Source organism: Notolepis coatsorum, assembly GCF_963971535.1.
Source record: "Notolepis coatsorum genome assembly, chromosome: 17".
Classification (NCBI taxonomy): Eukaryota; Metazoa; Chordata; class Actinopteri; order Aulopiformes; family Paralepididae; genus Notolepis; species Notolepis coatsorum.
The window spans coordinates 85,684,162-85,756,250 of record NC_140181.1 but is presented as its reverse complement, the minus strand read 5'-3'; the positions used below and the strand labels follow the sequence as shown (position 1 = coordinate 85,756,250).

Genomic DNA, 72,089 nt, shown 5'->3' with positions numbered 1-72,089 from the left:
ATATATATATATATATATATATATATTAGTGTACAGTAATATATATATGAATGTACAGTAATATATATGTACACATACAACACACACTGTACTCACATGTAGAAGTTGTTACTGCAGTGTTATTAGTTATTATCAATTCCATAAATGCTGCATAGAAAGTAATATATTATATTTTAATGTAATGACAGATCTTAAACTCCTCTAGTTAAAGGGTTGGGATGGGGGGGGGGTTCAGTGGTAATAAATTAAGAGAGGAGAGAAGGTACAGATGTGGTTGAAAAGGGAGACACAGGGCACGCACGCACGCAAACACACACACACACACACACACACACACACACCTCATCTGGCCAGTGGGCTGAGCAGGGTTCAGGTGTGGATTCTGTCCCGCAGGGTTCCATTAAAATGATGCCCCTCTCAATGCCGGCTCCATGTGCTCTTTAGGTCTAACAGAGGCCATATGTCTAGCAGGAGGCAAACAGCTGATGGGGTTTAATTGACAGAAATCAACATATTTGGCAGTGTGTGAGTGTGTGTGTGTTTGGGCATCAGGGAATCCCTTCGAGGGGTCAATTACATATCAGAAAAAAGCTTTAGAAGAGAGAGGCAGACAGAAAGAAAGAGAGGCAACAGAGAGAGAGAGAGAGAGAGAGAGAGAGAGAGAGAGAGAGAGAGAGAGAGAGAGAGAGATGTAGATTCTTAGTTGGAGTTGAACCACAGACCATGGCTTGGCGTTGCATAATGGAATCCATCGCATCATCAGCGTGTGCATATGAATACTTCACCTTGGGGTTCCAAAGACGCCGCTGTGTTCAGAGTGTAAAACTCTCATCTCTTTTCACAGAGAAGTAGAGACGCCGTCACGACACTGACTGCAGTCAAATCACACAAATCAGTTCCGTCAGGGGGCTGGTTTAGGCGCAGGAGGGAACCTCAAACAGCTGACAGTATATGAGGCTCTTAACTCAGTCAATCAGCCACCAGATTGGCACCAATTGGCACCAGTTGTTGTTTTTTGGGGGAGGGGGCATTGTAATATTCTGATAGAGCCAAACCAAAATAAAGTGTTGTGCTTGTATGCAGAACGTCCCTTGTGTTATGTTTTCCTAAATACATTTCCCGTTTTCAATCTTACCAACTAGGATAATGTTTAAAATGAGATGTGAATCACAAGGGACAGCCAACAGGCTAACAGGCGCAACGCAATTAGCACATAAAGACCGTCAATGAGTCCTCAATACAAGGGCTCTCGAAGGAACATTATACTTATAAAGACTCCTGATCTATTACTACAAACGTGATTAATCCTCCCCACACAATGGCCAGTCTTAAACTGGGCCTTTATGTCATTAGTTAGCCCTATAAGGCGGTCCTTCCTTCATCCAATGTTCTACTAATTAGCATTCGGATCAGGGAGCAGGGATGGGGAGACGGCCCCTGCACCACCGAGGAAGGACATGGGATGAGACGGCGACACAGTGAAATGTCATTAACTTGATGTTAATTACTAATTAATGGGGCTATTTCATTTACATGTATCTCTGGCTCTCTCTGATGGAGCCTGACTGGGTGACTCTCCTGGCCTGCGCCAGCCTACAAGATGGGGGAGGGTCATCCTCTCTCTCCACTACTCTCTCCCTGTAAAATGTTTTATCCCTGCTAATTAAATAGCGGCCACTCGTCATGATTGTTATCTCCCGAGTAGTCTACTTCTCACCACTGTTTGCTGTCGTGAATACTGTTAATAAGTGATCTCTTTTAACAGTATGACATGTTTTCATACCGCATCTCAAACACCCACTGCTCATTTCGATAGGATCCGTTAGTTTTAGCCACTTGTGTGACCCCTCCCTTTCTTCCCGTTGCCACGGCGGCAGTCACACAAGCCGCCCGTCTCCATGGCAACGTGAGCCGTCCCGTCCCACGAGAGGGACATTGGGTTGGGTTGACTGGCGTCTGGCCGTTTTGCACGTGGGCAGTGCCAGCTAGCCAACATGGCACACAGCTTCCTGCCATATGGTGCCACCACATACAGTACATCCTGCTGGTCTGGGCTAAGGATCTGGGCCTGAAGGGAGCCACTGGTGTGAACGGGACAGACCTGCATCAGAACCCATTCAACAGCTGATCCATACTCACACACACACACCCCGTCTGGCAGTGGAAGCAAATCATTCTCAGTCTCACGGTAGAAAAACCAAACTTTGCCTCTTCCTTGCCTGCACCTTTGTATAGTGATGATTTAGGATTGTAATAAAATCCTATCTCCACAGTATATACACGTACTTAAACTGAAATGCTACCAGGTTTTGGAGGTCAGGAAAGGTTGACATTACTGGAATACACATTCTATATCTAATATCACATTGTGTGTTGCTACAGTACTAGAGGTTTAAGGCTCAGCAGTTACTTGGTCCCTCCTTCATTATCTGCACTGTACTGCCTCTCTGTGGTCCTACAGAGAAAATACACTCACAGAGCCCAGTCTGTGGGTGACTTTGATCTTGAAAGAGATGAGGACAGGTGGCTGGGTGGCGTAGCGTAGATTGCGCTCATCACCAATGCAAGAGACTCCGGTCTCGACTCCCCGAGTCAGCATTGCCTGCGGCTTGGGCCAGTCGTCATACTAACACAATTGGCAGAGGTAGCGGGTGGAAAGTCGATGGGTGGGGATTGGACGTTGTGGACAGCGACTCCTACAGGTCGGTTGGGTGACGCCTGTACAGCAGAGACAGGAAGTATCGGGGGCAGCGTGAGCCTCCCACGCGTTACTCATCACCACTGAGAGTCAGCGCTGTCTGGTGAAAAGATGCGACAGGCTGCCTCCTCGTGTACCGGAGGGGACACGTGATACAAGGCTTCTATCCTCACTACAGCCGACCAGTGGGAGGCATAGTCTAGCAACGTTCAAGACAGGGGAGGGGAGAATTGAAGGGGAGAATTGGCGATATGAAATTGGGATGGGAGAAAAAATAGAAAATAAGGAGAAAAAGTGGATAAAAAAAAAGAAAGAGATAAGGACAGCTCAAGAGTTTTAGAAACTGTTAGGCGGCACCAGGGTTGGACTGGGACCAACAAAAATCGGCCCTGGCATTTTTGGCCCAGACCGGCCCACCACAATTGGTCGGACACCACCCACCAGTACACCATCCTTGCGGTCCCCTTAAATATGCGTACCTATGGCGTAGCGGAGATTGCGCTCGTCACCAATGCAAGAGGCTGCGGTCTCGACTCCCGGAGTCAGCATTGCTTGAGGCTTGGGCTGATCGCTATACTAAACCGTTTGGCTGGGTTAGGGGGAGGGCAAGTCATGGGTGGGAATCTGGCGTTTGCTCAGCGGAGGCAGGACTTGATGAAGGCAGCGTGACCTCCCACGCGTTACACTTCACCAATGAGAGTCCTCGCTGCCAGGTGAAAAAAGAGTCACTGGCTGTCGCTGCACGTGTCGGAAGAATCGTGCGGATGACTTCAGGGTTCCCTTGTACCGACCAGTAGGAGAACATGCGCACAACAACCAGGTAGGGGAGGGGGGAATTGGCACAACGACTAAATTGGGACGGGGAGAAAACAGAGAAAAATCGGAGAAAGAGAGGATTAAAAAAATAATAATAATAATATGTGTACCTACTGTACTATTCCCACAAACCACTACAAAGCTGGGTAGTAAGTGCCATGGACAAGTGTACCAGTGCAAGTGGACTCACTCGCTCTTGGCTGAATCTTGTTTTGGGTGGTGATGTAAAAACACCTGCATCATAGCAGGCTCAGGACGGGCAAAGTAGTCTACAGCCTGTTCCTCCCTGTCTCTCTCCTCCACAACCTGGCTTGACGTGATAAGGAAAGAGAGAGATGATTACAATTAACTGGTACATTCAGGTCCAGAATTGTTGGAATTCCCTGACAAAGATGTGCAAAAAGCTGTACAATTTAAACAATACCATACTGGTAATGAGCAAATAGTTGTTTATTCAATTAATGCATGGAGCTGTTCCATCTTATTTCATTTGATACTAACTACTCAGTTCATACAGATTTCAAGTATTCAAATATCAATGATGAATATTGCATAAGGTTTACACAGTTAATATATCACCTTTTTGTTTTATATTCATGTTCAGAGAGGAGTAATAGTTAGATCTTTGTATGTGATTAATATGGCAATTAAATCAATGGTGTGCTTGTTTGTTTGGAGAGTTTGACCTACAGTTAATGTGCCTACCACGTGAAGGTGCATGCTCAATGGACAGCACAAAAACAATTTGTGTAGGTGGAGACTAGAGCTACCACAGATAGTAATACATTATAACAGTAAGTAATCCACACCATATATATATCCTAATAGTTACCTTACCATACCATACTTAAATATAACACTTTTAAAACCCTTTGTTTATCTTTAGATCACACATTTAAAAATAACTAAATGATATAATCTTAGAAATTAAGTAAACACTGTAATCTGTGTTGCATGTACCTGACAAACTGAACTGTTTGTATTACAGTCATATTCCAACTTAACTGAATGCACATGTGTGTGGACTACTGTACTATTACAGGTATTGAAATAAACAATGCAACTTCCTTATACAAAAATTGTTTAATAAAAAAAAAAAAAAAAAAGTATGAATAATTAAATATCGATATTGCGGGAAATGAGTATTGAAACCGTTTTAAATATTCAGAATCGATATGTATCGAAAAATCGATATGTTTGACAACACTAGTCTGCCCACCGGGAAAATGCATGCCAGATTACCAGTCCAGCACTGGGCGCGTGAAGATTTTCCCTAAGCGGGTTGTACTTTCCGCATTCGGTTTGCGCAATCTAATTGGCCACTGACGTTTCTGGTCATGTGACATGTGCGCCAATCGTGTAACGCCTAGTTCTGCGCCTATTTCCGGCTCTAACAGCAGCAAACTACCTAACGCCTAGTTTATCACTGGTTAAGCTTAGGCGACTCTTTCGAAGTTGGTTAAGGTTAGAGTTTGGAATCAGGGCTGGTGTTCTATCGCCATGCTCTAAGACAAACTCTAACCTTAACCAACTTCGAAAGAGTGCCTAAGCTTAACCGGTGGCAGAACTAGGCGTCACACGATTGGCGCACATGTCACATGACCAGAAACGTCAGTGGCCAATCAGATCGCGCAAACCGAACGCGGAAGTACAACCCGCTTAGGGAAAATATTCACGCACCCTGCGTGGCACCACACAGCTTTCTGAAGTGGTCAATGGCAGGACTCAGGCGTGAAAGGCGTGGCCGGCAGCAGGTCAGCAGGGTGTTGGTGTCGCTTTCCTGTGGAAAATAACATTTGAGCCATATCACTCCTGTTTGTCTTGCTTTTGTTTCCATGGGGAAATTATATGAAGCATCGATACATTCACAGGGGCGGGACTTCCATAATAAGGGAATATGTCACCAAAGAGGCTGGATATAGGAAACATTTATAAATAAAAAGATCTAGTCAAACTCCATCTAATGAACATTCAACCACAAAGCTGTATGAGGGCTGTCAAAATTGCCCAAAGATTACATTTGAATATTCCTTCTAAAAAACACATAGGTTCGAACCATTCAAATATCTATTGTTGCACATTATGTCCACAAGAGGGCAAACGAATACAACGGGAGACATAACTAGTAGGCTATAGGTCTCTCGGAGCAAGATGAAATTAATGAAAGTTCAAAGTAAATAGAACGGACATTTATACACAGCAGCGAGCCTCCAAAAAAGGCTTGATAAACATCAAACAATATATTTTCCTTGACATGAAACATCCGTATGATGCTTCTGTCAATTAATTATTCAATATCTGTTCAGTAAGCCTACAGTATAGCCTATACTTGTTTCATGTTTTGTTTAAATTAAATTAAGGCACACAATTCCTAGAAATGTGACTAAACAAAGTAGTTTTGCCTTGAGGGATGATTTACAATAAAGTGCTATAAAAAACACAAAAGTTAGGGTGCTTAAATTCTTGACGGTATAACCCTCAAACAGCCCTATGAATCCATTCTTACCCTTCCTGTAGCCACTCACCATGGCTCAAACTCCACTGATTAGGCTATAATAATGTATTAAAAAATAAATAAATAAAAAGATCTAGTCAAACTCCATCTAATGAACATTCAACCACAAAGCTGTTCATTGAAACCCTCCCAGTCCCGATGTGCTCTTACACTCCATCAGGCGTGACTGGCATGAAGGATGCAGGATGTAGAGATATCAATAAACCAAACTCTGAGCATCATGGTCAACATTTTTGGTGCAATTCCTCTCCCATTACAGAAATTTGCCACAAAATGACTAAATACATAGATTCTACAGATCTCACATTGGTCTACATTGGTGACATCTTCTTGTACAATGAAGCTAAACGTCCTCATTCAAACTGAGTTAGCGAGGAGCTGGAAATTACAAATACATTACCATGACCCTCTCTATTCAGCCTATACCTAAAACTCTATTTTGTTAGATCCAGCACTGAATGTATCTTGCGATTATCAATTTGCGATGATGACAATAACTATTAGCCGTCAGCTATTTCCTGGTTGATTCCGGACATGATGTCACACGAATGCCAGGCTGCTCAGTTTCGTTTTAATTAGTGTGAATGTATACTTGTATCCAGTGCTTTTGTATATGCAAACTTCCTAAGAAAGGTGACCTGAAAAGCTGACAACTGGCAAGGCATAACACTTCTGTCCGTCCCTAGTAGTCTTTTGCAGAATCCTTCTTAAGAGATTTGATAGTGCCATAGATGTCAAGCTAACAGGCAGGATTTCGCAAAGGTCGAGGTTGTATCGATCAGATCTTTACCTTACGCAACATCATCGAACAGTGTATTGAGTGGAACGCCCCCTTGTATATTAACTTTATCGATTTTAAGAAGGCATTTGACAGTATTCATAGCGAGAGCCTATGGAAGATCCTAAGGGCATATGGAATACCTTCCAAAATGGTCAACATCATTGGAAAATTCTATGAACACTTTGAATGCAGTGTCATCCTTGATAACACCTTGACAGAGTCATTTCCCATTAAATCTGGAGTAAGACAAGGCTGCGTCCTCTCCCCTATTCTGTTTCCGATTACCATCGACTGGGTTATGCGTCAAACTACATCAGACCGTCCCCGTGGAATCCAATGGACCCTGTTCTCCTTTATGGAAGACCTTGATTTTGCAGACGATCTGGCAGTCATGTCATCCACTCGTAGCCACCTCCAGGAGAAGTCTGACCGGCTAAGCAATTATGCAAAGTGAACTGGTCTCTACATCAACCAGAAAAAGACCGAGGTGATGTGCATCAATGCCCCAACAGCACCTCCAATAACCATCAATGGAGGCGTTGGAATGTGTAGAAGACTTTACATACCTCGGAAGCCGCATAAGCAGTGAAAGTGGAACGCAAAAAGACATCAAGACGCGTCTCAACAAAGCAAGAGGTGCTTTCAGCCAATTTCGCAACATCTGGAAGTCTAAACAATATAGCCTTAAAACCAAACTCAGGTTCTACAACAGCAATGTTAAGTCTGTCCTGCTATATGGCTCTGAGTGCTGGAGAGTAACAAAACAGGATATGAGAAAGGTTGACGTCTTCCACAATAGCTGCTTACGTAGGATCTGCAACATCTTTTGGCCAAATAGAATCTCGAATGAGGAACTTTATAAGAAGACAGGCAGCTTGCATATGTCCCTTGAGATAAGGAGACGGAGGTTAAGATGGCTCTGCCATGTATTGAGGATGCCCAATGAAAGGTTACCCAAAGTTGCCTCGAGATGGACCCCAGTTGGGAAGAGAAAGAGGGGTAGACCAAAAAACACCTGGCGAAGGACAGTGATGATGGAGCTGAAGGAGATGGGTCTTTCCTGGGACGAAGCGCAGGCCAAAGCACGAGACAGAATTCAGTGGCAGTGTATGATTGCGGCCTTATGCCCCAACCGGGACGAAGAGGATAAGTAAGTAAGTAAGTGCTTTTGTAAGGTGCACGTAAAGGGCGCGGTGATATCCCATGAATATATATAGCTTTCACGTCTCTCCTGTCCGTCATGCAGCGCGTTCAGACACGCGCAAGAACTTAAGTCGAGGGGGAGACCGCCGGGACTTTACATTTTTTTTCTTCTTTAAATCACACAATTCGAATATCAATTTTTACAATCTATTTTTTTTACTTAAATTTGTATTAACATTTATAGACAAACAACACTTAGACAATACTTACAATGACATCAATTACATAATACATTAACATGGGCCCCTTGAATTCGGCTGCGTTCAGCCTCGCAGAGCCCCATGAGAGGGACCCCCCTGTAAGATCCTGATCAAACTGGCCAGTATCACGTCTTCATCTGTTTTGGCTCTCCATCCAATTCCTCTGCGTTGTGTCATTTTAATGGTCCTGACGTCTACGACACTGGCTGATAAGATCCTATCTCCCCCGTTAGTGCAATCCATAAACCATAATAATTCTCCACCTCCGTAAGAATCCGACACTTCGACAGCGTGAAATACCTTACACGGAAAAGCGTGGTTTTATTTGATAAACAGAAACCTCAGCTCAGATGTTAACAGATGTTATTGTCCTTGAAGAGTCTATTCTAATGATCTTTCGGTGTGTTCGTCTATCGTCCTTTTGTTATTCAGTCCAATAGTGATCAGGCCTGTTCGTTAGCCAAGACCATCCTCGTGGTAGCCGAAGCTAACGATGATGTGGCATCCTTCCTCCCCACCCCCCCCCCCTCTCAATGAGAGGAGAGAGTGTCTGTGTGATCTCAGTCCTACTCGCTCTTGGTCAGATTCGAGTCTGCCTTACACCCGGAAACACCGTTCGACTCATAGATCCTCGCCGTAGCAACGATAGCCCACCCCTTTCTGGTTGTCATGTGCCGCGTTGTCATGTGCCGCGTTGTCATGACAACTGCTAACCTTTCACACATTAAAATGCAGTTTCTACCGTTTCATTAAAATAAACCGCTCTCCCTCGCTCTGGGAGACACTTGCTCTTATCTCAGATGTTCTTACAAGGAATGTCAACAAACATTCTCTCGCTGGCAGCGTGGTGCTCTGCTAAGCCAAACACATTTCTGCCCTCTCTGACCTGGCACCGTTAGATGCTACCATCTTCCCCCAATCTATACATCACATACATTGAAAAAGCACCCCAAATCTCTCACCCCCCTCCCGCCATCCACCTCTAGAAACAGGGTTCCCCCACATCCCAGGTCCGTCCCACGCGGGGCCGAGCACTCAACGACACGGGTCCCTTGAATTTAATTGGGCCAGGCTCAGTAGAGGAGCGAGGGGTGGTACTCCCCCCCCCCCCCCCCCCACTGAGCCAAGCCTGCTACCTCCCATGTCACCAAGCACCCCATCCCACGCACGTCCCCACAACATACAAGACCCCACTCTCCCGGGCCAAACCGCGGAAAGGATGCCGCCCCCCCTGAGTTAAGCCCGCAGAACTCCCCCATATCCCAGGCCGTATTTTCTCGAAAATAGTGAGAGAGAAAATAAAGATATGATGTCAACGTATCTTTGCTTTCCAACTCTTCTCCTACCATCACATCACTTCAAGTGTGGGGATCTACCGAGGCACTTCCTTGTGGTGAAAGCGAGAAGGAGGCGAGTGGGTGGCCCCACCCCTGCTTATATGGGTAAGCTGATAGGGGTGTGGTCAGACAAATATTGGGATTAAAGGTACATTGTGGTCTTTATTCAGTGCGTGTGCACGTGTGCGAGGACAGTGCAGAGAGTGACGCCGAGCGAGAGCTATACGATACAGAACCCCTAACTGCTCCTGATCAGCAGGTTGGCACCTTGCATGGTTGCCTCCGCCGTCGGTGTGTGAATGTGTGAGTGAATGGGTGAATATGAGGAACAACATTTTTTAAAGCGCTTTGGATAAAAGCACTATATAAATGCACCATTTAACGTCTCACTCCATTCATTTAGTAGATTCCCAGGTCTGCTTATTTCCCGAGAGCTGGTGACAGAAGTAGCTAGTAGGGAGTTCCACGTCTCGTTCCTCCAAGTCTGATGTACCGGTAACTTCATTAACTTCCATTTTGTCACGTCTCAATAAGGAAGGTATACAGGGTGAACAGCTCTAGGCAATCACACAGAAGAAATGATGGAATAACTTGCCACAGTTGATAAAATATATTTTATTTAAATTTCAATAAAATATGCTTACAAATACAACATATATTTGAAGCAATACTGCATTTATGTGATCAGTTATAATTTTCTTTTATCATACATATCTTACATCTTTATCAAAAACATTTCAGAAAGCTTTCAGGAACCTACATAGTAATGCAGGTTGGTGAGCAGACATGATCACACATCATGTACAGGTTTTACATACTGTAGCACGGCAAATAGCAGGTGACAGGATGATGACAAGCAATAAAGGCATTTCCAAACAATGCACGGCTGCTAAGGCAGTTCAAACATGTGAGTAATGTGGGGTGCTTGGCTGAATAGGGTTGGGCATCGAGAACCGGTTCCAAAATTCTGATTCCAAAGGAATCATTGATTTTAATTTTCTATTAAACAAGTGTCACAGAAAAGTCACAGTTGTGAGTGGTGAAAACATTCTCAGACGTTGAAGCACCGACATTTAGATAGGCAAACATAAAATGGCAACCAATGTAAAAAAATAAAAATCAACCAACGAACAAGATTCCTGTACCGGATCTCCTCTCTGTTGAAGTCTCTAACAGGAGCACTCATTCAAGGGTACTACGACTATGCTTGCACCTCATGGTACCAAAGCACCTCAAAGGCCCTAAAAACAAGGCTACAAACATCACAAAACAAACTGGTCAGACTACTGCTTGGCCTTACTCCTAAAACCCACCTTACCCCTACCCATTTTGACAACCTAGGATGGCTTAGAGTAGACGACAGAGTACAGCAACATGCAATGGGCCTGGTCTACAAGATACACTACACCACTAAGATATACTTCCCAAAGGTCAGTGAGTTCCACGACCACAACACCAGAGGGAGTTCCACAAATCATGTTCAACCCAGATTCGGCTCAAACAAGGGACTAAACACGTTTCGCAATTATGCCACAATAATGTGGAACGCCCTACCCACAGCCGTAAAATAATGTGAATCCCTACCCTCCTTCAAAACTGCTCTCAAAGAGCACCTACGGGTGGCTGCAATTAGAAACTGGCTTTTAATAAGGTATGAGCAGGTTAAACACCTTTTTTTGTTGGTAAATCTATTCCATCATTTCCGACCTACAAACAACTCTTATATGTTGTGTAGACGTTCGTGTATGTTTTTTCTTTATGTTTATTTAGGATCCCCATTAGCTTTTGCACTAGGCAAAAGCTATTCTTCCTGGGGTCCGAAATAGATAGATAAATAGTGTAGATGTGGTGGCCGCTAACGTTACATTTGTTCCTAATGTGTGCTCAGTGATGATGACACGACACAAATAATTATTACTCGTGTGTCGTGTCGTCATCACATACTGAGCACACATTAGGAACAAATGAAACGTTAGCGGCCACCACATCTACACGAACGTCTACATAACATATAAGAGTTGTTTGTAGGTCGGAAATGATGGAATAGATTTACCAACAAAAAAAGGTGTTTAACCTGCTCATACCTTATTAAAAGCGTGGGGCAGGAGCAGCACGGATAACTTGGTTCTGTATCGTGCTTCCATTCAAACAGACGGCAACACACGTGAGTCGTGACGTCAAGTCTCGCTCGCGTGAGACTTCCTCTCTAGATACTCTTCAATACCTGGCCAGGGTACTCCTGGGTCCTAGTGCCCCCCCATGTTACACTATATGTCATGCACATGTATTTTATATGTTAATAAATTGCATTTATCTTTAGTCCTAATTCTGTCACTGTTTGATGTCACAAAGAAGGGTGTATCCGAAAGCTGCCTACAACATTTGTAACGTGATGAAAAAGTAAACAAATAATTAACTGTATTAGACACTTGTTAATGATGAATAGGCTTCACTTTAGATTGGCCCCCACGATAGCATCTGCAAATGATTTATAGATGTTTTATGAATGTCTTAACAAATCATTTGTTGAACATGAAAAATAAATGGAGATACAGTATAGTCGTTTTTTCATATCCATTTTTCAAAGCATCTACAAATGTGTTACTACACATTAAACAACATTATTTAATGATGAACAAATCAAGTACAAACAATGTTGATAAGGAGTTATAAATAATGTAGAACTAATCTGTAAATGTTATACAAATATAGTTATAAATGATTTAATAATAATTTATGAATGTATATAAATGGTTTGTTCATGATTAGTTCATTATCCACTAATGCGTTATAAATACTTTGTAAATGGTATACAAATAGTTATAAATGATTTAATAATCATTTATGAATGTATATAAATGGTTTGTTCATGATTAGTTCATTATCTACAAATACCTTATAAATGTATTATAAAAGGGCGTTATTATAAAGTGCTACCAAAAGATGTTTGTGCCGCATGCAGTGTTGCTCTAATTTTGTCTTGTGTTGTAAATGCAGCGCACCCTTCCTCCACAGTGGTGCACCCCCCCCCCCTCCCCCCAAGACCCAAGCGGGAGTTTCAGCTCGTGTTGAGAGGGAGGAGGAGGGAGCCATGCTGCGTTTCTCCAGCTATTCTGAAATGTCTTTGGTAACTTGTAGACAACGACAGAATGTTTTGTCGTCATCATAGATGTTCTCAAATCAATAAGTAATTGTGTTTTAATAATCGTGATTTCAATATCAATCAACAGCCCTATGAATCCATTCTTACGCTTCCTGTAGCCACTCACCATGGCTCAAACTCCACTGATTAGGCTATAATAATGTATAAAAAAAATAAAGATCTAGTCAAACTCCATGGAATGAACATTCAACCACAAAGCTGTTCATTGAAACGCTCCCAGTCCCGATGTGCTCTCACACTCCGTTAGGCCCGACTGGCATGAAGGATGCAGGATGTAGAGATATCAATCAACCAAACTCTGAGCATCATGGTCAACATTTTTGGTGCAATTCCTCTCCCATTACATGAATTAGCCACAAAATGAATAAATACATAGATTCTACAGATCTCACATTGGTCTTAGAAGGTCTACATTGGTGACATCTTCTTGTACAATGAAGCTAAACGTCCTCATTCAAACTGAGTTAGCGAGGAGCTGGAAATGACAAATACATTACACTCTCTATTCAGCCTACCTAAAACTCTAGTCAAGTGTAATAATAATAATAATAATACGATACATCTGAACATTCTCCAGTGCTTCATCTACATGAATATATTAACATACAGTACAGTATTTGCTGTAATATGAATCAGTGTGTGTATATGAAGTAAAGGGGTTCACTGTACTAAAAACATTGGTGTCACACAGCTGCGTTGCACATGTACTCCGTCGTAAACTAGTGACATCACATCCTGTCTAGACGCCCCTCAACTAGTGATGTCACCTCCTGTCTAGAAGCCTGTGAAGTAAGCGCGGATCGTCAGGGTGGATCTAAGACACAAATCGCGTATCTCTCTCCTCCTCTGCTTCCCTAGTTTTCACTGAAACGGATGAGAATGTAGGTCATGTCCACCGACGTCTGTTCCGATGAGGAATGGAGAGATGAAGAAACTTTAAGGAATTAGGATAGGTCCACAACCAGCTCTATTGGACTTTAACGTGATGCCTGACAAACTCAAAATGGACTTAGGCCTCTTTGTTTTCCATTTCCACAAACAGTCATATAGGCTACTATATCATTTCTCTACAAAACCTTTGGACTGGACAAAGCAAAAGTCATATAAATATAGAAGTAATAAAAAATAATTAAGTGAGGTATTTGTATATCATGCTATCATTTTAGAAAGAAAAAAAGAAAAACAATAGAATTAATAACCTTGGGTCTCGATTGTACACAAAGCAGATCCATTGAGACTGTATTCTACCCCCTACAAAAAATAAAAGTGTAACAATGAAAAGATGAGCTTGTGGTACAGGATATCAGAATGGGCGGTGGGTAATTAGCCCCTAGGTAATGAGCTGTCAATCAGACGGTTCTGTCGGTGATGGGGGACAGAGAGCTCACCTAATGTTACTAATAAAAGTCCTTTGGTGTGACAGTAACTCCACACCCCTCCCAAGCGTGAGAACATCTGGGTCTGTCACAGCTGTCAGAGATCTTGTCAAACTAAACATATCCGTCACTCTTGTCTCGTGGTTCCTTCACCAACCACACAGCTGTTAGAGGGGTTTGGACATATGGAATGGAAGGGAGAGAGAGAGAGCAAGCGAAAGAAAAGAGAGAAAGTGAAAGCGTGCACACACAGTTGCACACATAGATAAAGACAGACGTGCGCAACACACACAATTTGGGCTTTGTCTTAAAAGTGGGCTAACCATTTCCATGACTACACTAGTCCACCGCACCTGAGCACATTTAGTCTGACAGAAAATCCAAACAAATGAGAAACAGAAACAACTAGAAAGGTGCGCTCAATGGAGCACAAATCTCCACCAAGAGGCTACCTTCCATCCTAATAATACATATAGCCACAAGCGTCGATTCTGGGGTTCAAACCAACATGGATTGTTAAGATTTAAAAATTATTTCACACACATGGTTCAACAGTGTTATGAATCATATCCTGCGCGTTTTGTAATGATTGGACAACATTTCTTTGATTTATAGTTTTTTTTTTTTTTTTTTTAGCGCCCCCCCCCCCTAGTGGTACATTTGAATGAAACTTTCAGGGTATGTGTCAAGTACATATGGGGACATATCCTGCACGTTTTGTGATGATTGGGCTAATAATTGTTGACTTTTGGATGAATGTTTTTCATCACACTTCCAACACAAATACCAGACTTTATGAGTCTTTATGGCGTGGTAGGGGTTAGTACTTACTTACTTATAGCACCCTCATCAGGCCTATTGGGGTAATATTCCAGGAGTCACATTCCTGTTCTGCTGTTAGCCTATGTTGTAGATTTCATCCACCAGAACCTTTTAGTTGGCGAGCTATGCTGAGCATACACAAACACACAAACACACACACACACACACACACTGACCAGACCAATCTTGCACTGCCTGGCAGAGATAACAAACAATTCAACAAATTAACCCTTGCATTGAAGAACCATATAACTCAGTTTTGCACATGTTTGGACAGCATGTATTTTCAGTTGTAAAGTCAATCCACATCAATTTGTGTGAATGTGAAAGGAAAGTACTGGACCCTTAACCTCTTAACTTGCTCATGTCCATGCACACAAGTCACGGCACTTTGCGAGCGTCTAGCGGCTGCATTTTTCGACGAACATATAAATTACCGTTCGAAAGATATATTTGTTGCCGTTCGAACGCCACCTCACTCGACCAAATCCGTGCCTCGGTTCTCGAGTTACATGACGATATGTCACTGAGCGTCTTTTTACGCGCTGCGCGTCAGATGACCACCCCGGACACCAGACGCTCCAGAACTGGCAATCATCCGCTGAGGGCGAAAATTATTTCAAACAATACCCCACGGTGGTGCAAATACAGGAAGTAGGTGAAAGTTGACGAGCGAAAACGAGAAGTGAATCACACTTCAGAATAAACGGCCATGGATGAGGAAATGGATTTTGGAGAGTTTTTCTTTTTTTCAGCGGTTTTACTCGGACGTCTCTCAAAGACCCATTTCTGAACGGATTTGTATGACATTTGGACCTGTACTACATAAGACTTCAGGCTATGGAACCGTGGTGTTTTTTTTATATTGCAACCACTACAGAAAAATTTTCAACTCAAGTTCAGATCTCTGTTACTCCATTTCATTAGCACTAAAAGTGACTTTCCAGGGGCGGCCGGGTAGCGCAGCAGACTAAGCGACTGTCTACCACCACAGAGACAGTGTGATCGAATCCAACTGTGGTGCTTCCGGGTTGGCCGACCGTCCATACGAACACAATTGGCAGTGTTAGCGGGTGGGAAACCCGGCGAGGGTGGGTCCTGGTCATTGTAAACAGCGACGCCTACAGTTTGGTCGGGGCGCCTGCACAGCAAGGGAAGGATCTAAGAGAGGTAGTGTGACCTTCCACATGTTACACTCTCCCAGTGAGAGTCCGCGCTGCCAGGTGAGAAAAAGCGGTGGGCTGGGTACACATGTGTCGGAGGAAGCATGTGATAGTCTCCGCCCTCCCGGACCGACGGTAGGGGGTAGAGTGCGCAACGACCAGGAAGGGGATTGGGAATTGGCATAACGACTAACATTGGGATGGGAGAAAAACGGAAAAAGAAGGGTGGAAAAAGATAATAAAAAAAAATTAAAAATAAAGTGCCTTTCCTTTTTTGCATTAGTAACTTCAGAATGTTATCTTTCAAAAGAGACCAGGCTCATGCATGTGCTATAAGTATAAAGTATAAAGCTAAGCTTTGCAAAAAAAGTATGCAGTCCTCAAGATCAAGTAAAAAAATTGCCACTTTTCTGGGTGCCTGTTAAGAGGTTAACTGTCTTTCCGACTACTAGAGGACAGCAAGGGGCAAGTAAACACAATTCCGTTCTTCTCAAATTAAAGCCTCGTCACTATAAACATAAAACTGCTTTACTTTGCACAATCTTGTTGTAAAGAGATTTGCTGAAAAAAAGCAATTGTTTTGAAAAAGTGAAGAAAATACTGTTACCGGTAGTTAAAAAATGTATTGCAACTTTAACTATGAATGAAACAATTACCATTGCAACAATGTTCCTCTGAAAAAATAGAATGGAGTTACATGGTTCTTTGTCTGAGGTACTCAAATGTTAAACAAGCACCATGAATTGAGCAAGCGAAGTCATAGAGGTACATCGGCCCGCCTTCCAATGATCTCTACCAATAATATATTAAAGAACTCATTGACCAATTCACATCCTCTTTAGTATCATGGCATGTTCCTTCACACAGTGGCATTCTGCTCATAAATTCAAGGCTGGGGTTCCTTGGGTCAGTTCAGCAAACATTCCAGTTAAAATTGTGCCGGCTAGGATGTGTACTCTGGCAGCTATTGTAGTACCGCTACCCAATGCTCACGTTCCAGTTAAAATTGTGCAGGCTATGATGTGCACTGCTACCCGATGCAGAGGCAATCAAAATGCCCCTCAAGAGATTTTAAGTGTGCCAGTTCTCACCCCCATGGCTGGTGCCGTGTTGTGGCTGATGCTGGTTTCCCAGGACCCCATTACACCCCCACGACTGGTGCTGTATTGTGGGTGATGCTGGTTTCCCAGGACCCCCCCATCAGTCTCTCCCTCAGGCACATCCTGCTGGTCCCCTCCGAATGTTCCATGGATTACCTTGAGGATTTTTAGATGTGGATGTTGTGGTAGCGAGGCTTGGAGTCGATGTCGACCCTGCGGGCCTCTGCGAAGGCCAGGAAGGTGCAGAGACCCAGCAGGTTGACCACCGTGATGAGGGCAAACACAGACGCCCACGAGCCTGTGGTCTCGATCAGATATCCAGAGAAATATACCATTAGGACCCCTGCAGAAGAACACATGGACAGACTATTAGGCCCAGTCTGTAATTCTTTAAAAAAAAATAAAAAAAAAAATAAACAAGGGAAATCAATTAACCATATCTGTTGGTGGACAGGGCTGATAACGTGTCTGTTTGGTGGACAGGGATAATGATAATGATAATGTTCCAAACATGAGAGTTCACACACTAAACCTGTTCAGATGAGGACTGGACTATTATAGTCATAAAAAAGGAAGGTACTGGAGACACAGATCATCTTTAGACATTTTTTTAAAGGGGAACTATCTTACTATTTCTTTCACTATTTGGGCAATTTTACACAATTGCTGTGAGTCTATGGAACACATCTGTAATCCCCCCCCCCCCCCCCCCAAAACATTAATTGTTTTGTATTTCTAATCAAGTTCTGAAGAGCAGCACTTTCTACCCTTCAAGATTCCAAGCTGTTTTTGGCTGGGCTCCGCCCATACTCGCAATGCGCTGTATGACAGTCACCCACAGTCTACTCTGCACTGGCAGAGATAGAGAGATAGAGAGATAGAGAGGGAGACTAATTAATTTCGCCGCGGGGGGGGGGGGGGGCATAATCCCACGGGACAATGCATTGGTAACTTGTTTCAAATTACAATATATACCCCCGCGAATATTATTGCACGGATCGGAATACGCGCTGGAGTGTGCGCTATGATATTTTGCAACAGGTTGACGTGACGCGAGTGCTGATAGAGAGCAGAGAACGAGCGAGCGAGAGAGAGGGAGAGAGGGACAGATAGAGAGAGAGAGACGAGAGATGCTCCGAGAGCGCGTGTGTTTATCCCCACACACACTCACAGTCGGGAGTGTTTGTAAAATCCCCCGACGACTAGAGTTTTACCATATGAGAGCCTCTCCCTCCCTCCCTCTCTCTATCTCTCCCTCTCTCTCTCTCTCTCTCACTCGCTCGTTCTCTCTCGCTCTCTCTCTATCAGCACTTGCATCACGTCAACCTGTTTGAGGAAGTGTCAGTGACAGGGAAACCGCTTTCGCATTATTTCCACGCGCTCCGTTGTGGGGGCGGACGGTGGCTACAACCATGGCGCTGAGATATGCAGATCAGTGCCTAATTCACGTCAGCGAACCAGTGAAATCAGAATGGCTTGGTTCAGTGGGGGAGGACCTTGTTTCATCTGAATTGGAGGAATGCACCAAAAATTGTATTTGCAACATAGTGTTGATACAACCCCACATTGCTAGAAAACAATGCTAAACACTGGAAAAGGCAATTTATAAGATAGTTCCCCTTTAATAGGGTGCAAATAAATCACTAATGTTTCAACACAAACGTGTCTTCTTCAGAGTGATCACTGTCTGATCACCCTCTCTCTCAAGAAGACATGTTGTACATGACAGTAAAACCTTTCATATGTTTTAAGATAAGAGAAGATATTCCTTCTGGTTTGATCTCCGAGATAAAACATTGGGCTGATGTAGTCTCTCCTTTTGGTTCTGGTTAATAGCCTAGCTGCAGAGTAGCTAACATTGGACTGATGTGGTCTCTCCTCTTGGTTCTGGTTAATAGCCTAGCTGCAGAGTAGCGAACATTGGACTGATGTGGTCTCTCCTCTTGGTTCTGGTTTATAGCCTAGCTGCAGAGTAGCAAACATTGGACTGATGTGGTCTCTCCTCTTGGTTCTGGTTAATAGCCTAGCTGCAGAGTAGCTAACACTGGACTGATGTGGTCTCTCCTCTTGGTTCTAGCCTAGCTGCAGAGTAGCTAACACTGGACTGATGTGGTCTCTCCTCTTGGTTCTAGCCTAGCTGCAGAGTAGCTAACACTGGACTGATGTGGTCTCTCCTCTTGGTTCTAGCCTAGCTGCAGAGTAGCTAACACTGGACTGATGTGGTCTCTCCTCTCGGTTCTGGGAGACTAAGGCTCAGCTTCTTCCCCCAGGCCATCAGAACACTGAACACTGAACTCTCCACACACAAGTACACATGAGCACACACACAACACACATTCTGCATTCGCTCACACACAAACGGTCACTTTAAACACAATGGAAAGGACACTTTTAAAACACTTTAAAGGAACGAGGAAAATAAATGTCACTTTAAGGAAAGAACTGATGTGGTTCTTGTATAGTATAGTTTAGAAATAGCAAGTATAGCATAAGGATATAGAGTAAAAACGGTATATTGTATAGTAGTGTACATCGGACCCAGTGCCTTAATTCGTAGCTTACATTGTATTGCATTATCTCAGGACTTTAACATGTCTATTTTATCATGCCTATTTTATGTCTATTTTATTACCTGTTTATTATGTAGTATTATTGCACAATCAAAGCGGGCATGGCCACCCGCATTTCATTGTATGCCCTGGTATGTATGTGACAAATAAATCTCTTGAATCTTGGTTAATAGCCTAGCTGCAGAGTAGCTAACACTGGACTGAAGTGGTCTCTCCTCATGGTTCTAGTTAATAGCCTAGCTAGTTAGCTAGCCTCGTTTTTAATGACTTGGAGTCTTTCTGTGGGAGGCCAGTAAGGAGTGCATTACAGGAGTCAAAAGTGCAATAGGACACACCCTTGGAGATTAATATTCAGGTAAGATTCAACACTTTACTACAAAGCTTTATTGACAGCCATGAGCTTCACTCCCAAATAACCTCATGTTTGATCAGTCCAGGGTTCCCAGATGTACACCGCATGAATAACTACAGAGGAATGTCAAGAAGCCTGTACCAAGGCCCACACTGGACCCCTAACTGTCATCTCCTGGTCCCTCTATTATTCATCAGACACAAACTCTGACGATTGCAGGATTAAAATATGCATGAGCCTCACGCCCAAGTTTTACTTCAGACGAGCGGATTCATTATTTTGTTCATTAGATCATTAAAAGAAAAGGCCAACACACAAACAACACTTACCAGAGAAAGCACCACATGTATTCATAACGCCTGGAAAAAAGCAGATAACACGATTGATTTTCATACTTGATAAAGGATGCAAAATGTAACAGATAATTCAAAATAAATCATTTCTGGAGGGGAAATTGTCAGTAAAGCAGGTCAGAAAGAGTTCCATCTATAATATAATATATAATACAGTCTCTAGGTACGTTTCTATAAAAGCTGTAACATTTGGGAATATTTATTGTTTATTATTTTTTATAGACCTACCGAACAAAGCCCCTGCACAGGACGGAGCCAGATCCTGGACGTTCACAGAGACACCGCTGTAATAGAGAGGCACATCGCCGTTTAATCAGATACAGAGATCCTGTACGTTCACAGAGACACCGCTGTAATAGAGGCACATCGCCGTTTAATCAGATACAGAGATCCTGTACGTTCACAGAGACACCGCTGTAAGAGAGAGGCACATCGCCGTTTAATCAGATACAGAGATCCTGGACGTTCACAGAGACACCGCTGTAATAGAGAGGCACATCGCCGTTTAATCAGATACACCACTAAATACACCTCGTATCTTTATGCCTGCTGAATCGCCTCACAGTAAAAACAAACATCCCAACTGACAAAACTCCAACTCCTGCTACCATCGATAGCAGGACAAAATGGACAAATTGATCGCCCTCACTACTTTTCAGGACTCTATCGCAGAGTTGTTTAGACACACCTTCAGCCGTCACCCATCCTTTTAACTGTAAGTTGTCCGTTCTGCTTCATGTATTACATGCCTTGTAATTGTATTTGGTTGTTTGTTTGATGTGTGTTTATTATTATTTATTATTTCCCTTACCTCTATTGTCTGTCTTTTTATTTTTCGTTTCCCAGTTACCCTTCGAGAGGTCCTTTTGTCCTCTTGCGAAGACGTCATTATAAATAAAAAATAGTTTTTATGATTAAATAAAAGGTAAAAAGAATATGAAAAATAATCAATTGCATCTTTCTGACTCCTTGACGTATACTGTAAAAAGGCCCTAACAATACATTTTTTAACCTGGGACCCAAATGAGAAATGCTGTCTCTTGTTTTGAGGAAATGGGCTCATTAAAACATATTGCTATTCATGTTATGTAAGCTGAGAGGTAAGCTTGCAACCCATATGCTGACCCATAGTTTATGAAACAAGACTATAGGACACCAGAGGTTTCACTGGCTGGGCAATTTTGCTGCATAAGCACATCTAAGTATATTGTAGATGGGGATAATTCCCCATTGGCCATACTAGATCAAAAAGAAAATATATACAGTATATGAATGTTATTTTGCACTAGCTTGCAAGTAGTTCAACTAAATTAAAATGGGCACGATGCTTTTAGTAGTCAATAACTTTTTTGACGTTCTGAGGCACAGTTAACTACTGGAATTAAACATTTAACTGGAAGCTACTAGAAAAGAAAGGAATACAAATAATAATTATATATATAATATACAGTAGCCTATATACTTTACAGCTGTATTCCCTCTCTTGAGTGAAACCCCTTGAACCAACCCCACCTCCCCTCTCCAGTTAAAGATAAACCCATTTTAAATAATTAAGATTGTGCAAGACAGACATTACATGATGCTTTACATTCTTGCACAGTGATGATTATGGTTATTTGGTGTTGGTTCATATCTGACTGGCAGACAGCTGTGAGGAGTGTTTTGTTTTTATTGTCATGTCACCTAATTTTGTCTTACATGTTATAATTGTGTTTTACATTGAAGATTTTTTCTTTTCTATAAAGCAGTTATGTAATTTAGTTCATCAATAATATTTCTATAGTTCAGTAGTTCAACTTCTACCAGTGTGAAGTATTTTGCAAATCTATGCTTTCAGAGTAGCTTCCCCAACACCAATATATATATATATATATATATATATATTTTTTTTTATCATTCTTTCCAAAAGAAAAGAGGCCTAGAAGCATGGCTAACGCTAATGGCATGCATACCAGAGGCTAACTGCCTAAGAAAACAGGCACAGAAAGAGGATTTCACCCATCTAATGAACACACTAGACTAGACAAATATCAAGATGCATCCATCAGTGGACCAATTGCATGCTTTTTCAGAGGACAAGAAGCCTTCAGTCGACAAGAAGCCTTCAGTCCTTCAGACATTAAGCACCCCCACAGCCCAAATGTAATGATAAAAAAAATATATTATACTTTTTTTTATTTTATTTTTAGTCGACTAATAGTCGACTAACGGAGAATTTTGGCCAATCATAGTCGACTATCCAAATCCTTAGTCGGGGACAGCCCTAATATATACACAGTATATAACTCAACACATCACAAATCATGGATTACCAAGGATTTCACCTGTATTTACCCGCTACTACAACCCCAGACAACTACCACAGCATGCAGCCATCAAAACTAGTTAGTTAGGAGTCTGGTTAGTTAGGAGCAGGTAGGGACATGTAACTTTAGGCGTGTTCGAGATTGATTTCGGCTCGCCTCGAAAGTAGACGAGAGTAGACGAGTGCAGCCGGGGGAGGAGTCAGAACGTTGGACACTTCAGATTTGACGAGAGCCTCTCGCCTAGTCTCGCATGGCAGATATCGCGTTCACGTTCGCACATTATAATGCGATGGCCGTGTGCAAAATTTGATTAGATTCAAATGTACAGCACACCATATACTGCTATAGTGGAATATACCATTCATATACCATAATATATTGTATACCATCTTGTTGCGCGCTCCTGGCCACCACAGCGCGCACGCACACACAACACACACACACTGCTGAATAATTCTGTTTAGCATCAATATATATATATACTGTATATTGAGGCAAAACAGAGCATCGTTAATGAACTATAGATTTATATGGAATTCATTAATCTATCTAGCGATTGGGTTAACTGAGAGCCAGATTGCTTAGAGGAGTACTGTACATAGAGCGATAATGCTCAGATTGCTCATTGAGTCAGGACTATAAATGCAAAACGTAATTGTCATATTTATTATCATTATAATTATTTAATTCCGATGATAGAAACAGTCCGTCTGTAGAATCGACTTGAAGAAGCAATCACCATTTGTTATGGGGGGTTGATATATTGTTATTTTGATATAAACTCCATTGCAGAGATGGTTATTAAGACAGCATTCATTACTCTGATAAAAATAATTTGGTGTCTGACAGCTTGAAGTTTATCATGATGATATGATAACATTATTTGAGGAAGCTCTTGGTACCCAAACTCATGTATCCAATAATAATAATAAATATATCTGATAGACGGGATAGACGGGACCTGTACTGTATTGTACCCATTCTGCAATCGGTTAATAAAGTTTTCAATCAATCAATCAATCAAACGTCTCATAACTTCCTCTTGTGGGCGTGGCTGGTGGTGACAACTAGGGCTGACCTTCAAAGCTTTTTTTGGCAATCGAAGCTTCGGGGCCGAGCTTCGATTTTAATTCGAAGCTTCGATATAAAAAAAAAAAAAAAAATAAAAAAAAAAAAATATTTTTTTATCTTATGTTGTGGGACTTGTACAGCACTTGGTAAACGTTGTTGCTTTTAAATGTGCTCTATAAATAAAGTGGATTGGATTAATTAATTAAGTAGCCCCTTTCGTGACTGTGACGCAGCCAACAAGGTTTCACTCGGCTGTGTGATTTAATTCAAGGTGGATCACTGTTTAAGAATGTTTAAGATGAATGAAGTAAGATTTTGATTATTTGAAATATGGCCTGTGTAGACTAAACTATGCACAGAATTATGTCAGTCTACAAGGTCCGGATTCTACATGGTCCGGCAATGTAGACCTTGTAGACTCCACTAGAGACCAATTATCAGTGAATGTTCATGCATTTTTAAGAAGGGCTACTTCCACAAAAAAACAAAGAACTCACCAAAACATCTCAGTAGCACCTTATCTAAATGTTCTATTTCATATATGGAGATTCATATTTATTTATGTATTGCATGCATTTCTACATTTTATTTCCCATTTTGTTTATTCATCCCAGTATCTTTCTTTCTTATGTGTGGAATTCTACAAGGCATGTAGGTGTATATGTGTTTGAGGATGATATCCTTCAAACAGGCAATAGTGATGATATCATTTGGGCAGTGCTGAGCTGGGTTACTTTCCTCCAGTGTATTTGTCCCCCGGCCCCACCCAATGGCCCCATGCACACACACACACACACACACACACACACACACACAAATCGAAGTAAAAAATTAAAATAAAAAATGAAAAGCGAAAAGCGAGAGACTAAACCTGTTGTTGTTAGCTTATATGCTAACGTGAATGGGATCGACCATAGCATTGCGGCTAGGCTAGCTACCATAGCAGTACAGCAGCTAGTTGAATGGATAAACGTTATTTAACATTGCAGAATGGGTACAATACAATACGGCTCAATACAAACAGTTGTTAACACTTTGGTTGCCTTGGGTTAAATTCATGATATACCATAGGTTGCCGGCTCTATTTGTTTATGGAGAAGTACCCCTTCTTTGCATGGCTATAACTTTTTAAATTCTATTGCTACATTGCCATTATTAGGGCCCATTCAAAGTCCTATATGTATTGTTCATTGTGTAGCAACGTTAAACTTTTTCATTCACATATTCATAGTAAAGTATGGTCTAATGTATAAGTATGTTTTCATCTCTTTCTGCAGCTTTCTCCAGAACGTGATCTATAGCCCCAAATGCATTATATTGATGATGAAATACAGTTTGATGGCAATCGGGGCGATATAAAAAATTTCAATTGGACGTACTTCTAGAATGATCTACGTATGATCTGATGATGACCGGATGGGCGGGGGATCGTTTATAATTCCGTGGGCAGCGTTATATCATTCATCTAGTGTGGGTCATATGTTCATCATAACAGTTTATATGGAACACGTTCAAAAATAACGTTGAATCTTACCGGATCTTCCGCGCGCCGTTGGACGATCAGCATGGTGTAGACCGTTTTCGATTATGGGATGTTTATCCTGATGAACCATTTCCAGCTTGTATAATACTATATACGTCCAAATCATGTTGTTTATCGAGTTATTGGCAATGGATCGCTATATAATGTGACGAGCCAGAGTGCCGGCAGCCAAACCGAGTGCCCGGAAGTAATATGGCCGACCAGCACAACCTCCACAGCACTTCCTGTTTGGCGATTGCGCCGATCGGCCACCAGATGGCGCTCCTGAACCGCCAGAGAGCTCAGTGGGTCCTCCTGGTGGATCTCAGGCCAGCGGAGGGGAAATATGAATCCGATCACAGATTTTTGAAATATTGATATTAAAGACGCTGTACAGCATCCTTCGGCAACTTGAGCATGGCCGGGAATGACGCTGTAAAGCGTTTCCCGGCAGTTAATGTGTTAAGGGGGGGTGCAGAGTCATCAACACAATGTACCACCAAGAGCGGAGAGTTTATGTCTCTCAAAAAGCGAGAGACTAAACCTAAAGCTGAATGAATGAATGAATGAATGAATGAATGAATGAATGAATGAATGAATGAATGAATGAATGAATGAATGAATGCATGAATGAAAACTTTATTTAACAGATTGCAGAATGGGTACAATACAGTACGGCTCAATACACACAATTGTTAAGGGGATGCAGACCAGAGAAAGACGTTTGTCTTGTTTCCATCAGGGTCCCCCATTTTCAATTCATATAGACATTTATGACATACACAACATACATGACATTTATGGCATAGGGACATATAGGTATTTAGTACTGATACATTTGTGACAAACGGTATTCAAATATACAGTACTGTTAGATCCTGACAGAGTATATACATAATGATGGGGAGGGGACTGTACATTAGGAGGGGGTGGGTGGGTGGGAGAGAGATATACATACGGCGGGGAGGGAATATATACATGCGGTGGGGAGGAGACTGTCTATTTGGAGGTGGTGGTGGTTTTGGGCATTTACGGTGGCCAGTTTCGAATTGCAGCCTCCCGTAGGTGCTCTTTAAGAGCTGTTTTGAATGTGGGTAGGGATTCACATTCCTTTACAGCTTTGGGTAGGGCGTTCCACATTGATGTGGCATAATTGCGAAACGTATTTAGTCCCTTGTTTGAGCCGAATCTGGGTTTAACATGATTTGTTGAGCTTCCTCTGGTGTAGTGGTTGTGGTATTCACTGACCTTTGGGAAGTATTTTGACATGTACATGGGTACCTTAGTTGTGTAGTGTATCTTGTAGACCAGGCCCATTGCAAGTTGCTGTACTCTGTCGTCTACTCTAAGCCATCCTAGGTTGTCAAAGTGGGCAGGGGTGAGGTGGGTTCTGGGGGTAAGGTCAAGTAGTAGCTCTTGTTGTTAGCTTACATGCTAACGTGAATGGGATCGGCCATAGCATTGCGGCTAGGCTAGCTACCATAGCAGTACAGCAGCTAGTTGAATGGATACACGTTATTTCGATGGCACAAGCTTCGAACAAAAAATAATAATCAAAGTTAAAAAAATAATTTTTTTTTTTTTTTTTACTTTGATTTTTTTTTAAATGTTCGAAGCTTGTGCCATCGAACGAAGCTTCGAAGTATTTAAGACAGCCCTAGTGACAACCAGGTGACAACTTTTCTGAGCCAATAGGCGCTTTGCGCAACGATAGCAAGTCGTTTCCCATCATGGATTTGCGTGGAGCAGTCGGGTGAGAGGTACTGTGGCGCCTCGCTCTGAAGGCTGTGCGTGGCTCGCTCCCGTAAGATTTCCGCGCCTCGTCTCATCAGATTTCCAGAGCAAGTCGGACAACATTCTAACCACCATGCAGCGCTTGGCAAGGCCGTAGTAAAACCTGCGCAGATCTGCGTCCGCCTCGCCAATCTCGAACACGCCTACTGTAAGACTGGGTCCGACGCAGTGTTAATTTTGTCAGCTATTTTTTATTTTAGTTTTAGTCTGTCTCAAATGCTCTTTTTCGTTTATCATATTTAGTCACCTTTATCTATTTTTCGTTTAGTCAAGTTTTAGTCAACTACAGGTCTGAGCATTTTAGTTTTAGTCTTTTTTGTTTAGTCTCAATTTAGTCTTTTTAGTTTAGTCTAGCCACTCAGTTACAGCCTCATAAGTTGGCGTGAGCATTTTCTAAACAAAAACAAGCTAACGTTAGTGCTAGCTGGTTAGACTTATGTTGTTGTGGAGTGGAAAGAGGAAGAAGGTGAATAAAACCGTTATGTTGATGATCAGATATAAATTCTCCCGTGATTTTATTTGACTATAGTTTGAAAGTATAGGCGGACTATTCCTCGGTTACAATGGTTACACAGAGACCCTGTTGCCCCGCCATTGTTCCATTAAACCCATGCCCGTGTGCAGTTACTGCTATCTAGAATGCTGGCTAAGAACAATTAATGCGGGTGAGGAAATGAATCAAAGCACTTGCGCTGCACACATAGGAAACGGAAATGCTGCACTAATAACAACATGAATTATTCTAAAAGTTAAAATTATTTTGAGATTTCGGCAAGATTTTATTTTGTAAACTACATTTTGTGTCGTCGTTTTTAGTCAACGACATTGCATGAATCATTAAGTCACGTTAGTGTCACATGCTCTCCATTAACGTGACGTCTCGTCTCGTTGTCGTCAGGAGTAAAAGCTTCGTTGACGACCATATTTAGTCATCATTTTCGTTGACTAAATTAACACTGGTCCGACGTGCCATGAATCACCCTGAATCACCCTCATCTGGTCCGCTACTCTTTTAAAAATAAAAGGTAGAGCCGATCTTTATCATGGGTTAAAAATAAATAGTAACTCCAAACTCCTCTCCGTTTGTACCCGTCTCAAACCGCCAGGACGGTCCAGAGAGACGGAGAGAGTGAAAAAGTGTCTATCTCGTTATATCTCTCTGTATCACCTCGCGCTGTCTCCCTCCCTCCCTTAAAGTTAAAATTTGTTTCAGTTTTTTTTTTATAATCTGGCATATGACCGATATCGAGAAAATAGACCAGACGCCAAAACCATCGCTGCAGATTCCCGGCGCTTCGGTGGCACTTCGCACGGACTGCGCGTGTTCCTGGCGTACGAGGGACAAGAAGACCAATACCTGTGGCTGAAGGTGGTGAGGCCCATGGTGGCAGACACGAAGGCCACAGCCCAGGGGAAGGTGGAGGTGCCACACAGCAAGAGAGTAAACACACTGGACACGCCCATGGAGAAGAACTGGATGGGAGAAATGATACGGAACACACACACCAAGATGTTAGGGCACAGGTACTAGGGCTGTACCGAATGTAATTTTTTAACATTCGAAGCTTCGATTGAAGTATTCGAACGAAGCTTTGAATGTCTATAAAAAAAATATATATAGATATATATAAATCCTCAATTTGAATAAAGTGATTAATATGATTAAATTAGTCTTTTTCTTTTATTAATCAACTTTCTTTAATGAATATAACTCAGTTTCGTCAACATAAATAATCCAATAAGGGCACGGTTGGTATGAAAGTGATGGTGACGTCTTATAGTATACTATTAGTGTAGCCTAATCTTTAACTGCAACTGTGAAGAAAACCCCTATTGGTTTAAACAGATTGAATAGACACCAAAATTCTTAAAAATTCTTAAATTTTTTTAATTTGAATGTTGATTTAGAATTCGAATGTCAACATTATGATCGAAGCTTCGAAGCATTCGGTACAGCCCTAACAGGTACATATAGGTATACAAGTGTGGCAGGGTAGAAGATATTCATTCATTCTTGACTGGGTGGAAAACAAACCATCCCTAATGTTATCATAAATCTGTCTCAAAGTGGGTTCTTCTGGGCCAGGATATAAGAATAAGGACGTAGTTTAATTTAAGGGTAAATCTGCATTTTGCTATGATGCCCCTCTAGCTCATGGAATGAACTCCAAAAGTCCTTAAAGCTTGAGATTCTCCCCTCTGTTTTTGATAACCTTTGTTAATCAAGTTGTACATGTTTTAATTAATTGGTATCCTTACTTTTGTCTTGCCTTGTTTTCTTATTGTTATGATTTTATATGCCTTTTTTCTTATTTCTGTATGTACACTAGACGTGACTGTAAATGAGGGAAACCTAAGTTGCTTTTCGAGTTTAAATAATAAAAAAATGAAATGTCACTATTGTTTCATTCACTTAAGAAGTAAGCCCAATAAGATAATTTATAAAAGTAACTATTCTGGTCATAGGTTTTAGGTCAATAATCAATCTTCTAAGATGGGGTCGCTGTGATAAAATGCCATCAGATTGGGGTTCAGGGCCTAATATAGTATTGATTAATTAATATATACCAGTAACTTGATATAATTAATATAATTGATGAATCTACATCACCTGCATCAACTTCCTCACAGAGGCCGTATCATAACCTGGTGAGATGGAGACAGAAACAAGGAGGACAAGGACTCTGTTACCAAGAGATCATTTAAATTCAACCTCCATCTCTAATTCTTCAGTGGCTCTACCTTGGCTGATGAGGTGGTCAGACAGACAGCCACTGAGGAGAGAAGAGGGGATGGCAACCAGCCAGGGGATCACATTGAACACCCAGCCCTGGAGGGATAGAGAAAGGTAACACAGATTATTGGATCAAAGTTGATCAAGAACATCAATACGGTAGGTTGTTCGGTTCTGCCAAGATCTAATTATTTTTTCTTTTTTTTTATCAAATTTTCTTTATTTTAAATGTTCAACAAACAACACAACATCAATGTCAATAATAACAACAATAATAATAATGACAAGACAATAATAAATACTTACAGATCAAAACTTAACTAATAAATACAAAATATCAAGTAAAAAATAAAAACATCACAAACAACACAAAAGACATTAGACTTCCATTGGCTGTAACGCCTGCCAGAATAATTATTTTCTGTTGTATGGATGTTGGTAGTAAAGATATATCGTTTACAAGTAATGTTGCTGCCGTGAATGGAATTGATATATTACAGATGTTTGAGAGTTTAGTTGCTATAGATTTCCAAAAATGGGCTACTGGTGGGCAATCACAGAACATATGGATATGTGCCGGTGGCTCTTAACACTTTGAGTGCCACGCCGGGTTTTCCTTTTTACCCCCTTGATGCCACGGTCCACTTCAATGTTAACGTTAATATCGCCTAATCTATGTTTTAAATTATGGCTATGTGTCTAATCTGCCCGTCGCTTATCAAAGACTATTTTCCAGTCAGTGCAGTCAAACCGATAGAGCACATTTCACAAAACAGCCTATATCTTCATCAAAATTTGTCTGATTATCCTAACACTGATAACATAGATTCCTTACCTGACATCAGATGGTATCCAACTGGTATATTCCAATTCCTGATCACCATTCGAAAAAATCGATAAGTGTATGGATCCAACGTGATACAGTAGTACACATGATTCCGCGGGTCTCAGAGGCTCCAGAATGAACTGTGGTAACCCCGGCTGGATCAGTGGACTGGAAAATGTGGAGTACCGGATTTTTTCCCCCATCCATTTTCATTGAGTCCATTCCAAAATCCCTTATGTCATCTGGTAGACGATAGGGGGCGCTTTTTTCCACATATGATCGCCGGCGGTGCTCGGGTATACTCGGGTAGGCTCGCGTGATGCAATATTATTTCAGATCGCGGAAAAAAAAAATAAAATAAAAAATCAGAGAAATCTCGTGAGTGGCTTTCAACATAACTATTGGAAACCCAAGATATCTCGTGTGTGGCAGTTAAAGTGTTAAAGAGCATAAAGTGCACAGGGAGGAAGAATGATTCGCCAGGTATATCATAAAACACTTTTAGGTCCTGAAACACTCGAAGACCATTTTTATCATATATATCTTCCAGAGTATGAACTCCCCTCCTCTCCCATTGAGGAATATTAACAGGTTTGTGCCCAACAAGTAGTAGCTGGTTATGAAAAATTGGAGAGTCAAGGTGCCACAGGCATTTAACCGCACAGGACCGCTCTACATTACACCACGTTTGAATCACGTGGGATATGATTGGTCCATATCTTAGGCATTTTGATATAGGGATAGTGGAGTATACTACATCCTGTAGTCTTTGTGGTGAGACAGCTGCTGCTTCTAAGGAGCGCCAAGACACAGCAATTTCAGGGTGCAGCCAGTTTATCAGGGTCTCAGCAAGAAGGACCAGAAATATAACTTAAAATCTGGGACTGCCAAGCCCCCATCCTATTTCCTACGTTGAGTGGTAGTTCTTTTAATTATCTGGTGTTTATTATTCCAAATTCATTTAGATATCATAGTTTGAGGTCTATTGGAGGAGTCAGGGGGAGCATTGAACTGACTAAATGTATCCTAGGTAGTATGTTAATTTTAATTATGGATGCTCGGGCCTGTAAGGAATTAGGAAGGCTCAACCATCTATCCAGGTCCTGGTGTATTTTATTATATGTACCTGTGAAGTAAAATGTTGTTGTCCAATTCAGTGTGGGAAAGATCTCTATGCCTAAGCCAAGATCTAATTCTTGTGATTAAAAGGCCAGTTGTCCTCACAGCTGTTATCTCTATCCTTCAAAGTCTTGGGCGAGGGTAATAAAGTAATGTTTTCTTCTCTGAGGCGAGGGTAATAAAGTTAATAAAGTAATAATGTTTTCTTCTCTGAGGCGTGGGTAATAAAGTTAATAAAGCAATAATGTTTTCTTCTCTGAGGCGAGGTTAAGAAAGTTAATAAAGTTATGCTTTCTGAGGCAAGGGTAATAAAGTAATAAAGTTTTCTTCTCTGAGGCGAGGGTAATAAAGTTAATAAAGTTATGTTTTCTTCTCTGAGGCGAGGGTAATAAAGTTAATAAAGTAATAATGTTTTCTTCTCTGAGGCATGGGTAATAAAGTTAATAAAGCAATAATGTTTTCTTCTCTGAGGCGAGGTTAAGAAAGTTAATAAAGTTATGTTTTCTGAGGCGAGGGTAATAAAGTAATAATGTTTTCTTCTCTGAGGCGTGGGTAATAAAGTTAATAAAGCAATAATGTTTTCTTCTCTGAGGCGAGGTTAATAAAGTTAATAAAGTTATGTTTTCTGAGGCGAGGGTAATAAAGTTAATAAAGTTTTCTTCTCTGAGGCGAGGGTAATAAAGTTAATAAAGTTCGCTTCTCAGAGGCGAAGGTAATAAAGTTAATAAAGTTCTCTTCTCAGAGGCGAGGGTAATAAAGTTAATAAAGTTTTCTTCTCTGAGGCGAGGGTAATAAAGTGAATAAAGTGATGTTTTCTTCTCTGAGGCGAGGGTAATAAAGTTAATAAAGTTTTCTTCTCTGAGGCAAGGGTAATAAAGTGAATAAAGTGATGTTTTCTTCTCTGAGACGAGGGTAATAAAGTGAATAAAGTAATAAAATTACCTTGGCGCCAGGGAAAGTGTCCCTGAAGAACGTCGGCAGCCACGACAAGAGCGTGAAGAAGGTGCTGGCGGTGCAGAGGTGTGTGATGATCACAGCGCTGCTCAGTCAGAGACCAGAGAGGAACAGAAAGCGCCATCAATACATCAGATAGACAGAATGTGTGTTGGGGTGTATGATGATGTCACCAGAGATGTACAGAATGTGTGTTGGGTGTATGATGATGTCACCAGAGATGTACAGAATGTGTGTTGGGGTGTATGATGATGTCACCAGAGATGGACAGAATGTGTGTTGGGGTGTATGATGATGTCACCAGAGATGGACAGAATGTGTGTTGGGGTGTATGATGATGTCACCAGAGATGTACAGAAAGTGCATGTTCTCCGGACATTCACGACTGCTGCATTTTTAGTAATCATCAAATAATCGAGTAGTCGATTTTCACCCAATAACAAAGATCAGTTCTCGTCAAAAAAGGTCTCAAGTACAATCAGTAAAGAGTTAACCAATGTAAGGGGGGGGGGTGAAATAGCAGAGTCCTCGATTGACTCTGATCAATCAATCAGATTTATTTATATAGCACATTTAACATGACACGTATCAACCAAAGTGCTGTACAGAGGGTAGATGCTGAGGGTAGATGCGGTTTACAAGTGAGCCGCGATCTGATTGGACTAAACCCATGGAAAGCTTGTCTGAGCTTGAGATACTGTTTGTCAGAATGTCCACAGGTTGCATAAAGTTTCCGAATGTATTGGTTTATTGAAATAAACATTACTGTAATCAGGGACACGCTAAATAAATGAAGAGATGGAGCACTCCTGGAATAGAGACATTTTAAATGTGTATAAAACAAACAAACATACAGAAAATAATGATTTTACTTTATGTTGCGTAAAATTATAATTACTGCATTTTGAGGTGAAATGTGAGTTTTAAAATATGTTGTAAAATGAATAACAATCTCTGCAGTGAGCGGTTGCCATGGTAACTAAGGACTCTGTGGCAGAAACCAGAAGGGGTCAACCGTTATCAAGATGGTGGCAGAGTGAGTGGACTTCTCGTGAGAGAGACTTTGACGTGATGACAATGTTACCCATACAAGTCACATCCGGGATAAGGCTAGCTGTATCTGGCCTAAAGAAACCACAGAATGTTTGCTAAAGCAAGGGCACTGTGTGAATATTGACCCAGGCAGTCCTGTGTCCAGTGAGTCCAGTGATGTGTCCTTATGCAAATATTGAATATTAGGGCGTGGTTGAGCCTCAGCAGAACATGAAACCAGAGAATATTGCGGCCACTGAAAACAGGACAGATGGGTTGCATAACCATTAGTTTATATGAATACACACACACACACACACACACACACACACACACACACACACACACACACACACACACACACACACACACACACACACACACACACACACACACACACACACACACACACACACACACACACACACACACACACACACACACACACACACACACACACACACACACACACACACACACACACACACACACACACACACACACACACACACCAGCCCCTGCCTCCTCCTCAGCTCTCATCTCCTCTCATCTTGTTTGCAGGTCAGGTCTCGCGTTTATTATTATTTTAGCTTGTTAAATATGGCAAGAGCAGATGTCGTCTAATGTTTGGCCAGTTGAGGACTACGATGCTCCGATCCAGCACACCAGGTCTGCATCTGCAAAGCGCATGTATAGACAGACAGACACAGATACACACACACCAGCGTTTCCGTTAGCCGGTAATTACCGGTATTTGACTGGCAAAATATGTTGAAGTCCGAATATTTAAATATCTCCGGTCATAATGTCCGGTGGAAATAATTCCTCTAAGCACAATTTTATTATTTGAATTGTATTAAAATAGGCTAAAATTAAATAGCCTATGCGATGAACGAAACAATCATTACATTTGTTTCATTGTGCTTCGCTCTAATAAAGCGCGGATGGCGCCGCTCGGATGTGAATCTTTTCTTTTCTTTTTTTGAGCCTGTCTGGCCACCATAATAACGACAAACAGCTATACGAGCGAGAGAGAGAGATGGCCAAACAAGCTAAACCTAACAAATATTTCATGAAACCAAGCACAAGCAGGTCTAATAATAATGACATTGACAACGAAGATGAGTCTTCTGAAGTCACAGAGACCGCCGATGCTCCCGCGGAAAATAAACAAATGTCGAGCGTTCAGGCGGCGGCCCGAGTGGAAAGTTAAATTCTCCTGGCTGAGGTACGACATTATAGTCTAGTAGTCTAGCGTCTATGATGTACGAGAGATAACATTGATTGAACGTACACAAAGTACACTTTATTGATTGAACCACAAAGAGCATCCCCAGTCTGCTGCTACCGTTGCGAGCCTCGCAGAAGTCCACCTGTTCCAATGCAATGGGGATCTAGTCGCAGGTACAAAACGGATAGGCAGAACGAGACGGGGTGAGTAAGTGTTGACATTTTTTAATCATAATGCAACTGTTGGTTGACTGCCGTGTCACAGTAATGCATATAATTGATTATAACTAAATGTAGGCTATAATGAAATCAACAAACGCATTACGAGCATGTGGCTCGTCCTCTCGCTCTCTGCATGCAAACGAGGCAATGTGATGATCAACTACAGTTTGCTGTGTGTGAAGTTGAACATTATGATATGTGTGACGTGTCTGATACAACGAGGTGAAGCGATGTCGACTCGAGATTCATTTGGGGGTGCGTGTGACAGCTGCTGCAGTGCGAGCAGAGCTTGATGCTGGATCAGCGTATCGCACTAACTTGGGAGGCGAGAGATAGTAATTTGATTCTGCAAATCAATTTCTCATTCTTCGCTTGATGTAATTAATACAAATGTCCAATATAACGGAATTCGTTAGCTCATAAAAATGTGATTATAACAGACTGCTGTTTAAAACTCTGACCGGAATTTCAGGAATATGTCCGGGGATAGAAATCTTGCAGGACACTCAGACCGGCACGAATATGTTCTAACGGAAACGCTGACACACACACACACACACACACACACACACACTCCTGTTGTCTTTGTTCCTCATCTCACCAGACAGCAGGTTGTTTGAAGAGACGAAGCCAGTGTCTCTTGGACAGTTTGGACTGGGGACCCCCACTTCCTAGGGACTCCAGGCTGATGATGGGACCTGGACACAGAGATGCACGCGTGTTTAACCCTTTCTGGGCTTAACAATCTCACAGGGTCCCGAGTGAAGTTAGGAATTTTGAGAACCGAACATTCTAATGATTTCTCAGAAAATTCATTCTCAGAAAACATTCTGAAGAAGAAACGTACACCTGAAACAACAACAACAAAGAAACTGCAGCGTGTCATGGAGGTAACTATAGACATAGATTAATTAACCACACCTTCTCCTTTGAGCAGGTACTTCCACACGCAGTATGCCCACAGGATGGAGAGAAGACCGGCGATGTAGAAGACGCTCTCCCAGCCGTACAGGTCCAGCATGAGGGAGCCAGCCCCACCAATCACCAGCGTTCTGGGAGAGGAGAGGAAAAAGAAAGAGAGGGAGAAATATAGAAAGAGACAGAACAAGTGTCAAACTAGTTATAACACTTTTACAATGATTACAGTATCATTATCAAGTCCTGCACGTACAGACCTAAAAGGGCCTTATTTCACCCCCTAGCTCTACTTAAAGCAGCAAGAGGGTTTGGCAGAAAATGTTTCTTAGGTCGGCATCTAGCAGCAGTTCATCTCAAGGACTCCTCCCATAGGAGCTAACAGACATAATAAAATAAAATAAAGAGAAGAGAAGAGAAGACAAGAGCAGATAAAAGGAGGATTTGCTGCAGTCAGAGAATGATCTCACCCCAAGTAGGAGCCACTCCCCACGGTGCTCATGAGGAAGCCTCGCTCACTCTCCACCACCTTCTGAGAACACAGGCTGGCCAGGGACGGGTAGTGCACTCCTACCGAGACACACGTTCAATGATGGAGGTAGCACATCCATTTACAAACAGGGTGCAGTGATTTACAGATTAAAGCCTGTAAAACTTTGACCCTGACGAAACAAAAACAACAGGGACCTGGAGCCTCCGGGTCTCGACAGAGATTAAATACCAAAACCCTGAGGCAGACAGACACAGGACAACGTGAGAAAGACATTACACATAGTAGAGGAGATACAAAAACAAGGTGGTAGTGCGGTACTGATTAGCCTGGATGCAGAAAAAGCATTCGACAGTGTGAGCTGGACATTTTTATACAGAACATTGATGAGGTTCGGACTGAATGGGAGGGCAATGAAGATGATCAAGGCACTATATCAAGAACCGACAGCGAGGGTTAAGGTGAATGGCAGCCTGACGGATAGAATCAGATTAGAGAGGGCTACCAGACAGGGATGTTGTCTCTCACCAACGCTCTTCGCCGTTTTCATAGAACCACTGGCACAACTGATCAGACAGACCGAGGACATCAAGGGAGTAAGGATAAAGGGAACGGAATATAAACTAGGCCTATTTGCGGATGACGTGATAGTATACATGAGACAACCAGACAAGAGCTTCCCGGCACTGATGGATCTACTGAAGGAATATGGCCACTACTCAGGATACAAACTAAACGTGACAAAGACACAGACCTTAGCATGGAACTATACCCCAACGACAGAAATTAGGGAACAGTACGGGATAAGATGGGACATGGACAAGATTAAATACTTAGGGGTGAACATCACGAGAGGGGTGGGGAAACTGTTTGAGGCGAACTATACACAGATAAATCAGAACATCAAGAGAGACAGAGAGATGGACAGTAATGCCCTTGGACTTCAATTCAAGAATAGAGGTCATTAAAATGAACATACTATCAAGGTTACTGTACCTGTTCCAGTCACTACCGATACAAATACCACAGAATCAATTCAGGGAGTGGGACAGACTGATATCGAGGTTCATATGGGCGGGGAGAAGACCACGGGTCAGATATAAAACACTACAACTACCAAAGGAAGAGGGAGGGATGGCAGTACCCAGCCTACAAGATTACTATTATGCAGCACAACTGAGAGCAGTGACATGCTGGTGTAACGACAAGTATGAGGCAAGATGGAAAGACATTGAAAAAGAAGGGGAGGGATACAAGGTACAAGCTCTGGTGGGAGATAGGGAACTATTCAAAGAGAAAGAGGGACTGTTAGATCCAATCACCAAATGCACCTTGACCATATGGAACAGAGTAGTAAAAACACACAAATTGGAGAAGCAGACAGGGGTTCTGAGATGGATAGCACATGACAAGAGATTCAAACCAGGGAGGTTGGACCATGGATTCAGAAGGTGGGAGAGGGGGGGGGCAACAGCGATATGCAAATTGATAGAGAAGGGGGAAATGCAAACATTACAAAAATTAAAGGAGAAATTTGGACTAGAAAACAGGGACCACTTCAGATATCTACAGATTAGAGATTACTATAATAAAGAAATAAGAGGGGACAAGGACGAAGAACAGAATGGAATAATTAGGATGATAGTAAGGGCATACGAAGGAGGGAAAGGAAGGGTAATATCAGCACTGTACCGGGCTATAATGACCAGCAAGGGACACACGACCGATTACATAAGGGAGAAATGGGAGAGAGAACTAGAGATAGGAATAACAGGGAAGGAATGGGGTAACATATGCGAGGTGCAACATTCAACAACAGGATCGAGGATATGGAAAGAGTTTGGATGGAACAACATAATCAGATTTATAACCCCAGAGCTGAAGGGAAAATATGCACCAACACAAAGAGCATGCTGGAGGATGTGTGGGAAGGAGGGGGCAAATCACACGCACATATTCTGGGGATGTCAGAAGCTGAAGGGGTATTGGGAGGAAATAGGGGAGGCAATGAACAGAATATTAGGATACGGGTTACCACAAACGGGACTGGTGCTTTACTTAGGAGACCTGACACACGAGGGAATACAAGGGGGGGACAAATATTTAATAAAGATAATGTTGATAGCGGCCAGAAAAGCAATAACAAGACTGTGGTACAAAGAAGACCCACCGACAATAGCACAATGGGTAGGAATAGTAGGGGAGATACAGGATATGGAGAGGATAACACACATGCTGAGGTTACAGGAAGAGAAATTTGGAGAAAGATGGGGAAAGTGGGAGGATTACAAGGGGAACGAAAACGACATCACAGAGGAAGAACCAAATGCAACACAAGAGGGCGAAGGGTAAAGGAGGAAAGAGGTTCAAGGAGGGTCTCTGAACCCATGTCACAAAATGCTGCTTTAGTTAGCTTTTTTATTTTAATTTTTGTTTAGGGTATGACAACTGTTTTATGTTTTTCCATTTTATTATTTATGTTTGTGGAATTTCTGCTCAAGTCAGTATTTTTTATTTTGTTTTTGAGTATTACATTTTTTCTTTATTGTTTATGTCTGTTTAATAGTGCTATTTCTGAGCTATTTTTCTGAGCTATAGTTTGGACAGCTGGGCAATGGCTGATAGTTCATGTAGTGCATTTTGAATGAACTGATCGTGGGTTGATATGTCCTAATTCTGCAGGGACAGGGCTTCAAATTATAATTGATTCGCAGAATCAGGAGTTTTGGATAAATATGCCTCGTTTTATAAATGTGTATACAGAAACAATTCTGTTGCTTTCGTTGATAATATTCATTAATTTCATTGATAACATAGTGCTGACATTTTATTTTCTAATAATTATGCATGATCAAATTCAACAGCGTGCTCTTTTATTTTGATATTCCTTATTTCCATGTTGAAATTACGCGATACATTAAGTGTGGGGTCACCAAAAGAAAAAATCCTAAATAAAATGGGGTCGTGGTATAAAGGAATTTGAGAACCCATGCTCTGGAATAACCACCATCCACCGCCGGCATGAGAGTCCCATTTGTGGAGACTTGTTTCAAAAGGCCGGGGCCACCTCACCTTGCAGCAGGCCCATCAGGAAGCGAGCCAGCGTCATGGAGAAGATGGGCTGGGAGCAGAAGTGGGCCAGGATGGGAGTGAAGGCTGTCATAGCTCCCCAGGCTGCTGCGGAGAGGAGCACCACCTTCTCACCTCCCACCCTGAGGCCGGAGAAAACAGACCATTGGCTCATTCGTTGGACTTCAGACGACCGAATCTATCTAAAGATGGTAAGGCCTAACAAAAATAATAGTTGGTTTCAGGTTGGTTGTCAGTTTGGCCATGGGTAGGTAGGGAATTTTTTTTTTTTTTTTATTCTTTCCCACGGCGACTATGGATAGGGAATTTCTTTATTTAATTAACCCTTTCACTGCCACACGACAGAAGGTTAGCCCTTTACTATCACACAACCGACGGCGATGCTCCATCATTAGCATCATTAGCTCCGCGGATGCGGAGCTAATGATGCTAATGATGGAGCATCGCCGTCGGTTGTGTGATAGTAAAGGGCTAACCTTCTGTATTGTCACAGTGAAAGGGTTAACCGGCTGTCGTGTGGCAGTGAAAGGGTTAAAATGTTCACAACAACATGGATGCATGTACTCTGCCAGCATGTTTAATATCCATAATACTAAATGTTTGACTAAGATTTCTATGAAACTTTATTCTAAAAAAAAAAAAAAAAAAAAAAAAAAATGATTTTTTTTTTTCTTTAATATATAATTTTTTTTTTAAACTCATAAAATATATTGGGTCGCACCTAAATCGGCAGGGTCGGTCGGCAACCTGAAACCAACCATTATTTTTGTTAGGCCTAAGTGTTGTGTTCACTCATAGTTAAAAGACAGTCAAAGTTGAGTAGTTTCTTGTGATAGATCAACTTCACACTCCGATTTAGATTAACTTTGCAAGTGCAAATACATAGGGCTGTTCAAAGAAAATTATAAACTGACATTATATGGTTCTTCAGTGCAAGGGTTCAATTGTGGAATATATGTTGTGATATTTCAGGAAGTCTTCATCTTAAAGGGTTAGTTCAGATTTTTGGGTTAGGGTTAGTTCAGGTATTCTCTACCTACCAACAATGAATGATCAGCGCTGAGGCATACGTTGCAAAGCACTTTGGATAAATGCTGTTTTGCAGTCCATATAAATGCAGTTAATTTACCATTTAACACGAAAGATTACACAATGGCAAAAACTACTAGAACCACGTGGGAGACTGGCCATTGTTCTTTGCTGGTACGCCATGCAGAGCGAGTACAGGACAACAGGCCGTCTCTTTGGTGTAGGGCCGTCTACTGTATGTGGCGTGGTGCGTGAATTTACATGTGCTCTAATGGCTAATGGGAGACCCATTCAAGTGTTTCATTTGCCTGCTGAAAGGGGAACGACTTCAGAAGACCCTGGATGGATTTGCAGAGTGAGGTTGTGCGTTTGCGGGTGCCATCGACGGAAGCCACATTCCAGTTAACACTCCGAAGGCATGATCCAGCTGCTACAGCTTCTTATTACAATGTACTACAAGCGGTTGTAGACCACAACTTCTGGTAAGAATTACACAAGACAATCAAGAGACACACACACACGCACGCACGCTAAGAATTACACAAGACGATCAAGAGATACACACACACGCACACTAAGAATTACACAAGACGATCAAGAGACACACACACACACGCACGCACGCTAAGAATTACACAAGACGATCAAGAGACACACACACACACACACACACGCACGCACACTAAGAATTACACAAGACGATCAAGAGACACACACACACACGCACGCACGCTAAGAATTACACAAGACGATCGAGAGACACACACACGCACGCATGCATGCACGAATCTCTCTGTTATATTGAATATCTGTTATAACTGTAGCTGGATATTAACTGCTGGAGTGTGGTTTTCTCCTGGTGGTTTATTTTGTTCAGCCTCACAGATGTATACGTGGGGTGGCCTGGTCGAACACCTCACTATAGTAGGTAACAATTAACCCAGAACCAATCTATCTGCTGGAATGGTGGTTGATGCATTTGGACGTTTGAAGTTTGCCGTTGGAGGTGCCTTGCCAAGCGCAGTGATGTGGACGTTTCTAGAACGCCTGACACTGTTGCTGCAGGCTGCGTGTTGCACAACGGTTGCAAGATCAACTTTTTTTTAATCTTAATCTCAAACTCCTGTCAGTACAAGATGACTGAGGCTCACTGAAACTTAGTCCACGCTGCACACAAAGTAGATTTCAGTAAGCTTAAGTCAGCTTGTACAGGCAGGAATTTTACCTCATTGACTTTGCATTGGTCTGTGGCTGACTACTATTATTATTATGTTCTAGACTAGAGGCCGACGGATCTAGGGCCAACGCCGATACCGATATCAGAGTCAAAGATTCCGATACCGATATCTAAATCTGATTTGGGACCAGTTTAGTTCATGTTTGTTTTTCCAGTGACTTGGGCGTACAGGGATGGTGAGGATGCAAAGAATTTCAGACGCATTGAACCTATTGCTCGCCTGGCACCGGCTCACACACAGACAGCAGAGGTGTCACTGCACATAGAAATGGAGGAGTTTGTCACGGGTCAATGCCAAACGCAGGGCTGAGTAGCTGGATATCATAGCTTCTAGAATTGAAGGTCCACGCTGGTCTGTGTGCATTATGAAATAACAACTGCGTGTCATTGGAATTCAGATTTTTTTCTACCTGAGCAGGCAGCCCAAGTGGAGCCTGTGTGTGGGAAACACTGGACCTACAGTATATGCAGCGGGGGGGGGGGAATCATTGAACTGTCAGCTTGTAGGAAATCATCTTTACTGGCATATGTGCTGCTCCTAAATCGTTTTTCTGGTTTGCACACATCTATTGTTTCGTTGAAAGCGAGATAAATGCTCACACTGCCCTGCATTATGTTCTGTAAAAAAAGAAAAAAAGTTTTCATAGCGGTGCCTATCGGCCAACATATACAACCTATACCGATATGTCTGCGATAGGCCAATATCGGCCCAATTAAATCGGGCTCCATTATGTTCTATTCTATTAATATAATTTGACCTGCCTGTACCTCCCCTCCCCCCTCCCCCATGCTGCTATGACACCTGAATTTACCCGAGGGGATCAATAAAGGAACACTTGACGTGACTAGTATGAGGAACAGAATGGATTGTGCTGATAAAGGATTCTACCTGATTAGTGATCACCAACACTATTGGTTTGAATGATGCTTTGCATTAACTGCATGCTGATTAACTGCATCAAAAACTATGACGCCAAAGCCATGCAAACCACGGATGAGAAGGAAGCTGAGCCTGAACATCAAACAAGCTGAACACCATATAATCGCCAAACAACGCCACCCTCTCAATCTTTACTCAAAACAACTCAAGTCAGATTGTCACAGTAAGCTCACATGCTTTACCTATTAGAACAGAAGAGAAACAAACGCCTCTCACGCCGTGGCGTGAACTCTTCATGTAAGAGACTTCTGGGAGAACGAGAAAAGCGTCTTCTTCTGGTTAGAGGCTGGTCTTTTCAATGCTCTTTAACACAACCAAAGAGAATTGCTTATTGTCAAGATGAAGGCAAATAGCCTAGTTATACGCACCCACACGACACAAACCACGACTATCGTCAGTTTCACGACTATTGCCTTACGACCCGATAATTGAAGTCTCAGCCGGTCACCCACCTGTCACTGACGTAGCCCCCGAGGACTTGGGTGAAGCAGTAGCCCCAGAAGAAGCTTCCCAGCACCATGCCCGACTCCCTCTTGCTCCAGTTGAACTGCTCTGCCATGCTGACGGCACAGATAGGCATCGCCACACGGGCACAGTACAGCAGGCATGTTCCCAAGAGCAGCACCACCGTCCAGATCCTCGCCAGGGGCCTACGAGAGGGAGGAACATGACATCAACATCACCTGTGTGCGTGTGTGTTTGAGAAAAAGAGAGAGGAGAGAGAGGGGGAGAGGAGAGAGATAAAGAGAGGGAGAGAAAGAGAGGGATAGAGAGAAAGAAAGACAGAGGGATAGAAAGAGAAAGAAAGAGAGGGAGAGAGAGTTTTCAGATGTGTAGTTTTTAGACGTGTACTAGTTTTCAGAGTGTAACTTGCTGTTGCCTTGATAGCATGTGGCCACTAGCAAGATTCTTCCAGTTCCTATTGTAATAGGAAGCCAGGCTTTATGGCAGAGACAATGGATTTTGTGTATTTAACCAAACCTCAGAGTCAGGACTATTTCAATCGATCCATATTTATAGCCTAATTTAATTGGTGGGTTCAAACAAAGCCTTCAAAATCTGTTTTATCTGTTGCGTGCAACATTGACTATAGTCCAGTAGTGTTTACTGCATCTCAGAAGTTGCAACAAATTAACAAAATATCACCACCAGAGACAGTCTATATAATGAGGAGATGGCGCACACTGCAGGTTTGAAATGGGGACATCCAAAACACTAAATCCACTTGCTACAAAACAAACACATTCAGAGGAATAATTAAATGTGATGTGATTTTATGTTGAGTAGAATAGAATTATAATTTACTGCATTTGGGGTGAAATGTGAGTTTTTAAGATGTTTTAAATGAATCACGATCTCCGCCAAAAGGCTGGGAATCACATAGTGGGTAGTTACATAGTTGTGCTTTTTGACCAAATGAACTATTCTGGGTTGTCAGTCATCAAACAATGATTCTAAATATGGATAAATACCCATTCAAAGAGATAGGGGTCAGGTCTTGTTAGTCTTGTTCAGAGTTGCCAGATGTACGATACATTTGCCCTCTGTATAATAATGCAGAAAGTCCCAGAATGTACGATAATTTCATCATAAGCCTCTGGCCAAATAAACTTGACTGTCATTATCACAGACCCATTTCAAGCCAATCAGATGCTCCGTCTCTAATTGCCTGCCACAAATCACAGTTGTATGTGGTGGGCTTTGTTTTGACATGTTCATGTTCATCCCACTGGCTGAAGAGTTTGTACAACAGATAATGTTTTCTGAAATTAGACATTTACACCCATTTGTTCTCTTAGTTATGATTTGCAAACACGAATTTCCCCGCAAAATCTATCGTTTTAAGCCTCTGGGACAATAATTTAACATTTCCCATCTGGCAACACTGGTCTTTCTAGCCCCTTTCGTGACTTTCGGTTTGCAAGCCTGTGGCTTTTGTGACCGGAGTCACTTGCCCACCCGCCCCGATCACCCAGTAGCGAAACGACCAAGCGTCGTCAAGGGGCTCGCGGTGTGTCAAGAATACATCAGATCTGAATTTCAAAGATACCCAGCGTACAATATGGGTCTAACACAGCTTCACGATGGGTCTGGAAGCTCGGAGTTGCTAATAAACAGTTTAAAACATTGTTACTCGACGAGTGGTATTTACAGACCGAACGTCCATCTCCGCCGTTGGTGTCACAGCGCATGCGCACCATGCCGCGTTCACGTTACTGGGAAGAAGCGGAAGAACCAGAGGACATCTCGTTGCTACAACTAGGAAGCCTTCACGCTTTGACTCTATATATATCTATGGATGAAACGCCCACATCCATACTTCCGCAATTCGTGACGCGAAGTGGGAGATATGGGGTCTATAAAAGAATCCCATATGTCCTAGTAGGAATTACCACTAGGAGGCTGACGTGAATGGTTTTTCCCAGTCGGAAACTGGTTCTTCCGCTTCTTCCCAGTAACGTGAACGCTGCTTGGTGCGCATGCGCTGTGACACCAACGGCGGAGATGGACGTTCGGTCTGTAAATACCACTCGTCGAGTAACAATGTTTTAAACTGTTTATTAGCAACTCCGAGCTTCCAGACCCCATCGTGAAGCTGTGTTAGACCCATATTGTACGCTGGGTATCTTTGAAATTCAGATCTGATGTATTCTTGACACACCGCGAGCCCCTTGACGACGCTTGGTCGTTTCGCTACTGGGTGATCGGGGCGGGTGGGCAAGTGACTCCGGTCACAAAAGCCACAGGCTTGCAAACCGAAAGTCACGAAAGGGGCTAGTCTTTCTTAGTGCCCATTACCAAGATGGCGGCAGAGTGAATCGACTTCTCTTTAGACAGACTTTGGTATCATCAACATTTTGTGTGGACTACTGAGCTGTCACAATTCAAATGGGAACATTTTAGTGGAAAATTGTTGTAAATCCTATTTTGTTAAACCTAAACATGAAACTGTTGAACGGAGCAAAAGCTGAACCAGTAGTGCGGAGTGTAACGTTTGTAAATCTGTCAGGGGGACCGAGATAATGTAGAGGGCTGGGGGGTAACGTAACTTAACCGACAAAAGAAAAAGCTTACCTCGGCCAGTTGGTATTCTGTTCAGTCCACTTCTTCTGACATCCAGGATCCCCGATCTTATCCGATGGAAGGTTTTCTTTGTGACATATCAAATCTGGACTAGAGTTCTTTCCATATTTTTGAAGAACTGCCATTCAACGAGAGGTTAGCAACCCCTTTCACCCAGTGTTTACTTCAGTGCTCTCTTCAGTCGCTTACACAAAATTGGATGTTGACCAAATCAAAACCTTTCAGACAGGAATAAAGCAAACACATGTTTTATTTTCGAATGCTGTAGCCATACCTGCATTCTGGGGGAGAACAGGCAAGGCAGAATGTGCGGGTGACGGGGACAGATCCGAGCCACAGAGGGGAGTCTGTTTTCCTCCTGATGCTCGAGGAGGAATAATCCACGTGTCAGTTTTTCTTCAGCCACGCAGTTCTGCTTGCCATCGGTAGGGTTCATCATCAGGAAGTGACTCAGTCTTTTCTAAAACATGGTCCTGAGCTGAGCTGGTCTGTTCACTTGTTGTTGCGTCCCATCCCTAAACGCCTCAGAGGCGCTTGCTCTTAAAAAGGGCATCCAAAATCATCAACTGCAAACTCCCCACCCTTGATTGATTGATTGATTGAAAAGTTTATTAACAGATTGCAGAATGGGTACAGTACAGTACAGCTCAATACATACAATTGTTAAGGGGATGCAGACCAGAGAAAGACTTTCGACTTGTTTACATCAGGGTCCCCCATTTTCAATTCATCATAACATATATGACATACATGACATACAGATAGACAGTACTGCTACATCTATACATTTATGACATATCAGATTTGCAAATACAGTACTGTTTGTGATACAAAAGTGTCCAGAAAAGGAGTGTATATACATTTGGCATAGAAACTGTACATTGGAGGAGGTTGGTTGGGTGGGGTGGGGTTGGGTGGGTTGGGTGAGGGCTGTACATTGGAGGTGGGGGGGGGGGGGGGGGTTGGGAAGGGGACACACACACATTTTACACTGTACATTTGAATATTGACAAAGCCTTACTTGGTCATTTACTGTACAACTAGGTTAGGACATTTGTAGGGGCCAGTTTCGAATTGCAGTCTCACGTAGGTGTTTTTTGAGAGTGTTTTTGAAGGTGGGTAGTGATTCACATTCCTTTACAGCTTTAGGCAGGGCGTTCCACATTGATGTGGCATAATTGCGAAACGTGTTTAGTCCCTTGTTTGATCCGAATCTGGGTTTTACATGATTTGTGGAGCTCCCTCTGGTGTTGTGATCGTGGTATTCACTGACCTTTGGGAAGTATTTTGACATGTACATGGGTACCTTGGTCGCGTAGTGTATCTTGTAGACCAGGCCCATTGCAAGTTGCTGTACTCTGTCGTCTACTCTAAGCCATCCTAGGTTGTCAAAGTGGGCAGGGGTGAGGTGGGTTCTAGGAGTCAGGTCAAGTAGTAGTCTGACTAGCTTGTTTTGAGATGTTTGTAATTTGTTTTTTAGTGCCTTTGAGGTGCTTTGGTACCATGAGGTGCAAGCATAGTCGTAGTACCCTTGAATGAGTGCTCCTGCTAGAGTCTTCAGGGTATTCTTGTTTACCAGAGAGGAGATCCGGTACAAGAATCGCGTTCGTTGGTTGACTTTTTTTATTACATTGGATGCCATTTTGTCACAGGAAAGATTAGCCTCTAGGATGGAACCCAGGTAGGTAATTTCATCTTTCCTTGTGATAATATTGTCACCCACTGTAACCGAGAAGCCGTCGGTCTTGCTGAGTTTGTTATTTGAACCGAAGAGAATGGACTCTGTTTTGCCCATGTGTAATGATAGTTTGTTGTCGGCGAGCCATATGCAGATTTTGCCTAGTTCCGAGCTGAGGGCTTTTTCAACCTGTAACTTGTTCTTGTCAGAGACCAGCAGGGCTGAGTCGTCCGCAAACAGGAACAAGTTGCAGTCACAAGCTGACGACATGTCATTTGCATAAATTAGGAATAGTAGCGGTCCTAGTATGCTTCCTTGTGGAACACCACAGCTCACTGTGAGGGGGGGGGATAGTGTACCGTTTACTTCCACCATCTGTTCCCTCCCCTCCAGGTAGGATTGTATCCAGCTCACTGATAAACTATCAAAACCAATTGCTTTTAGCTTGTCAATCAGAATGGTGTGATTGACAGTGTCGAAGGCCTTTTGTAGGTCCAGCATGACCATGCCGCAGTATTTGCCCGCGTCCACCTCTTGTTTGATGTGGTCGTTCAAGTAGAGAAGGCATGTGTCAGTGGAGTGGGATGTTCTGAAGCCAGATTGGAATTCGTAGATTAGATTTTTTTCCGCGAGGTACTTTTCGATCTGTTCGTATACTATTTTTTCCATGACTTTCGAGATGGATGTAAGGATAGAAACAGGGCGGTAGTTACCCGGGTCTAATTTGCTGCCCTTTTTGTGCAGGGGTGTTACTCTCGCAATTTTGAAGTCCTTGGGGACGTGTCCCTGTTTTATGGAGAGGTTTATTATGTGTGTGATGACTGGGGTGATGGCTGCTGCTGAGTCTCTGAGGAATTTGGAGGGGATGTTGTCATGGCCAGTGGCCTTGTTTGGTTGGAGGGCGCTCAGTTTTTTGAGTACCTCATCTGTAGTTACTATTTCCAGTTTGAAGTCGTCTTTGTGGACGCCTAGGTTCTTGTAGTATGCTACTATGTGTTCTACCCCATACTGCCCTGAGTGGGAGGGTAGTTTGTTTACCAGTGTTGTGGCTATGTTTGTGACCTGACCCTGTGACCTGACCTGACCCTGGACTCCATACACAAACATCACCATCACACAAAATCATTAGTGACCCCCTGCACCCAGCTCATCACCTCTTCCAACACCTCCCCTCTGGTAGGAGGTTCAGGTCACTACTAGGTAGTCGCACGGTGAATGAATAAAAACTTTATTTAACAGATTGCAGAATGGGTACAATTTCACTGTACAAATACAATACAGTACGGCTCAATACATACAATTGTTAAGGGGATGCAGACCTGAGAAAGACGTTTGTCTTGTTTCCATCAGGGTCCCCCATTTTCAATTCATATAGACATTTATGACATACACAACATACATGACATTTATGGCATAGGGACATATAGGTATTTAGTACTGATACATTTGTGACAAACGGTATTCAAATATACAGTACTGTTAGATCCTGACAGAGTATATACATATGATGGGGAGGGGACTGTACATTAGGAGGGGGTGGGTGGGTGGGAGAGAAATATACATACGGCGGGGAGGGAATATATACATGCGGTGGGGAGGAGACTGTCTATTAGGAGGTGGTGGTGGTTTTGGGCATTTACGGTGTCCAGTTTCGAATTGCAGCCTCCCGTAGGTGCTCTTTAAGAGCGGTTTTGAATGTGGGCAGGGATTCACATTCCTTTACAGCTTTGGGTAGGGCATTCCACATTGTTGTGGCATAATTGCGAAACGTGTTTAGTCCCTTGTTTGAGCCGAATCTGGGTTTAACATGATTTGTTGAGCTTCCTCTGGTGTAGTGGTTGTGGTATTCACTGACCTTTGGGAAGTATTTTGACATGTACATGGGCACCCCGGTCGTATAGTGTATCTTGTAGACCAGGCACATTGCAAGTTGCTGTACTCTGTCGTCTACTCTAAGCCATCCTAGGTTGTCAAAGTGGGCAGGGGTGAGGTGGGTTCTGGGGTTCAGGTCAAGTAGTAGTCTGACCAGTTTGTTTTGTGATGTTTGTAATTTTGTTTTAAGCGCCTTTGAGGTGCTTTGGTACCATGAGGTGCAAGCATAGTCATAGTACCCTTGAATGAGTGCTCCTGCCAGAGTCTTCAGGGTATTCTTGTTTACCAGAGAGGAGATCCGGTACAAGAATCTAGTTCGTTGGTTGACTTTTTTTATTACATTGGATGCCATTTTGTAAGGTTCAATAACAGTTTCTTCCCCAAGGCCATACAACTGCTTAACTCCAATTCCTCCTAAATTTACCCCCTGCTGTTATGTTTCTTCTGGTCTAGGTTACATTGAACTGACATCTATAGTTTTTCGTACTGTACTGTTTCTGTCATGTATTTGTTCTAGGTGGTGTTTTCTGCACTGTACTGTTCCATGTGTCTTTTTATGTTTTTGTGGTGTATTGTCGCAGCTACCACCTGCACCGTGCTTGAATTCCACCGGCCTGGCCGTGTGGCAATAAAAGGAACTTGAACTCCGGTCCGTAATGACGGTGCATACGTGCTCGGACCACAGCATTCAGTACCTGCCTATTGGATTACAAAGCCTGACAAGAGAGATATGACCATCATTGCCCCTCGACTGTCCCCTGGGCATCCAGGACGGACTCACCTCCTGCCCTTGGCAGATGATGATGCTATGGTCCCCAGTGCTAAGATGTTGCTGCTTACCGCACATAGGGAGATGCTGCACAGCCTACTTGCAGGGAGTTTCAAATGCTTTCTCTGCCCGGATTCATTACCACGCAATCATTATATAAGACCCCAAATCCAGCTAAACTTTGTGTTTGCTGTTCCCATGGTTGTCTGTGTGCTACCAGTGTTTAGCATAAACAAATACAATCAAATAAATCAAAGATCCGACTAGCATTTGCCGTTCTAAAATTCCTTTTACTGCAAAATTATATCAGCAAACAAAGCACATCAAATTATCCAAAAGAGCAACTTATTACATACATGTAAATATTCCTTTGTAAAATAGTCTCCATGCCTTAGCCTGTGTACATAAACCGCTCTGAATTCATGTCTTTTTTTATTTGTAATATATTTTAGTAATGATTCAAGCCATAACACAGTATGAAGCTAATGTTGCATTTAAACGTACAAAGTCACAGTACATTGGAAGGTTTGAAGCATCCCAAGTATCTTGTTTTGGCCCTTGCCTTAAACATTTATGACTAGGAGAAATGCACATGTTCTTCTTAAAAGAAAAAGGGAAGAAAAAACCTGTACGTGTGGCAGTGCATATGGAACCAACTACCCTCCCTCAACACCAAACCTTCACTCACCCCTTTCCTAGATGGTCACATACAAAAACTAAGAACCTAATTTAGGCTTTATTCATATCCTCCCATGCCAACTTTCCCTGCCAATAGACAGAAAAAAAAGTCGTTTGACTGAAATATGCAAAAAAGGAAAAAACCTCAACTTCTTAAATCACAAACATAAAACAAATCAGATATTTTTTTTTCTTTTTTACTTAATAAAAACAATGCTTTGTATATGTTAAGTTCAGGTTGTAGAGTCACTTTTAAAACACCAACAATCCAGTTTCCACATTCTATGTTATCAAAGTATTGCAAAAAGCAACCCTTACAAAAGAAAGAAAAGGTTGGAACTGTATGGGTCAGTTTGTTGGGTTATAAATAGATAAAAGGAGAGAGGTGTGTCCGTTCTGAACCAGGATGGTGTGTTTTTCACTTCGGGTCTTCGATCGTTCCCTTGCTGAGGTCTGTCATTTTGGGGTACTTCACTTTCTTTTGGTCGAGTTCGTTCTGAGCCCAAAGCAGCAGCTTCAGCAGCTTGGCCAGTTTGGGTGTCGACTCTCTGTTCTCATAGTCCAGCACCGACTGGTTCACTTCACTCCACACCTGAAAGAGACCCCAGTATGACACATTATCTGTATACGAACATTAACTTAAAAGGTGCTATAGATAACATTCAGCCACTAGATGTCACACTAGAACACCAGCATGTGATTTATCTAATCAGATGCATTCCACGTGGGGAAATAGGAAGTAGGGAGGGGATACATGCACGCAACATGTAAACAACATTCATTTTGGACCCGCCAAAATTCATTAATCAATACAAAAGTGTGTGTGTGGGGAGGGCAATACTTTTATTCTGCACCTTTCTAAAGATTGTTTCAAGTTCAAGTTTCTTTATTAGTTGTCATACAGAAATACAGAATACTTTTGCATGAAATGCTTCTTTCTGTTTTGCTCCTGAGAGTGTGCTAGATAAAAACAACAAGATAGTGTAAAATAGTATAATATAAGTATAAAATAGAAAGTAAAGTACGTAAACAAATGTAAACAAAACAAAAATGTTCAATATACATATATACAGTATATGTACAGTCTATACTTCTGTACAGTCTATACAGTCAGATCTATGCATCTATAGTACCTTTAACGTAAAAATAAAAAAACGTAGGCAGTTGACGTTCTTCCTAGTCCTCTTCACCTCTATGAATCACAAGCTTTGACCTCACCTTCTGCCTCTGCATCATGTTGAGTAGATCTCCGAAGGGCGACTCCTCTGGGTTGTCAAACGCCAGCAGGGCCAGGGTCCTCTCCATCTCAGTCAGGCACTCGCGGCTCTCCTCCCCCTGTTCTGCTAGCTGGGACTGGGCAAACTCAAGGGCAGCTTCCGTCTCCCTCAAACGAATCAGCTCAATCAGGTGCTGCTGCTGCAGGCAGGAAGGAAGGAGAGGAACAAGGAGGAGGGAAAGCGACAGGGAATGTGTCATAGATTGGAGAGTAAAGAGAAGGAGCAAGAGATATAAAAGTGTGGAATAAATAGATATTAGGTACGGGTATTTAAAATAAATAATTCACATATTTGAGCAATTACATGACTTTCAGAATCAAATAAATTATTCAAACATAAATCTACGAGCTCAGTAGTGTCAAGTTTATCATTTCTAGAGTCTGTGCATTAGTTTTGTCAGTTTAGTCTGAAAGAATTGCGACCACTGCCCACCTTTGCTTCCACAGACATCCCATCAACTCAAGAGTTTCTAGCATGTGCAAGCCTAGTCATTTATTTTCTATAACAATTACAGTACAAGGACAATGGAAGCTGGATCAGTGAAGGTGGAAGAGCTAACATGGACATTAAGAGAAGAACCGGAATTGCAAAGGGCGCATTCTGGAACCATAAAGAATTATTGAGAAGAAACATAAGTTGGAAAACGAAGACCAGGATTTTGGAAACGTATGTTATGTCAGTCTTTTCATACGGAGCAGAAGCATGGACGCTGAATGAAGAGGCAAAGAGGATGATAGACTCTTTTGAAATGTGGACGCTGAGGAAGATGCTGAAGATAACGTGGAAGGATAAGATCAAGAATGAGGAGGTACTGAGAAGAGCGGATATGCAAGGAGGACAGCTGCGGGCATGTTCTGAGAGGATCCAGCGGGGAGATGTTCAAGAAGGTGGTGATGGGGAAGGTGGATGGAAAGAGAGGAAGTGGAAGACCAAGAAGAGGCTGGGTAGACGACGTCTGTGATTGGAGCGGAGTGAGAGGCGGAGTCACAGAGTTGGAGAGAAGAAGTGGGGACAGAATGGGTTGGAGAGTGATAGGCAACCTTCGGAACGAAGAAGCCACCTAATGATGATGATGACAATGTCAGCCCTGTGAGGCGGCTCCTACTTCCTATTTAATACATTTGTTGGGACATAAATTAATCTGCTGTATTCGGCCACCACAAGGAAGGTTCATAATTGCCCTCGCGAACATCATTAATTGTTGTGCATTTGCCAAAAAAAGAAGAGGAAAATAATAGTTTTCAGTGTCAATTTGGTGGAATCATGCTCATCCCTTTTAGTTACATATAGGGGTGGGTGGTATGGCCTAAATTCTATATCACTGTATATTTAGAATTTTAAACGGTAACGGTATATATCACTGTATATTTGTTTCTCTTATAATAATAATAATAATACAAATTATTTTTTGTTTGCATCGGAACGGGAGCTCCGCATCACGCTTGTTTGTTTTAGTAGCCAATAATGGGCCAACTTCTTGACATTTTTCCACAAACTAGTTTATCCTTTAATGGCAGATTGCAGTCCCCTATAGCTTTGCATGTTACATTTGTAAATGTGAAAATGTATTTACATTCAAAGAGCCTAAAAGTAGCCTTCTACCAGTACATCCGGTAGAGTCAAATCTCTACCATGGCTCGGATTTCTACATATCTACTGTAAGAGCAGCCTTATATTTACCTGTAGGTGAAAGTACAGATAGCGGTTGGTGTCCAGTAACTCTGGATGCAGGCTGTTGATAAGTGCTATAGCCTCCTGGATCTGTCCCTTCAGGATCATCTCTCTAATCTTGATCCTCTCATCCAGAGAATCCAGGTCCACACTAGGCTCAATTCCAGACTCCATACGGAACTTCTCAGCTGCTTCCTTGAAGCCCTCTGGGGAATACAGGAAATCATTGATACCAGAAACCATATTGCGACACATTCTGCTTTCACACATTATAACATACCGGGTATATATTATGACATTGGTTTTTAATATTTTTGCTTTTCAAAACAAAAAAGATTTGCATTCACTACACCTGTCACCAAGTAGTTCATGATAAGCCTGTTCATATCAGCTCTCTGGATGTGGACATTGTTGAGTTTGTCCATCCACTCTTCTCGTGTTATGTCCTCCAGCTTTTCTGCATAACTCATTTTGAGTTTGTTGTCCTGGGAAAGGAACGTACACAATTTATCTTCAATAAAACAACAAGCAATACAGATTGGTTTAACTATGGCTGTGTGACACCATGCGCGCCTTTCGGTAAAAACGGGGTAACTTAGTGTTCACATTATGCTTGAGTATTGTTTAGAATGTGAGGGGCAGACAGATTGTAAAAATGGTCCTGTCTCCCGGTCATTCGATACCAGCAAGGCACCGGAAATTCAATGGTGCTGTTTGGGCCTTCGATGAAAACACAACATTGAAGCCTGACTTTCGTCGTCAACTGTCTGTAACCAAAACAACGCCTTCATAATGCCCCTCCGCGCATTTCTATCTAATCGTAGAACAATGTGATACCATACTACTGTCTTATATTCCTATGGCTCAACTATGTCACTGCGAAAAAATACGTTTACTTTATTAACAGTACCTGAAAAGGATGATGCTACTCCCCAGCGGTAGCTAGCTGGCTAGCGAATAGCTGTCACGGAAACCTCGCGGTATGTCTCGCGGTATGTCACGAGATAAAGCTGGGAACGAGGTTAACGTCTAACTAATGACGTCTCGTTGGCGCATCGGTGATTGGCTAAAACTACAAATACGTAGCAGCCACGCTCTGAGAATCCGGAAGCAGCAGCAATGGGTGAGGGTTGCGTGTTGAATTAATAAAATCGTTCTTATTTAAGTATTAACTGCATGATTATAGCTTGGATTGTTTATTAGTAGCTAATATGTTCGATATATATCACTAAACTGTGTTATACAGGTTCGTTACCTACGTTAACTATCTGGCCACATGAACAATGCCACGAACCACATGTAGCATTACGCGTCAAAGAATTGCGACCACAGACGTCCCATAATTTAACTCTGTTTCTAGCATGTGCAAGCCTAGTCATTTATTTCCCAAAACAATTTCCTTGTATGTGCAAGCTTACTTGGTAATAACTACTTTTAAATTCTGATTCTAACATTACTGCTTGGCAACATGATTCTAGGAGTCGGAAGGGGGGGGGGTACAGTTGGCCTGTTTGGCATTTTTTTTGGTCAACTCTGGATCTTTGGAGATCGCTTATTTTAAACAAACAAACTTACGTCCACCAGATGTGTTTGTTACATTCTGCATCATGTTCTCATCCCTTTCATTGCTCTGCCCGCAGGCAAGTGTCGTGGCCTGCGTACCGCCAGGAAACTGCGAAACCATCGCAGAGAGCAGAGATGGCACGATAAGCAGTATAAAAAGGCCAACTTGGGCACTGCCCTCAAGGCCAACCCGTTTGGAGGGGCTTCACATGCCAAAGGCATTGTGCTTGAGAAAGTGTAAGCTCCTTTTACATATGTTGTCTAATCTCTACAGTAATATATAACTTGTGTGGACATGCATGATTAAAAGTAGGTTGACATTAAAATTAGGCTGACGAGCAGTACAGTGCACCCCCATTCTTATTATGACTAGGCCTACCTGCTTGCATCACATGACATTCCAATGTATCTATTTTCTTGTGATATGTGATAGGAGGCCTACCTGCTGTTAGACTACCAACATTCTAATGTATCTCTATTCCCCTTTTCTTCAGAGGTGTTGAAGCTAAACAGCCCAACTCTGCTATCAGAAAGTGTGTGAGGGTACAGCTCATTAAAAATGGCAAGAAGATTACAGCCTTTGTTCCCAACGATGGTTGTTTAAACTACATCGAAGTGAGTAATTGGGATTTACATGTTTCAGAATTCTACATATAGTTGTTTACAGTTAAGTATTCTTAGCTATTTCAAATAGTTGATTGTTTATTGCAGCTTGTGTGTGTACTAGTCCAAGTCTCTATTCGTTTGTCTTGATTACTTGTAATGTTATGTAAATATTATGTCTGTGTATACTACTTTGTCCTGTTTATTTGTAATGTTATGATGTAATTATTATGCACGGTCACGGTCAATGTGTATATATTTTTTGCACCCCAGGACTAAGGGTTACTGCAATGCCATAGCTAATTGGGGATCCTACTAAACTACATTCACTCATCTCGTGACCTGTTTTTCAATGTGTTCTTATTTGTTTTCCCCTCCTTTCTTTAGGAGAACGATGAGGTGTTGGTGGCAGGATTTGGCCGTAAGGGTCATGCTGTTGGTGATATTCCAGGTGTCCGTTTCAAGGTGGTCAAGGTGGCTAATGTGTCACTCCTGGCTCTTTACAAGGGCAAAAAAGAGAGACCCCGGTCATAGAATGTATTCGATGGAAAATAAGTCATTTGTTTCAGCATTGTCTTTTTGTCATTGATATGCTGAATGTAGTATTCTGTGATCAGTATTCAAAATAATAATAAACTGCAAATGCTGTCAATTGTTTGTATTTATTTGAAAGTACCATCTCGCGTGCCTCCATCTTAGTGACCGCCCTCTAGTTCTGGGACATTGGTAACTGTAACCCACAGGTGTCAGCAACGGTTGGTAACCCACAGGTCTCAGCGATTGTACAACGGTTAATTTATACTGTAGAAAAATACCAAAAGTACAATCTAACGTTAGATTGGAGGTTCTCCCAGAGCACCCCAGGGTTGAAGCGGTAAGTGAACTTCACGATTTGTTTATTTAAACGGTAACAAAATGGTTCAACAGTCAGTTTATTTAACATTACAGTTATGTTAATGTTCTATCGAGCATCAAATAACGCTACAAATTGTTTATCTCTGAACGAAGCGGTAAGTTAATTTAACTTATGTTTAACTTTTAAAACGATTAATACTTGTGTTGACTAACGCTAACGCAGCTGACTCATTTTCAGTTGCTAGTTAAACTAACGGTGATATATTTAATGTTAACAATGGGGGACCCTGATGGAAACAAGACAAACGTCTTTCTCAGGTCTGCATCCCCTTAACAATTGTATGTATTGAGCCGTACTGTATTGTACCCATTCTGCAATCTGTTAAAGTTTTCATTCATTCAACATACATTTTCTAATTACGTTTTTGGTTTTGATTAACGTACAATCTTGACAGTCACGATAAAGAAGCAAATCTTATCAATTAAAATGTCAATCTTCTACCGATGATGGTAGGCCTTGCAATCAAACCAAACCGATGTGCTAATCAAGACACGTTCACGTGTGATCTAGGAAAAGGAAGATTATATGAAACTGCCTGTAAAAATGTAGTGGAAGAACTAACCCTTTAATTAAACAGCATTGATTGAATGATGCTCAATTAGAAACTGTCCCGGGTAACTGTCCAACCAGTCCACCATTGGATAATCGACGAAACCTTACTTGGTCCCAAGAAGAGGGTCTCGTGTATTATTGGCTTGGACATTTACTGTACATTGGAGGGGGTTGGGTTAGGACATTTACAGGGGCCAGTTTCGAATTGCAGTCTCCCGTAGGTGTGAATGAGAACTTTTATTTAACAGATTACAGAATGGGTACAATACAGTACGGCTCAATACACATAATTGTTAAGGGGATGCAGACCAGAGAAAGACGTCTTGTTTACATCAGGGTCCCCCATTTTCAAGTAGTGACATTTATGACATACACAACATACATGACATTTATGGCATAGGGACATACATGACATACAGGTATTTAGTACTGTTACATTTGTGACACGATATTCAAATATACTGTACTGTTACCCATAGATCCTGACAGAGTATATACATATGATGGGGAGGGGACTGTACATTAGGAGGGGGTGGGAGAGAAATATACATACGGTGGGGAGAGAATATATACATTCGGTGGGGGTGTGGGAGAGAAATATACATACGGCGGGGAGAGAATATGTGCATGCGGTGGGAGGAGACTGTCTATAAGGAGGGGGTGGGGGGGGTTTGGACATTTACGGTGGCCAGTTTCGAATTGCAGCCTCCCGTAGGTGCTCTTTAAGAGCGGTTTTGAATGTGGGTAGGGATTCACATTCCTTTACAGCTTTGGGTAGGGCGTTCCACATTGATGTGGCATAATTGCGAAACGTGTTTAGTCCCTTGTTTGAGCCGAATCTGGGTTTAACATGATTTGTGGAGCTCCCTCTGGTGTTGTGGTCGTGGTATTCACTGACCTTTGGGAAGTATTTTGACTTGTACATGGGTACCTTAGTCGTGTAGTGTATCTTGTAGACCAGGTCCATTGCAAGTTGCTGTACTCTGTCATCTACAGTAAGCCATCCTAGGTTGTCAAAGTGGGCAGGGGTGAGGTGGGTTCTAGGAGTAAGGTCAAGCAGTAGTCTGACCAGTTTGTTTTGTGATGTTTGTAATTTAGTTTTTAGCACCTTTGAGGTGCTTTGGTACCATGAGGTGCAAGCATAGTCGTAGTACCCTTGAATGAGTGCTCCTGCCAGAGTCTTCAGGGTATTCTTGTTTACCAGAGAGGAGATCTGGTCCAATAATCTAGTTCGTTGGTTGACTTTTTTTATTACATTGGATGCCATTTTGTCACAGGAAAGATTTGCCTCTAGGATGGAACCTATATGTAATATCATCTTTCCTTGTGACAATATTGTCACCCACTGTAACTGAGAAGCCGTCGGCCTTGCTGAGTTTGTTATTTCAACCAAAGAGAATGGACTCTGTTTTACCCAGGTGTAATGATAGTTTGTTATCAGCGAGCCAGGTGCAGATTTGGCCTAGTTCCGAGCTGAGTGTTTTTTCAACCTGTAACTTGTTCTTGTCAGAGACCAGCAGGGCTCAGTCGTCGGCGAACAGGTCTGATTGATCTCTCTCTTAAACAGTACTGTATATCTTGTATGTCATAAATGTCTTGATGAAACAGTACTGTATATCTGTGTCATGTATGTCATAAATGTCTTGATGAATTGAAAATGGGGGACCCCGATGTAAACAAGACGAAGTCTTTCTCTGGTCTGCATCCCCTTAACAATTGTTTGTATTGAGCCGTACTGTATTGTACCCATTTTGCAATCTGTTAAAGTTTCAATCAATCAATGCATACAGGGGCGCAGTGGCTCAGGAGGCACAACAGTCGTCCGGTAGTCGGAAGATTCCCAGTTCGATTGCCACTCCTCCCGGGCAGCGTGTCGAAGTGTCCTTGAGCAAGACACTTAACCCCTAATTGTTCCCAATGAGCAGGTTGGCACCTTGCATGGTTGCCTCTGTTGTTGGTGTGTGAATGGGTCAAAAGTGAGGAACAAAATTGTAAAACGCTGTGGATAAAAGCACTATTAAAAAAAGCACCATTTAATACATCTAAATAATGGGTACTGTACATATTGGGAGATTCTACATCCTACAATGTGTTCCTTTTTAACAGAAATGCCTACCTCTTCAGGGGCGTTGAACCCCCTTATGGTAGAAGTTATACAGAGACAGTTTTTGGTCCTACCTCCCATCCCGAGCCTACAGCTGATGACTATCCCAGAGGAGAGGATGGCAGTCAGGAGGAAGCTGCTGAGTCACAGGAGAAGCAAACAGCATGGACAAGTTCACAAGATCATGTAGGCCACGACCATGGCTTTAATAAAACACCCTTTATTAGTTCCTATGATGTTAAACCTATACACTCAAATGTCTTCGACTGATGTGACCCCTCAGCCAATCATAATTATACACAGTTATAAACAGTTAGTTCCAACCAAGTAATTTGATTGGACAAGAAGCATTCAACAAGTGCTGATATTCAGAGAATATTTGTTGAACTATTTGTTGGCGGAGCTAAATAAATGATTAATTAAACAAACAAATGATAATCTGCTGTCACTTATTACAGTGCTAACTAATACATGTTGATTGTAGAGCTGTTTAAAAGCAATACCACACTCGAGGTCTGCTGTTGTATTGAATATCAGCATGGCATGTGATTATATTTCGTGTGAGGCCGCGCCGGATCACAGCTGTGTTGATATCCAGTATAAGGGCACTCCCTCTCCTGTCATATTGCTTAAGTAGGCACCGGTTTTTGGCAGTGGTATGAAACCCTTTCAACCTTTACAGGGTTTCCAGTGCAATGGAAGCTTACAGAAGGAGCAAAAACACATGTGGTTCCCCATTCACCAGAGCCTCTGCTTCCTGACACAGTAAGGACACTTTTTAATGATGGTTCATTATCAACAACAAACGGTTCCAGCCAACAATCATCATTAATATTTTGCATATTTTACATTTACAGATGGTCAGTGAGCATGAGAAGCAAATGGTAAGTGCAGTCTTAGGTCTAGAATAAACTTGAACCCCGTTAATTTCTCAAGAGTGAATAGTAATATTTTTAGTCTATTTCACATCACTGGTCCATTTTGTCTCCATCTGCAGAAGACCTACATGGTGCTAAAGGATTCTGTGGAGAGAGCTCCCATCATCGCGCCCCTTTCAGCAGCAGTGGCAGGACGCCGTGCTGACCCTCGTCCCCCCTCAGCTCAGAGAGGGCCCTGGGAGCCAGGGAGAAGCTGCTGCAAGAGCTCTGCAAGGAAATCAGCGATGACTACCTCAATGTGATGGTCACGCACACAATGGTACACTGACTTCTTACATTTGTCTCATTTGTAGAATGGTACAACACACACACATACACACACACGGCGAACAAGAAATCAGTTACAAATAATTGGATAGGAGGAGTGATGTGTGGGTCTTCAATTATGCAAACAAGAATCGGGTGCTCTTTGGGATATGTTAGATAAATAGGAATTAAGTAGCTTAATTTACAGTTTAGTCATTTGGCTGATGCTTTTATCCAGTTTATTTAGGAAAATACCAGTCCTAACGGAAGTGTTGACGATATCTAGCACAGGGCTTGAAACACTATTAAACACCCGTTGTTGTTGAAGAAGAAGTCTTTATTTGTCATGCAGCAACACACACATGTAAAATGGGCAACACACGGGGTGCCCCAGTGGCGAACCATATAACGCGCTGAGTCGCGGCACGGCCGACCCGGGTTCGATTCCCGAACCCGTCGTTATTTGTCGAATGTCTTCCCCCCACTCTGTCTCCCGTGTCACCTCTCTCTCTCTCTACTGGACTGCCCAGTAGAATAAAGGGATAAACGCTAAAAAATAAATCTTTAAAAATGGGCAACACACAGGAACACACACGCATCGGGTCGTCCTCCCCGTGGACCAATCCAAGTGCTCCTGTCCGTCTTCATCAGGGACGCGACAGCGTTAGCCATCTGTTCTGTGTGTTTTTCCCTTGGGTTTATCTCTTTTTCTGGAGGGGAAACCCTTGCGAGCATGGAGAGAACATGCAAGCTCCACACAGAAAGGCCTGGGGAGATACCCCACCTGGGTACCTGGCAGCCTGGCAACCCCAGGACCTTCTTGCTGTAAGGCGACAGTTTTAACCACTAAACCACCGTCAGATGATGGTGATATGGTGATATGTAGGGCTGTTGTATGTGCAGTATCATCGTTACATTGTTTCTCACTGCCTTGCGTCATCCTCTTCCACAGGTGCTGTTCAGAACAGTGGCCATGATGGTTTCTAACTATGCACTGATAGCAGAGATCTCTCTGTACTCCTATGGCTTCTTCAACGCCAAATCCCTGTCAGTGAAGATTATCATGACCTACAGGCTCTGCTCCGAGCAGCTCTCCTCTCAGTTCCACTATGACTACGGCATGATGGCCGTCAATGCTGTACTGGTAGCAGCGGGGAACCTCAAGCTTAAGTTCCCTGATGAGAACGATTATATATATATATAATATTGTATATTCATATATTTGACATTTTAAGCATTTTATGAACAAACTAAATTCGTTAGATTGGACATTTGATTCATTATATCAAGCTGAGAATGAGTAATTTAACAACAGCCACCGGCTGTTTCTCCCCTCCCCTTTACCTAGATACGAAAAGTAACCTGGTGTAACCCGAGTGCCCCTATTGGTTGATAACGTTAATACGGCAACTACCTGAATACCACTCGGCAGGGCCTACAGTAACTGCTACATCTGTATTTTGTAAATTGATTAATAGCCTTTAAAATGTGAAAATATCAAATACCCAATGAGTTGCAACCTACCCAGGTCTACATGTAGATCCTTCTTATACATTTTTCCATGTAATAATAAAGGCCTCAATTTACAAGATACAGAATGCTTGCCTTTAACCTTTTCAAAGAAATGCCAAGGAGAGTCTTTCCTCCAGATACATGTAATATATCTTGAGGGTTATTCCTGAAACAGATGTTTTCTTCTTGGTATATATCAGGTTCATGTTGGTGGGAGAGCCCTTCGCTGGGAAGACCATGGTGCTGCACGTCCTGGCTGACACTCTGTCCCTGATGCATGAGAAGGGACACAACGAGGAGGAGAGGGTTATCTACCGCACCGTGAACCCCAAGGCCATCACCATGGGACAGCTGTTTGGAGAGTTTGACCCAACCTCTCATGAGGTGGGCCTGCGTCTGTAGCATTTTAACATCGATCGGTACTTCTTGAGCAGTCAGTCAAGTCAGTCGGTTGAAGTCCAGCGACGGGTAGAAAATCACAGTTCGCATGATATCAGTAACCCTGTCACTGAGGGGGAGGAGGAGGAGGAGGAGAGCGCTGTAGGAGGATGTAGATGGTACTGGGGTCAGAGAGAAGAGCTGTAGGAGGATGTAGATGTTAGGAGGATGTAGATCAGGGCTATTCAACTAAATTGTTCAGGGGGCCACATTGTCAGAAACCCAAGGGGCCAGGGGCCGGACTGCCACGGCGCCTCCCCGTGCTATGAATATATGTACACTTGACACAACACGCAACCACATTTTCACAACTTTTATTTAACTACATTGCAAAAGTAGTATACTTTTCAAAAAAAGTGCTTCATTTATGTGCCACATCTGCAACATCTCCTGCAGAAAGTGCTTCATTTATGACTGTGCAACAACTGCAACATCTCCTCTTCAACATTTCAATATAAAAATAAAATAAAAAACAAACAAGTGCATGATGTGCATCTGAACATTCTAACATCAACACTTGAACAAAAAAACACATTTATAGTGCAGCTGAGCTTATGAAAAAGTGCTTCATGTCTGTGCAACAACAGCAAATCACAGCATCTTATTAGCACTTATTGTCCACTCTTAACTCTCAAACATCAGGGGGGTGGGGGGCAGACAGGCCTAGCCTACATACACACATCTAATGAGAGCGATTGCACTTCTTTGACTGGGCAATGGCAGAGAAAGAGGGTTCATAGGAAGTGAGGGCTACCCGCAAACAGTGATGCAAATGCTCATTTGTCAAGGAGGCACGTTGCTTGTTTTAATGGCATTCATGTGAGAGAAACTGGATTCACAGGTGTATGTTGAGCCAAACATTGTTGATTGTTAGCACAGATATTGCCAGCGTTTTTATTTTGGGGAATGTCTTGACATGAATACACTTTATCCAAAATGTTGTGGTGGATTCATTCTCAAGTGCCTGCTTCAGAGCAGATGATGCTTGCATGTCAATTATTTCAAGTTGCAGGAGACCTTCATCAATGTGAAGTGATGCAAGGAACTCTTGTCCTTTTGTGGAAATAGCAGCTACATTGGCAAATGGGTTGCTCACAAAATGCATCAATTCTCTGGACATGTCAAATTCATCAAATCGACTTGCAAAGTTTTCCCTCAATTTATCAATGAAATCTGTCATTAATTGAGTGACTTTTGGCTCAATTGTGCGTGTTAACGTTGACATGGAAAAAAAAAGTAAAAAAAAAATATTAAAAAGAAAAAAAAAAAAAAAAAAAATTTTTTTTTTTTTATTATCATGTAATCTTTGGCGGGCCGGTCAGAATCAGCCCGCGGGCCGCCAGTTGAATAGCCCTGATGTAGATAGTCAGTTTAGAGCCATGATCTTAAACCTCCCTGGTACATCGTGTAACTGTTTTAATTGTTTTTATCTGTGTTTTGCTTGTATTTTATTATATTTATTGATGCCTAATTTTATTGATGTGTAATAGTTTTACTGATCTTTTTTATTTCCTTCATATTCATCTTTGTTTAAATATTTTTTCTTTTGAAATGTAACCCAACATCATTGCAAATAAAGGTGTGAATGGATATTTAGAGTAATGTATGTGTGTGGCTGTAATTGATGTCATGCACATTTGAATGTGTTAATGTATATGTGTGACTGTGTTTCTGTCATCTTAACGTCTCTCTTTCTGTCACTCAGTGGACAGATGGGATCGTGGCCAACACCTTCCGTGAGTTTGCGTCGTCTGAGACACCAGACCGTAAATGGGTAGTTTTTGACGGCCCCGTTGACACATTATGGATTGAGAGCATGAATACTGCAGCTAGACGACAACAAGAAGGTAAAAAAAAAATATATATATATATACAGTATGGTATAATACTGTATAGGCCTGTTTCTAGTAGTTGAGGAGTAAATGATTATTATGCATATGACTATGACCTGTACTCTCCCTGCACAGCTGTGCCTGATGAGCGGCGAGATCATCTCGATGTCCAATCAGATGAGTCTGATTTTTGAAGCCATGGACCTGTCACAGGCCTCAGTAAGTCAGCCATCTCTCCCTGCTGCTGTTTGGAGTGAGAGCGGTGTGTTTGATCCAACACATATGAATTGTGCTTTGATGTGGATATATGCTGTTTTCCCCCCTACCCTGGCCTAGCCCCAACACAAAAAACGAAAGAAAAACAGTGTCTGTGGAGGTAGCCTGCTTTGATGCTGCCAGCTGGAAATTGGAGTTCAAATAGTTTGTTGACGTTTCTCTGCTGTGTAACTCTTCCTGCTGGGAGGACGCCAACTGCCACTGTTTTGAATTTGACTGATTTGCCAACAATTAGTCTTACCGCGCCAGTTTAGAGCAGAGGATGATCAAACTGACGCTTGCTAGATGGACACCTTGCAGTTGACTGTTGGGGTTTATTCCTTCTCTTTTCAGACAGGTAAAAAATTAAACAAATGGTGCAGGTTATCATGACGGAGCATTCATTTTCAGTTGCCGCTAGGTTGGATAGGACGACCCTGCCCCCCACTCTCTTGACTGTAATCAAATCAAATCAAATGTATTTGTAGAGCCCGAGATCACATGGAATTGCCCCCATGGGATATCGGCGTTCGCTACAGACATTCAGCATGTGGCCGGTAAAGACAACGAGATGGACGGACTTCCTCTCCCGGGCGCACATTAGCCCGGCCCCCGTGCACCTGGGCATCGACTATGCTGCCATGGCTGCTGACCAGCTCACCGACTCAGACCTTCAGGCGTTCAGGGCGGCTGTGACAGGACTGCGAGTCAAGGATGTCACGTTTCACGACAGCGGTGCCACGCTCCTCTGTGATGTCTCCACTGGCCAGCCCCGCCCCATGGTTCCAACTGGCGCCACCGGGTATTTTCATTCAAACTTTTATTTATTCTCAAAAAGACAATTGATATATTTCAATGCACAGATTTCTTCAATATAACAATAAATATTAATAACTATTTATTTAGTACTTTTCACACATGGACCGAAGTCCCAGAGTGCCCCACAGCAATTAGTATAAAATGAACAATAGACAATAAAAAATAGTGCAATGTAAACGTACAGACTTAAGAAGAGGCATAAAATAAGTACAATAGTACAATGTCGCTCAAAGGCATGTGAACCCCCCCGGAACAGCCAGTTCCCCAAACACCCCACATCAATCCCTACCACATCCCCATCCAAGACCCCCCCCCCGATAAAGCACGTCATGACCGAAGAAAAACACAAACAGCCCGCACACCACTCACACCGCCGTGCACGGCGACAGAAATGCCACCCCCATTCAGGCCATTCATGCCCTTTCATACCTGGAGGTAAGGGCGTTGGTTAAGCTGGTAGGGGCCAAGTTCATCTGGCCGGGCCTTAGGAAGGACGTCAAAGGATGGGCGGCCTCCTGTGTGGCGTGTCTGTGTGCCAAGGTACATTGTCACACTAAGGCCCCTCTGGAGCCGTTTCTCATTCCAGAGAGGCGGTTTGACCATGTCCACATGGACCTGGTGGGCCCACTTCCCCCGTCTCAGGGTTTCACTCACCTCCTCACTATGGTGGACAGGACCACCAGGTGGCCGGAGGTTGTTCCCCCGTCATTGACAAGGGCTGCAGAGATGGCCCGGGCATTCATCTCCGGCTGGGTGACCCAGTTCACTTCTGAGCTGTGGAGCACCGTGGCTGAGAGACTTGGGGTGAAACTCCATCGTACCACGGCATACAACCCGAAGGCCAACGGGATGTGTGAGCGTTTTCACCGCTCCACGAAGGCTGCTCTCCGGGCCACTCTCACAGACAGCAACTGGATCGACCGTCTGCCATGGGTCATGATGGGCCTGCAGTCCTCCTCAGCCGAGCTGGTCTTTGGTCAAACGCGAGGGTCCCTGGGTAGTTCCTTCCTGGTTCCTCTGCCCCTTGGTCCACTACAGCTCACCGGTCTGCCTTCCAGGACACAGCGAGTGTGTTTGCCCCAGTTCCCACACATCACTGCCTTCCCCAGTCCTACATTCCGAAAGGATGCCAGCTATGTGTTTATCCGTCATGATGCCCACCGTTCTTCCCTCCAGGCTCCCTATGATGGGCCCTTCTGCGTCTTTGAGGCGGGCCCCAAGAACTTTGTGGTGGATATGGGGGGGAATAAGGAGCGGATTTGAGTCGATCGTCTTAAGCCTGTTCATGTGGTCCCAGACGAGCCGGGCAGGCCACCCAAGTCCGCCCCTCCTAAAAGAGACTGAAGACACTGGGGGATTGGTACAGGTTTATTATGTTGCACTGAATGTCAATTCTTAGTGTTCAGGGGGGGGGGGGGGGGGGCTGTGTGATGGACACTAGATGGACATGTCTCACCTTAGAATGGACACTGGTTGGGTGGTAATGGGAGGAGATTAGGAAGTGACGGTACCTTTGTTCCTGCTGGAATTGTTTGGAAGTAAAGATCTGAGACTCCATACTCTGTTCGTCTCATTTACTAACTTCCATGCAGTAGCTCTTATAGATGTTATGTTGATATGTAAAATGTTCTTGTCATGTTGATCTTGTGTTTTTGTCTTATATTCTCCGTTCAGAGCAAAGAAGGAAATTGACTATTCAGACTTGATGTTCTTTCTGACTGGTGGAGTGGGCCTGCAGAACACCAGCCCCAACCCAGACCCCACATGGCTGCAGGACAAGAGCTGGGATGAAATCTGCAGAGCCAATGAGCTGCCTGGCCTGCAGGGAATCCGGTAGGATCTATTATCTACTGAACAAATCGCATCTTGTTCTTTTCTACTGTAGAAGTCATAAAACTTAAAAATGTACTATTTTAATCAGGTGACTAGGGATTGCTACAAAAGGTTAGAGGAGTGGGCTTGTGACATGGCAATGTTGATGGTTAGACTCCCTGGACTGGCAGGTAAAACTGGGGGGGGGGGGGTAGTGATTAAGAAACGCTCTCCCCTCCCTCAACAACTGATTCTGAGGTGCCCTTGAGCAAGGCACCTCCCAACTCCTCCAATGCAATGGAGCCGCTCAGTGGGCAACATCAGAAGACCATGCCGTTGTTCTGGCCTCACAGGTGTGAATGCATGTGACTGTATGAGTGTGCGGTCGCTGGGAGTTTCTGAATAAGCGCACATGTGCTCAGCAAACGTTCTTTGGATAAATAAAATGTGCTTCTCCCCCACAGCGAGGCTTTCATCAAGAGCCCAGGGGATTTCAAGCCAATCTATGACAGCAAACAGCCATATAGCACCCCTATGCCCGGTCCCTGGTGTGAACCACTCAACGACCTGCAGAAGATGATCATCTTCCGCGGCCTCAGGCCAGATAAAGTGGTGCCGGCCATCACCAACTATGTGAAGGACAAGATGGGGAAGAAGTTTGTGGAGCCTCATCCCTTTGACTTGAGCAAGAGCTACCTGGACTCCAACTCAACTCTCCCACTGGTGTTTGTGTTGTCTCCTGGAGCGGAGCCCTTGGCCAGTCGGTAATACAGTCCCCTCAGAGATTGAGGGATCACAATGATGTTTTAGATAGATGTCCCATCGCTAGTGTAGAGCATCCTCGTTTCTCTGAATAGCTACAGTATATTGCTGTCAAAGGAAATCACCAGACATGTCTGTCTGCCTTCCCCAGGCTTGCTGAAGTTTGCCAACGACAAGTCATTCATTCATTCATGGGTGGAGCCAAGTTCCAGTCCATTTCTCTGGGGCAGGGCCAGGGTCCCATTGCTGCCAAGATGATCCGCACAGCTATGAGCGAAGGCACATGGGTGTGTCTGCAGAACTGTCACCTCGCCCTGGTCCTGGTTGTCCACCCTGGAGAAGATCTGCAAGGACTTCAGCCCGGACACCTGCCACGCAGACTTCCGGCTCTGGCTCACCAGCTATCCCTCACCCAAGGTGAGACACAGTACCTAGCAACAGGAAACAAGGTGAGACACAGTACCTAGCAACAGGAAACAAGGTGAGACACAGTACCTAGCAGCATTCATTAACCGTCTGTAGTGTGGTAGTGAAAGGGTTAATCACTGTTGGCAATATCTTCTTCCTTCACTTACCTTCACAGCACATTACGTTCTGAATCTAGATAAATTGACACTTTACTTCTTAATGTGTATTTGTGCATTAAACATTTGATAGGAATATCAGAGCTTGTTCAGGGAAATTAATTAACATGCATTAATAATGAGCACTCCAGATCTGTGTATACTGTCCGTATCGACAACTTCGATGTCTTCCTGGCTCAGTTCCCAGTAACCATACTGCAGAACGCCATGAAGATGACCAACGGCCTCAGACTCAACCTGCTGCAGTCCTACATGTCAGATCCTGTCTCCGACCCCAGCTTCTTCATCAACTGCCCCAACAAGGAACCGGTGAGTGGGGTTAAGCTCTCTCTCTCTCTCTCTCTCTCTCTCTCTCTCTCTCTCTCTCTCTCTCTCTCTCTCTCTCTCTCTCTCTCTCTCTCTCTCTCACACACTGTCATTGTCATTACTTATTTGACACAATGTAATTATGACAATACTGCTTACGTAGAGACATGTAATTATGACAATACTGCTTACGTAGAGACATGTAATTATGACAATACTGCTTACATAGAGACATGTAATTATGACAATACTGCTTACGTAGAGACATGTAATTATGACAATACTGCTTACGTAGAGACATGTAATTATGACAATACTGCTTACGTAGAGACATGTAATTATGACAATACTGCTTACGTAGAGACATGTAATTATGACAATACTGCTACGTAGAGACATGTAATTATGACAATACTGCTTACGTAGAGACATATAATTATGACAATACTGCTTACGTAGAGACATGTAATTGCGACAATACTGCTTACGTAGAGACATTGAGTGTATACATGTATGTGGAGCTGTGTTCGTCTGAATGTCTTTCTGTGAGGTCCAGTATACAGTATCTTTGTGTTTCAGAGTATTGATGGAATTGAAGTCTTGGTGTGTTGGCACCACATGAACAAGTCGTAATCCTTGGTGAATTAAAGCAGATCAGATTCTCTGTCAAACATGCTGTATTTCAGCCTCCTTACTTCTGCTCCTCTAGATTTGGGAGAAGCTCTTGTATGGAGTCTGCTTCTTCCACGCTCTCGTCCAGGAGAGGAAGAAGTTTGGTCCTCTGGGCTGGAATATCCCCTACGGCTTCAACGAGTCTGACCTGCGGATCAGTGTCAGACAACTACAGGTAAACCCGACCACTCTGAAGCAGCTACAGGTAAACCACTGAAGAAGCTACAGGTAAACCACTGAAGAAGCTACAGGTAAACCACTGAAGCAGCTACAGGTAAACCACTCTGAAGCAGCTACAGGTAAACCACTCTGAAGCAGCTACAGGTAAACCACTCTGAAGCAGCTACAGGTAAACCACTGAAGAAGCTGCAGGTAAACCACTCTGAAGCAGCTACAGGTAAACCACTCTGAAGCAGCTACAGGTAAACCACTCTGAAGCAGCTACAGGTAAACCACTGAAGAAGCTACAGGTAAACCACTGAAGAAGCTACAGGTAAACCACTGAAGAAGCTACAGGTAAACCACTGAAGAAGCTACAGGTAAACCACTCTGAAGCAGCTACAGGTAAACCACTGAAGAAGCTACAGGTAAACCACTGAAGAAGCTACAGGTAAACCACTGAAGAAGCTACAGGTAAACCACTGAAGAAGCTACAGGTAAACCACTCTGAAGCCGCTACAGGTAAACCACTCTGAAGCAGCTACATGTAAACCACTCTGAAGCAGCTACAGGTAAACCACTGAAGAAGCTACAGGTAAACCACTCTGAAGCCGCTACAGGTAAACCACTCTGAAGCAGCTACATGTAAACCACTCTGAAGCAGCTACAGGTAAACCACTGAAGAAGCTACAGGTAAACCACTGAAGAAGCTACAGGTAAACCACTGAAGCAGCTACAGGTAAACCACTCTGAAGCAGCTACAGGTAAACCACTCTGAAGCAGCTACAGGTAAACCACTCTGAAGCAGCTACAGGTAAACCACTCTGAAGCAGCTACAGGTAAACCACTGAAGAAGCTACAGGTAAACCACTCTGAAGCAGCTACAGGTAAACCACTCTGAAGCAGCTACAGGTAAACCACTGAAGAAGCTACAGGTAAACCACTGAAGAAGCTACAGGTAAACCACTGAAGAAGCTACAGGTAAACCACTGAAGAAGCTACAGGTAAACCACTCTGAAGCAGCTACAGGTAAACCACTCTGAAGCAGCTACAGGTAAACCACTCTGAAGCAGCTACAGGTAAACCACTCTGAAGAAGCTACAGGTAAACCACTGAAGAAGCTACAGGTAAACCACTGAAGAAGCTACAGGTAAACCACTCTGAAGCAGCTACAGGTAAACCACTCTGAAGCAGCTACAGGTAAACCACTCTGAAGCAGCTACAGGTAAACCACTCTGAAGCAGCTACAGGTAAACCACTCTGAAGCAGCTACAGGTAAACCACTGAAGAAGCTACAGGTAAACCACTGAAGCAGCTACAGGTAAACCACTGAAGAAGCTACAGGTAAACCACTGAAGCAGCTACAGGTAAACCACTCTGAAGCCGCTACAGGTAAACCACTCTGATGCTGAGGAGTTTCAGTAGCTTTCTATCAGCACTGGAGACAGGAGAATGGCCTGTGGGACATCGCAGGTGTTACCTGTACACAGTGCCTGTGGGACATCGCAGGTGTTCCCTGTACACAGTGCCTGTGGGACATCGCAGGTGTTACCTGTACACAGTGCCTGTGGGACATCGCAGGTGTTACCTGTACACAGTGCCTGTGGGACATCGCAGGTGTTACCTGTACACAGTGCCTGTGGGACATCGCAGGTGTTACCTGTACACAGTGCCTGTGAGTATCAGTCCTGATCTCTGAACCCTCCCCTGCTGTTCTCCAGCTATTTGTGAATGAGTATGACGAGGTGCCGTTCAAGGCCATAACCTACCTGACCGGGGAGTGCAACTACGGTGGCCGTGTGATGGATGACTGGGACCGGCGCCTCCTGATGACCATCCTGGCTGACTTCTACAACAAGGACATCATTGAGAGATCCCGCTACACATTCTCCCCCAGTGGGGCATACTACGCCCCGCCTAAATCCAACTACGAGGATTATGTCGAGTTCATCAAGGTATAATGTGATTACTTTGTGAATGCTTGCCATGAGTAAAAGGCCTCGATGCGTAAACACGGCGTTATAAGA

The 72,089-nt window shown here is 42.9% G+C and overlaps 3 protein-coding genes across 3 annotated transcripts; 1 reads left to right on the top strand and 2 right to left on the bottom strand.

Annotated features, from left to right (window-relative positions):
- Positions 1-11,607: 11,607 nt before the first annotated feature.
- On the bottom strand, positions 11,608-46,342 carry LOC311244428 (voltage-gated purine nucleotide uniporter SLC17A9-like). The gene is made up of 13 exons (XM_084333926.1): positions 46,036-46,342; positions 43,413-43,610; positions 39,737-39,876; positions 36,645-36,744; positions 36,181-36,311; positions 35,861-35,957; positions 32,764-32,860; positions 29,885-29,972; positions 29,754-29,788; positions 28,500-28,615; positions 20,678-20,733; positions 20,426-20,455; positions 11,608-17,517 (listed from the first exon to the last, which is right to left on the bottom strand). The coding sequence occupies exons 1-13, from the start codon at positions 46,167-46,169 to the stop codon at positions 17,342-17,344; spliced, it is 1,398 nt and encodes a 465-aa protein (XP_084190052.1). The 5' UTR covers positions 46,170-46,342; the 3' UTR covers positions 11,608-17,341.
- A 4,299-nt stretch (positions 46,343-50,641) lies between these two features.
- LOC311244429 (glucose-induced degradation protein 8-B homolog) lies at positions 50,642-54,986 on the bottom strand. The gene is made up of 5 exons (XM_084333927.1): positions 54,900-54,986; positions 54,342-54,474; positions 53,999-54,195; positions 52,260-52,457; positions 50,642-51,633 (listed from the first exon to the last, which is right to left on the bottom strand). Exons 2-5 carry the CDS (start codon positions 54,457-54,459, stop codon positions 51,460-51,462), a joined length of 687 nt encoding a protein of 228 aa, XP_084190053.1. The 5' UTR covers positions 54,460-54,474; positions 54,900-54,986; the 3' UTR covers positions 50,642-51,459.
- A 72-nt stretch (positions 54,987-55,058) lies between these two features.
- Positions 55,059-56,807, top strand: LOC311244430 (small ribosomal subunit protein uS12). Its single transcript, XM_084333928.1, has 4 exons — positions 55,059-55,112; positions 55,630-55,789; positions 56,047-56,167; positions 56,543-56,807. Exons 1-4 carry the CDS (start codon positions 55,109-55,111, stop codon positions 56,687-56,689), a joined length of 432 nt encoding a protein of 143 aa, XP_084190054.1. The 5' UTR covers positions 55,059-55,108; the 3' UTR covers positions 56,690-56,807.
- Positions 56,808-72,089: the final 15,282 nt, after the last annotated feature.

Coding starts and splice junctions, on each gene's coding strand:
- LOC311244428 (XM_084333926.1), bottom strand. CDS start 46,169: ATGGCAGTTCTTCAAAAATATGGAAAGAACTCTAGTCCAGATTTGATA. Junction 32,861..35,860: donor TTCAAACAACCTGCTGTCTG/GTGAGATGAGGA, acceptor CTGACTGAGCAG/CGCTGTGATCATCACACACC. Junction 29,973..32,763: donor ACACTTTCCCTGGCGCCAAG/GTAATTTTATTA, acceptor CTATCCCTCCAG/GGCTGGGTGTTCAATGTGAT.
- LOC311244429 (XM_084333927.1), bottom strand. CDS start 54,459: ATGAGTTATGCAGAAAAGCTGGAGGACATAACACGAGAAGAGTGGATG. Junction 52,458..53,998: donor ATCTGTACTTTCACCTACAG/GTAAATATAAGG, acceptor TCCTGCCTGCAG/CAGCAGCACCTGATTGAGCT. Junction 51,634..52,259: donor ACATGATGCAGAGGCAGAAG/GTGAGGTCAAAG, acceptor GGTCTCTTTCAG/GTGTGGAGTGAAGTGAACCA.
- LOC311244430 (XM_084333928.1), top strand. Junction 55,790..56,046: donor GGCATTGTGCTTGAGAAAGT/GTAAGCTCCTTT, acceptor CCTTTTCTTCAG/AGGTGTTGAAGCTAAACAGC. Junction 56,168..56,542: donor GTTGTTTAAACTACATCGAA/GTGAGTAATTGG, acceptor TCCTTTCTTTAG/GAGAACGATGAGGTGTTGGT.